Here is a 72,089-nt window from a genome sequence, read left to right on the forward strand (position 1 = left end):
TATGGACTTACCAATTGATTTGCTCCAAAAGGCATGTAAAACATTCCTGGATAAAGCTAAATAAAATACAATCATTATCACAAAATGCATTTTCCAATGGAAAAACTTTTAAGTAAATTGCAAACAGAGATGTGGTATTAAAAAAAAAACTTACTGGAGATTGTTTATTTTGTGGCATTGGTCCCCGAGAAATCAAACGGGCTATTTGGAAAATCTTTAAATGGTGGAAAGCAGAATAAGTAATTCACATAGGCAAATCCCCATTACAGTAATTTTTGAGTTATATGAAACACATTTTCAGATGGATTAGTATAGAAATAAGTATTTAATATTTAAGAAAACAAAGGAACCCATTATACTTCATATTCATGGATTAATGGGACAATGAAAAAATTCGCTCTTCTTTTTTGAAATGTAGAGACAGTTTTTACGACAAAGTGTCTCATTGAGATCTGTACTTACTGATGGACCTTGTGGATCAGGAAAATCCAATCCTGGGAGCTATATTACAGATAAGTATTAAAATTATCGGTCAAAAAATGAACAAAATAGATAAAAGCAAATAAAAGATAGACAAAGTGAACAAATAAAATAAAAATAAAAAATAGAAGTGTCTCATTGAGATCTGTACTTACTGATGGACCTTGTGGATCAGCAAAATCCATTCTTGGGTGCTATATTATAGGTAAATATTAAAATTATCATAAAAATGAATAAAGTAGATAAATACAAATACAAATAAAAAATAAAGTGAACAAATAAAAAAAGTAAAATACAGAAAGTGTCTCATTGAGATCTGTACTTACTGATGGACCTTGTGGATCAGCAAAATCCATTCTTGGGTGCTATATTATAGGTAAATATTAAAATTATCATAAAAATGAATAAAATAGATAAATACAAATAAAAAATAGACAAAGTGAACAAATAAAAAAAGTAAAATACAGAAAGTGTCTCATTGAGATCTGTACTTACTGATGGACCTTGTGGATCAGCAAAATCCACTCTTGGGAGCTATATTATAGGTAAATATTAAAATTATCATAAAAAATGAATAAAATAGATAAATACAAATACAAATAAAAATAGACAAAGTGAACAAATGAAAAAATACAGAAAGTGTCTCATTGAGATCTGTACTTACTGATGGACCTTGTGGATCAGCAACATCTACTCCTGGGAGCTATATCACAGATAAATATTAAAATTATCAGTCAAAAAATTAACAAAATAGACAACAATAAAATAAAAAATAGACAAAGTGACATTAAAAATAAAAAATTGACAAAGTGAACTGATCACATAATTATCTTGTTTGCAATGACAGTAAAACAAAATGAGTTTCATTATTTTACTTTCTTTCAGTGTTTTGGGAGGTATGACCCGAGAGTTTGCAATGGTCTTTTACTAACATTATTCAAATATACCTGCAGGGGGATGAGGTACATCTATCATGGCTTTGCTATCTCTTGCAGATTAGAAAGTAATGAATTTTGGAATGGGAGCATACCTGGCTGGTTTGAACCCTGGCTCTGCCACTTAGTTTTTGTGTACTCCTGGGCCAATTTTGTAACTTCTCAAAATCTGTCTTCCTTTCTTTAAAAAGGCTGATAACATGTATTTTTATAGGATTATAGGCAGGATGATATGGGGGAATGATACATGCCCACATAATACTGGTTACATGGTACCTTCCTTTTCTTTTATCCATTACACTTTTCTCTACATTATTACAAGACACTTTTTGCATAGTTGTCACCTTTCTGTCAGACAGATAATAATGGAAAATCCTACTTGTTATGCTGAGGGATCAATCACTTTTCTCAGTCTTTCCAACACCAAAAAAAGACCAGTGATAGGAAACCTGGACTTCTCTGGGGTTTTATTCTATTTCCTATGGAAGTTTTCATCTTTTGCAACTAAGAAACCCAGTTTTAATAGGCACAGGATCTTTTAGAATCCATGCCCTGTCTCTGATGGCAAAAGAGAGGAATGGATATTTATGTTTTACTCAAAAAATAAATCTCAGATATGGAAGACTGATTAAGAATATATTTATATCATGTATTATGCCTGAAGGCTACGATTATTTAAAAGGACCCTGCAAATTAGTTTTCTTCTATTAGGTTAGCTGGTGATTCTGATCTGACTTCAAGAGAAAGGAAGTACCTCAGGCTTTGGTGGCTTATCTGATGGTGCCACCTGCTGCTGAACCAGAGGCAGTTCTTCCTGCAAGAGCAGCTGTCCCAGGTGAATTGGAGGCTGAAGTGCTTCTTTCTGTGCTGTGGCCTCGTCGGCGGTTGCAGCAGCGGCCTGGAGGAGAGGTTTCAGTCCTGGCTGTTGAGGCTTCAAGGATGGCTGTGATGGGAGAGGTGGGGGATGCACAGGCAAAGAATATTCATACTGCAGAGAAATTTGAAAAGAGTGTCAGAAAGGGATGGCTCATTAAACAACGGTGCCTAGAATTTCTAAACAAAGGGGCTTGGGGCGCTTTCTATCTGGAAGGGAGGCTAGGGAACTTGTCTTGAAGTTGAGTTTACATAGGAAGCACCAGTTAGCGTTAATGTTGTTTGGGGAGGTCTTGCGTGTGCCTCCCCTACCTGCTTTGGGACCACCATTGCTCATGAAGGTGAAGCTACATGAACCTCCTGGTAGGATGAGACATGTCCTTCTCTAACTTCTCATAGCTGTCTGTATGTATCTGTATCTTTATTTTACCACTTTCTCATTGGATGGCAATTATTTGTTATAAATCTTTGTCCGCCAGTCAATGGAGAGAGAATGATATGTCTTGTTTTTCTTTATAGCCCCTGTACATAACATAGCTCCTAACAAGTGCCTGGCCCATGGTGAGTACCTAGTAAATTTTTCAAATTAGTGAAAACATAAAGCATGATTAATTAAAATGCCAATCAAATTCTTGCATCATGGAGTCCACTTTGGAAACAAATGAAGAAACAGTCACCATTAACATAATTTATTGTTCTACTAAATGGGACCTCGTGGTAATGCTCCTGCTGTGGAAGACCACCTGGAACTAAAATTCCCTGTTAATCTTGGTTCTGAGTCCATACATTAAATGAAAAAATTTCCTGTTAAAATCATCATGTTTTGTTGCTTTTTCTAGAAATTACTTGTGGCGAATGGCTCCCTATTGTTTGTAGAATGATTGCAAACTCCTCAGACCAGCAAGGAAGTCTCACAACAATTCGGGGCTCTGCTTTGCCTCTCCAGTCATCACCCCTCTCTGAACTCACATCTCACAATTCAGCACTTTGAAATATGTTGTCTTGTCCTGTCTGAATCAGATAAAATATGAAATTTCACAATCCTTAGAGCCATTCGTAAATGTCTTCACTTTTACTACCAAACCACAATTTGGTTTATGTATTTATTAGGCACCTAAGCAATAACGGTTAACAGATCGATATATTTATTGACTTCTGTAGGGTTCTTGATGTTTTACTTTTTAAAATTTCTTAATTTTTTTTTTGAGACAGAGTCTCACTCTATTGCCCAGGTTGGAGTGCAGTGGCACAATCTCGGCTCACTGCAGCCTCTGCCTCCTGGGTTCAAGCGATTCTCCTGCCTCAGCCTCCCGAGAGTAGCTGAGATTACAGGTGCCTGCCACCATGCCCGGCTAATTTTTGTATTTTTAGTAGAGACGGGGTTTCACCATGTTGGTCAGGCTGGTCTTGAACTCCTCACCTCAAGTGATCCATCCACCTTGGCCTCCCAAAGTCCTGGGATTACAGGCATGAGCCATCGCACCTGGCTATGGTATTTTGACCAGGATTATTGTCATCATTTGAAATTAGCCTTTGAGTAATTATTTAGGAAATCTTGATTCAAATGAAAATTGTCCAGGATGTAGCCTGCTTCGATTTTTGAGGACTGTTTGCTGCTATCTTTAACATAGGTCTCATATTTTGTTGGCTGTATCTTCCTATTTTAAATAAATATGCAAATAGTTTCAAATTTAAAAATATTTCTTAAGCACTCAAAGCAGTTACAGGCTTTGATTTATTTGGCATGAGAATAATTTTTTGTTAATGCTAGGACTTGGCTATTGCTAATTTATCACAACTCAAGGAAGGCAAGTAAGAAGAGGTTTTAAAGCCTGAGGTTTCAAACATATTGACGCTATTCACTCACCTGTTGAGTTTCATGTTCCCTTGGCCTCATCCATGGAAGAGAGGAATGTGGTGGGAGGAGACCATGCATCCACAAAGAATTAAATGATTTCCCAAAGCCAAATCTAGAATACTAAAGACATGGATAAAAAAAGGCATGCTTATATTTAAATGTTAAATATAACATTGGTTATATTTGGTTTTCTTTTCTTTTCTTTTCTTTTTTTTTTTTGAGATGGAATCTCTCTCTGTCACCAGGCTGGAGTGCAGTGGGAGATCTTGGCTCACAGCATCTGCCTCCTGGGTTCAAGCAATTCTCCTGCCTCAGCCTCCTGTGTAGGTGGGACTATAGGCACGCACCATCATGCCCAGCTAATTTTTGTATTTTTAGTAGAGACGGGGTTTCACCATGTTGGCCGGGATGGTTTTGGTCTCTTGACCTCATGATCCGCCCGCCTCGGCCTCCCAAAGTGCTGGAATTACAGGCGTGAGCCACTGCGCCCAGCCTGGTTTTCATTTTCTAAAAAATCAACAGATAGCGTAAATATAGCAAAAGCAAAAGTGGTGTTGCTTAATTTAAAATGGATAGGTATGGCTGGACATGGTGGCTCACGCCTCTAATCCCAGCACTTTGGGAGGCCGAGGTGGGTGGATCACCTGAGGTCATGAGTTCGAGATCAGCCTAGCAACATGGCGAAATCCCATCTCTACTAAAAACCACAAAAATTAGCCTGGCATGGTGGCAGATGCCTGTAATCCCAGCTACTCGGGAGGCTGAGACAGGAGAATAGCTTGAACCCAGGAGGCGGAGGTTGCAGTGAGCCGAGATCGCACCATTGCACTTCAGCCTGGGCCACAGAGCGACACTCTGTCTAAATAAATAAATAATAAATAAAAAAAAAATCAAATGGATAGGTAAACTCTTCCTTTCAGTGAACTTAAATTTCATTTTGAGCTAGTCTGCAATATTTCCATAAACTTGTTTGAGATTTAGATTTTTTAAGCACTTACGTTTTGTGCCATATAATAAAATGAATAATGCACAAAAATATTCTTTTTCTAACTAAATAAAATTCAATACTATTTTTATTTTTCCCTGTCACTCTATCTTATTTTGTTTTAGGCTCTCATTCACTTCTTGGTTCTTCCAATATTTAGTATATTGTCTATTCATAAATAAATTTGATGAATTATAATGCTGCTGCTAATATTACCACTAGCATCACCATGAATACTTGCAATAAGAAATATGATTACCTGAGAAAGTGTGTTTAATCCCTGCAGACTTCCCAACTGTCTCATTGTCTATCAAGAAAAAAAGTGGGTTACTGTTTATCACATATGCTGTGTTTGACACAACTGATTTCTCATGATATTTGACATTATCAACACAAAGTTTGATGTGGATAATTTAACAAAATGAAAGTGGACACAAATCATCATCGAAAGGTGGAAATATTAAATTTGGTTCTGCCATTGTTATTACTGCTATTAAAATAATGCAGTTGCTTTTATCATTAATTAAAGGAGAAAAAGTATTATTTAAGTGGAGGTTACATTGAAACATGGGAAAATAGCTCATTCCACTGAAATATAAATGTAATTGTGAGGAATTTACTTCATTGACTCTTTTCTCCCCATTTAATTTACTTTGCCCCTTACAAGTTCAGCCAGAAGAGGAATTTGAAACAAACAAATAAATAAAACTTTTACCTCTTTCTCAAACAATAAATCTTTCAAAATATTAAATATAGAAACTATTGAAAGAAATGTTAAGTATCTGGATAGATTATCGAGAATTCCACCATTTCAACAGAAAGTCAATTTCACTTTTTTCATGGGAAGAGATTCAGAACGCTTTGGATTGAGTTTAAGCTAAAAAAGAAAAAAAAACCCTTAGTGAAATTAGCTTCCATGTGAAGTAAGCGTCTAGCTCAAATAGGTATTGATTGCCCCCAGCTTACCATGACACATGGGAATTTCACAAGACCTTGTGAAAAATTTTTAATCTTATAAATATCTTTCTATATATAGCTGTCAGTATTTTTCATTGACATCACCAAAATTTCTGTTTTGCTGGGGTTTTCTAAACAGAATATATATTACATGAGAACTGCAATGAGACAAATACACTGTACAACTTATACAGGAAGTATCATAGTACAATGTTAATGCTATTTGCCAGACTTATTAAAAATTAAATTTTGTACAGGTACATTTATTTCATGAGAACTTTATCATGTAAGATAGTATAAGGAGCAGGACTAAAAGTAAACTGTGAGCACAGAGCAATGTATTTTTAATTAATGTAGTAATTTTATTAATATGTATATTCTATATAAGGCATTAAGTATTAATATTGCTTTTGTTTGCATGGAAATAATGTTCTAAAAAGTAAAACACCTGAGAGTTTAAAATTGCAGTAGAATTATAACACAAAGCTCTAGTAAATGCCATAATTTTTCTAGCACTCCTCAGGATAACAGCCACAAACTTCTGGCTAGGAAAACTGAGAAACACACCACCATATTTCTCCTGTATCACAAATATACCAGTGTAAAGTTAATATGTAAAAAACTCTGACAATACATACCTCAAGGCTCAAACTAGCCATACCCGGTGTTCCAGTTTGCTGAGGAAAGAACTGAATGAAAATAAGAATAATTTTGAGTCTCATTGGTACAAAACTTCCTTCAATGCCTATTGGGCATAGGATATTGCTCCAGTACATAAGGGCTACCGGAGGGGCCACCATTTTGGTTTATTATGCAAATAACTTGAGTGCTTGGGCAGAATGAAGAAGAGCATAAGTTATTTGGGAGAATCAACACAGTATTTGAAAATTTTGCTCCCACCTGCATCATCTATCCTTTGTCTGCATCTTAATGCTTCGTTGCTTTAAAAGCAAAATATGATTTAAAGTTACACGCAAGGAGAAGTAGAATAAAGCAACAAAATAGAAAACTACTAGTACTTTATATTCTTAAAAAAATTACCACAGAAAAAAGTAAAGGGGACAAACTCAAGCTGAATTTTCATGTGCTTTTGACAAATCTACATGATTTTGGTTTACTAGATGTGGCATGGGATCATGACATTCAGAAAAATCATATGCAAAATCTAACTTGATTCCCATTCAAAGGACTTCAGCAAATTCTCTATGATTTTTAGTGAAAGATTATTTTATGTATAAACCTACTATATTTTGGGATCATATCAAAGATTTTTTTTCCTTAAATAAAAAGCATTCTAGCATAAAATACTATTATACTTAACGTGTTCACTTAAAAGTTGTTCAAAAATATACCTATCTATACAATTAGTTTTTTAAAATGTAAGATATTTTCCTTTCCCTTTTTTTTTTTCCCCCAAGACTAAGTTTCACTCTGTCACCCAGGCTGGAGTGCAGTAGCGCGATCTCGGCTCACTGCAACCTCTGCCTGCCGGGTTCAAGTGATTCTCCTCCCATGTAGCTGGGATTACAGGTGTGCGCCACCAAGTCTGGCTAATTTTTGTGTTTTTAGTAGAGACGGAGTTTCACCATGTTGGCCAGGCTGGTCTTAAACTCCTGAGCTCAAGTGAATCGCCCACCTCGGCCTCCCAAAGTGCTGGGATTACAGACATGAGCCACTGCACCTGGCTTCCTTTTTTAAAAAAATAGAGATAGGGGTCTCACTATGTTGCCCAGGCTTGTCTTGAACTCCTGAGCTCAAGTAATCCTCCTGCCTTAGCCTCCAAAAGTGCTGGGATGATAGGCATGAGTCACCATGCCCAGCCTTTCCCCCCCCCCTTTTTTTTTTGTTGTTGTTAAAGATATTTTTCTTTTGAAACCAATCCTTATTACTTTACACAAATACCAGTAGAAAACATGGAGAATGGAAGAATAGGAATTAGAGTAAATTGGATTTTGGAGTCTCTGGTTCTTCGGATACTCTCACTTTCTAAGACCAAGGGGTTGTAATGCCATCTTTCCTTCAGTTATACCACAAGGATTTATGGAATGTTTACTAAATATATTGGTATTATTTTTCCTTTATGAGTAAGAAGTTAAAGAATTACACCCTCTACTTTTTCACCCCTCACCTTTTTCATATAAGTAAAATCCCACCTTCTGGGTCATGGTGAGAATTTCCTTAAATAATTCAGTTTTGGACAAGAATGGAGAGAAAGGGCCAGGCATGGTGGCTCACATCTGCAATCCCAGCACTTTGGGAGACCGAGGTGGGCAGATCATGAGGTCAGGAATTTGAGAACAGCCTGGCCAACATGGTGAAACCCTGTCTCTACTAAACATACAAAAATTAGCTGGGTGTGGTGGTGGGCGCCTGTAATCCCAGCTGCTTGGGAGGCTGAGGCAGGAGAATCGCTTGAACCCAGGAGGAGGAGGTGGCAGTGAGCTGAGATCTCAGCATTGAACTCCAGCCTGGACAACAAAGCCAGATTGTTTCAAAAAAAAAAAAAAAAAAAAAAAAAAAAAGAAAAAGAATAGAGGGAAAGGCATTATAAATGTGTAGCAAATACTCTGGGTAGGAAAGAGGTTAGCTGTATAGACAGGAAGGGTGATTGTGCATGTATGTGTGTATGTGGTGGGTAGCTTGTTGAGAATTTGGGGGAATCGTGAGAGCGGGACTTTCCTCCCCACTATTTGCCAGTGCATAAATAACACATCTTGGATTGAACCACAGAACAAAGTGTACTTTGCTTTCCATCTGCTCTAAGTCATGAATTAAAGAATATTTACACGAATGTATACAGACAGGGGATACATTTTCCATGCAGAATTAATAGGAGAAGAACATCTGATTTGACAAGCAATTGGTTGGCAATAATAAACAATTGTTCTATTCCTCAGAGCGGACCCAGTTGATTCAGGTGTGGATCATTACAGGTTCAAAGAACGCCAGTGTGTTAGACTGATGGTGAATGACTGAGGCTGATCTCAACGTCAGTATCATACAAAGGTAAGCTAGGGTGGCACCCTCAATTTTTCTTTCATTTAAACTTCATCTTGTGTGATGAAACAGAGACTCTATTTTTATTTGTGGAATTAAGGTTTTCATCATTATAATCAGGTTTCATCCTCTTTCTCCATTTCCATTCTCTTTCACTAAAACACTTTAAGAAAACCAAATAGCTAACCTTTTCTTTCAGGGCATTAAACTATTCTAAAGTTCATTTGAGGCCAACTATGAGCTCCTGGAGATAAGAGATCATGTCTTATTTACTTTCATTTTTCCAATGCCCAGCACATTGCTGGATGCATGGCGGCTGCTCAGTATATATTTGCTAAATGCATATAGCAGCTAAATGAAGTTTTTGCGATAACAGAATTGCATGCTGTTGGCTGGAGTAGTTCAGTGTTTAAAAGATTGTGTTTGTATGAGATCAATATATACTAGAATGGATCAGGTGTGGTACTGTAATACACAATTAGCCCCATCACTATGATATGTTTTGATTTATGAAACTTCAGCTCTCAGAGTCACACAATTTTTGCTTACAAGGTAAATTTGCTAGTTAATTACTAGCTTCAAATGTAATTCTCTAGCTGAGTTTCGTAACCATAGAAATTTGGAGATGGTTCTTTTTGAAATGAAGAAAATGTACTTTTCTTTTTCAGAGAAATTTCCTCTTTCCATTTCAACTTTATACTGATAGCAAGAAGTTGATAATAAAATTTCGCCGTGCATTGTAGAGACTAAGTCTTTTAACTTTGAATGAGTGGAATAAGATCTAGAAATTGTTTTGGGACTATTTTAAATAACTTTTCAGTAGAAATATCATAAGCTTCACTTACTGCTTTTTTTTTTTTTTTTTGAGATGGAGTCTCACTGTGTCGCCCAGGCTGGAGTGCAGTGATGCAATCTTGGCTTACTGCAACCTCCACCTCCCAGGTTCAAGCAATTCTCCTGCCTCAGCCTCCCAAGTAGTTGGGATTACAGGAGCACACAACTATGCCCGGCTAATTTTTGTATTTTTAGTAGAGACGGGGTTTCGCATGTTGGCTAGGCTGATCTCGAGCTCCTCACCTCAGGTGATCCGCCTGCCTTAGCCTCCCAAAATGCTGGGATTACAGGGGTGAGTCACCAAGTCCAGCTATCACTTACCACTTTTGGATTGCAAGACTGACATCTGAGCGACTATGGCTTTTGACTCAATGAGACTACACCGCTGGATTAAATCAAGTGAGTCTGTGCGTGGACTCTCAGTCCATATCCCTTCAGTGTTGTCTGGAGTCCAACAATCAAGAACCTCTTCTGGGACACACTCTAAAGACTGACTTACCGGCACTGCAAAACTCATTTCCAGGAGGCATAGGATCAGTATCAGGTCCTTCATTTTGAAAAGTGGTAATCTAAAACATAATTAAGTTGGAGAATTAAATCAGATTAATTTTTATTCAGAATGGTTAAAAGACAATTTTTGAAAATCAGCCTGAGTCTCTGCTCTTCCAAAAACAACCAGGATAAAGGTTAGAACAAAATCAAAAACTAACTTGTATGTAGTCGTTTCTGAAATAAATTAACAAGCAATTAAAAAAATCTAAGCACTTTTTAAATGGATCTACAGCCTGAATAAATATGTAGGAACAACCTCCATCGATATTCTATAAGTGCTATGTTTCATTTCATAAAGTGAATTATGAATTTAAAAATCCTTCCCACTAAGTAAAATATTGGTCTATCAGGTATTATTCACAGAAGTTTATACTTTGCTTACCCTTTGGGATACATTTTGAAATGCATGTGAAATGTAATGCACCTAACAGTCATTTTATAACAAACCTTTATTTGCAGGAATAGAGGGTATATCATTGCATGTTTAGTTTAGGTAATCTATGTAACCATTCCAAAACTTATCTTTTCAAATGAGAGTAAATTGGCTATCTTAATTTCCTTTGATGTTAGTGGAAAATATGCTTCAAATTTAGCTTTCCTCTTCCTAAAATGAATTATCTTTTAAAATTTATTCTATAAATTCAAAAAGCTCTTTATTCTTACATGAATAGAGATCTGAATAGCCAAGAAATTCACTCATCTTCTAATATTACAAAAAATTAGGCAGTATAATAAAAAATACTTAAAAAAATACGTCTATAGATAAAAGTTTTTTTTTTTTTTTTTCTTAGTTGAATGAGTGTTAGGCATGTCATCTCTGGAACATGCTAATGGATTACAACAAGCAATAATTCAGCTACTGGTGACAAACGAAGATAAATCCTCTTTATAAAAGCTGTCTGGAGATAGGAAAAAAAGAATTTACAGGAAACACATGGAAATCATAAAATCCCATTTTACCTTAGATGCTGACATGCACTGTGCTCTCAGGGCCTGATGATGCCAACCAAGATAGTTCTAAGAAAAGAAGATTAAAATTTTTTTCAGGACTGTGCGTGGGACTTGCTCTGTACTTCTCATTCAGGGAAGATTAGAAACCTTTATTTAAAGTGCCAATCCACCAATCAAAGTGAAGCAAAATGACTGGGGGGCGGGGGCGGGGAAGTTGGGGGGGGGAATCTCTGCTCCTGCAATTAGTCTACACCCTTTTATTGCATGCAGGGACATTGGCCCAGTAGGGTCTCATTATTTTTAATTGTACTGCAGCCCCTGTACTTATTCAGAGAACTTGATAGCAGGGAAGGCAGTAAAGGAATAATGGACATAGGCTCTGAAGACAATGATTTTGGTGAGCTGGGGGAAATATATGTAAAATAGATGCAAAACAAGCCATTATCTGTTTTGTGCTGGTTTTATCTGTAGATAAAGCTAGTGACCCAATGCTAGCATTATTCAGATTTTCACCCTCCTGTTTGTTGTAGTAAAAGTAACTACCCTCCTTCCCCCCCAGCACACACAGAGTCTGAAAGAAAACACTAAAATGTTAGATGGATAATGAATGTGTGTGATTTCTTTCTTGAATTTCCTAGATATTTTCATTTCTGGAGATACCTGATTAGAGATAGCCAAGCTTTTGTAAGAAACTACAACTGGACCCTCTGCAAGAATCAGGTTTACTTCAGGTAAACCTTTGGTGCATTTACAAAAAATTTGTGGGGACAGGGACATAAATCAGAACATTCTCTATGAACCAAATCAATGGGCACAAGCGTCAGTTCACTCTTTAGATAGACACATTTCCAGGCAGGCATTAGTATCAAGCCAGGTTAATAAGACATATTTCGATCACTTAGAAAGTTAACATCAACACAGACTGGTTTTTCTCCATGAACAGATAATATCTTGAATGTGGATTGTGTATTAGCTGCTTTCGTTACTTCTCTGCCCATCCTTGTCTTTCCAAAGTTGTGATTTCAGATATGGTAGGGATAAGCATTTAAGATTAGTTTCTGAAGAAGGGATGAGTCAGTACACTCTTTAGAGAAGTAGGGATCTTGTCAATTACAGGGAACATGGAGGAAGCCGGTATTTTGAGAGAAAGGTGTATCCATACCCAAATGTAGGCCTAACAGCTTCAAATAATGTTATCTTAGAAGCTGCTCCTGAAAACCTCTGTGTTCCACTGATGCCAGAATTATCTTTAGAATAAAAAGAAATGAAGAATGTGAATGTGTTTTGCAAACAGCAAAATGTTATTGAAATGAAAAGTATTATTTTTGCATGCTCTCTACGGTGCTTGATGCAGTCCCTTAATCTCTTTCTTTCGAGCCCCCGTTTCTTCTTCTGTTTTGTAAGGATAATAATTAATCACCAGAAGCTTGTCTTTTTTTTTGAGATGGAGTCTTGCTCTGTTGCCCAGGCTGGAGTGCAGTGGCATGATCTCAGCTCACTACAACCTCTGCCTCCTGGGTTCAAGCAACTCTACTGCCTCAGCCTCCTGAGCAGCTAGATTACAGGCCCGCGCCACCATGCCCGGGTAATTTTTGTTGTGTTTTTAGTAGAGGCAGGATTTCCCCATGTTGGCCAGGCTGGTCTGAAACTACTGACCTCAGGTAATCCGCCTGCCTCGGCCTCCTAAAGTGCTGGGACTACAGGCGTGAGCCACTGCGCCCAGCCTGAGCTTGTCTTAAAGATTGGTGAGATGGTGAAGATGCAGCAGCTGCCGTTTATTGGGTGCTGAATGAATGCGTTGATAGTCCTTTTGGTAGGAGAAACTACATGAAATATGAGACCGCAAGAACACTGTGTGTGTGTGTGTGTGTGTGTGTGTGCGTGTGTGTTGGTGGAGGAGGAGGAGTGCTGGCAGCTAGGTTCATAAGCTCCAATGAGGTAGAGAAGGGACCTGATGGAGGACATTTTCTCTGCGTGGAAGTCGATGCTGAATCCATAGGAACGAGCTTCTTCGTTGGCTACAAAACTGGGAAACAGTGTGTGTATGTCTTCTAAAGTTTATAAACATGATCGTGACACACTAATAACGATGTTTTGTTAGGATTCCTATGTTCTGCTTTGCTTTTAAGTCAAATATCCAGTATATCATATACACTGTTGCTTCTTCCTTTGTTAAATGTCACTCTCCATTCTGGCTTATTGACTTCCAGGTGTTTATCTGGTAGTTTATTTCTCCTCCAATATCCTGCACACCAACACTAGACTTATCTTCCTAAAATACCGGTTTTGGCATTTCACTGCCCCACTCAAAAACTATGTAAGGATCTCTAAAGCTATCAGATAAAGTTCACCCTCTGTAACTAGACAGTCAATTTAACATTTCAGTTCATCTTTCCAATCTTGTTTCCCACTTTGCATGAGACAGTGTGCATTCATATTGTAATAATGATTGTAATCAGTTGGAGTTGGTTTCATTTCTTCAGCTAATAAACAGTTTTTTTTGGTCTGATTTCATGGGATGTATGTTATTGGGAAAGTTGGTAAATATAGTACTAATTTATCCGATGAAAAATTTTTCTATTCCAAGGAAATCTGGAAATTAGTATGAATGTATGAATGAGTTTTTGACAGTGATTATAGGTATTAAGGAAATTACCATAGCTGATGGAAACCATGTTATGTTGGCCAAGACCATACCTGTATGAAGAACAATCAAAGAGTCAGTCTTAAGAAAATGCTTGTGTCTGGAGTACAGCAAAATAAAAAAAAAAAAAACTCGAGGTGACAAAAGATGTGAGACACATGAAGAGACATAGGCCGTAGAAAAAGTTACAATGAAAAATTTACAGCAACAAGATTTGGCAGAATATGTCAGTAAAGTGGTTGAGAGCACAGCTGTTTAAATCCCCTCTGTAATACTCACTGGTCATATGACATTGAATGAGCCACTATATAATCTTCATGTAGTTCTTTTTTTTAAAATTTTTTTGAGACGAGTCTCACTCTGTCATCCAGGCTGGAATGCAGTGGCACGATCTTGGCTCACTGCAACCTCCGCTTCCCAGGTTCCTGCGATTCTCATGCCTCAGCCTCTTGAGTAGCTGGGACTATGGGCACGTGCCGCCACACCCAGCTAATTTTTGTATTTTTAGTAGAGGTGGGGTTTCACCATGTTGGGCAGGCTGGTATGGAACTCCTAGCCTCAAGTGATCTGCCCACCTTGGCCTCCCAAAGTGTTGGGATTACAGGCATTAGCCACTGTGCCTGGCCTCCCTTTTTCCATGTGTATATATATTTATATGGAGAGAGAGAGAGAGAGGAGAGAGATGGAGTTTCTCTCTTGTTGCCCAAGCTGGAGTGCAATGGCGCGATCTTGGATCACTGCAAACTTCGCCTCCCGGGTTCAAGTGAGTTTCCTGTCTCAGGCTCTCGAGTAGCTGAGATTATAGGCATCCACCACCACGCTCAGCTAATTTTTTGTATTTTTAGTAGAGACGAGCTTTCACCTTGTTGACCTGACTGGTCACGAACTCCTGATCTCAGGTGATCCACCCACCTTGGCCTCTCAAAGTGCTGGGATTACAGGCATGAGCCACTGCACCCAGCCTCATATAATATTTTTATTTGTGAAATGTGGTCTACTGTAGGTCAGCATTAATTTAATTTAAATACAAAATATAAAGTGCTTAGCACACTAGCTGGTAGCCAAGAAATGTTCAGTGATCATGAGTTATTATCATTCTTGTGGAAATGAAATGTGAAGGCTGAAAAATCTGCTTCATGTTAAAATATTTTCTCAGCTTTATTGAGGTATAATTGATATACAATAATTGCACATATTTAATGTTTACATCTTGATGAGTTTAAACATATACATATACCCTTGATACCAACATTACAACTAAGGTAATAAACATATCCATTACCTCCAAAAATTTCCTTGTGCTCTTTTGTGTGTGTGTGTTTTTTATTAAGTAGTAAGAACATTGAACAAGAAATATCTCCTCTTAACAGATTTTTAAGTGCACAATATAGTATTGTTAACTATGGGCATATTGTCGTCCAGCAGATCTCTAGAACTTATTCATCTTGCATAACAGAAATTTTATACTTATTGAAGAACAATTCTCCATTTCTACCTTCCCCCAGCCTCTGGCAACCACTATTCTTTGCTTCTGTGAGTCTGACTATTTTAGATACCTCATATAAGTGGAATCATGCAGTATCTGTCTTTTTGTGACTGGCTTATTTCATCTGGCATAATGTCTTCTAGGTTCATCCACGTTGTCACAAATGGCAGGACTTTCTTCTTTTTAAGGCTGAATAGTATTTCATTGTATATATATTTTCCATTTTCTTTATCCATTCATCTGTCGGTGGTCATTTGAGTCATTTCCATATCTTGGCTTTTGTAAATAATGCTGCAATGAACAGGAGGGTTTTGTCTAGATTTTTTTCTTGCCTCTTTACAACTTGTTTTACAAAGTCGTTGTCAAATTTGACCTCTTCTGTGACTCCTTCCCCCACTTTCCACTCCACTGTGATTTTTTTCCTTCTCTGAATTCCAACTGTATGTCATTCATACACTACACTGTGACACCTTGCTCATTAAAGATCTTTAACATTTACTTTGTATGTGGTCTTCTAACTTTTTGGATATGGCTTTCATGTCTAACATTCCTGTGAGGTAGAAACCACCCAGTCTTCTAACTTGCTTCATTTAATGTTCTATGTGCACCATAATATTAATAGCTGATACTTGGGTAGCACTTACTGTGGACAGGTGATAATTTGACTGTTTTACATATATTAATTTACTTCATCCTCACCAGAACTTCAGGAAACGGTGATTCTTCCCCTTTCTATCCACAATACAGCGAAGCTATAGAGAGGTAAAGTAAATTGCCTGAAGTGACACAGTCAGTAAGTGCTAGAAGTAGCATTTAGACTCAGGTATCTGGCTCTGAGTCCTGGCTTTTATGCACTATGTCAACATGAATTAGTTACCCACTGGCAGATGACATGGACCAATCAATCACTGACAGATGCAAAGGAGAGTACCACATACACCTGTCTATAGAGAATTTATCAGAACTGCAGACAATGTTAGAAGACATTGTTTTTAATTAGTTTCCATTTATTTTGTAATAAAGATCAAGAACCAAAAAACAACATAGTGATGATGATACAAATATAAAAGAAGACAAATTAGACAGAATTTTACTACTTCATCAACCTAAAAAATTATTTTTTCTTACAGTACTTACTCATGTTAAATTCATGTTTAACATAGTTAGGATTATAGTGTAAATATCATTTTGTATTGGTCTTTATGTGCTTACCATTATGTCATAAATATTGACATGTTGCTACAGAGATAAATATTATATTTTTAATTGGATAATATATCTTCAAGTCGATGCTTAGGACTGCTGTTTTTTTTTTTATTATTACTATTATACTTTAAGTTCTAGGGTACATGTGCACAACGTGCAGGTTTGTTACATATGTATACATGTGCCATGTTGGTGTGCTGCACCCATTATCTCGTCATTTACATTCGGTATATCTCCTAATGCTATCGCTTCCCGCTCCCCCCACCCCATGACAGGCCCCGGTGTGTGATGTTCCCAATCCTGTGGCTTAGGACCTCTGTTTTTCAACCTTTGGTTGTTTCTAATTTTTTACGATGAATATTTTAATTAGTAAAGAATCAAAATAATTTTTACATTTTGAATTAGTTTCTTGGTGTAATTTACCATGAATATGATTTCTAGTTAATATGTGTATTTTTATGACTTTTGATAAGTATTGCTGAATTATCTAAGTTTATAGCCTACTAAGAATTCATCTATACCAGTTTTACCACAACTTTGCCAGAATTTGTTCATTTAATTAATTTTTCCCCTCATAAATTAATTGGTATTATGTACTATTTCATTGGTGTTTTAATTTATATTTCTTTGATCATCACCAAGGTTAAATATTTTCTTTACATATTTACTTACTAAGTATATTTCAATTTTTTTGTAAGCTGTTAATGTTTTTGTTTATTAGTCACAAGAGAATTTGTATGTGTTTTCTATATCATTGAGCATATATTATACAACATTTTATGTAACATATGAATGGATCTTTTATCATGTTTGATGTAAATTTTTTGATAGACATTAAAATAAAAATTTAAGTTAAAATACCTTCCTTGGAAGGCTTCCTAGTTCGCAGTAACTTCTCAGGTAGTATACTTCATAAATACTTCTTGGAGTCAGGCTGATGTCATTTTTTGCCCCTGCTGCCTTTCTTTCATGGTGGATTCCAAAGTCACATACCTGGAAACTCTGACACTGAACAAATCTGGCATTGGTCCTTTACAAACAAAGGAGTTTTTAGCAGAAATATATGCCATTGATACAGTAGCTCTTGGCAGCTTGTCAAGTAAAACACCCACTTGCTTTGTGTGTTAAAATGATGATTCATTTGTTTCTGTCCTGGATTATTATCTGCTGTTTGTACCTGTAGTAAGCCCATGCAGCAGGACTTTCGGAAGAAAAGAGTTGACCACAAGCCAACACAAAATGACTTCAGCTTTTCACACATGGACCCTTCGTGATTACATCAGAATCAGTTTTATAGTAGAAGTGGTATTTGGGTTTGCTCAGCCCAAAAGTTTTTGGTGTAAATAACTGAAAAGCAAGTCAGGCACATGTCCTGTGCTAGTCACTTAACTGCTGAGTTTGTTAAAGGAGCATTTACTAAAGGCTATGAAGAGACCATTGTATTAAGTTTAATGGAGGTAAAAAGAGAAATTCAGACTCATTAACAAAAAAATGTTATAGTCTAGTTGGAGCAACAATACATGACATTGACACATGAGCTGTCATGAGACTTATTATGAAAAAAACGTGTAAAAGAAGATAGGGTATGAATTGCTTAATTGCTAAGAGCATGAGTTTTGGGGATCAGACTGCTTAGTTGAGATAGAGTGTCATGATTCTCTAGCTGTGTGTCCTGGACAAGTTATTTTATCATGTGGTACCTCAGTTTCCTCATCTGTAAAAGGGTGTTAATAAAGGAGCCTACAAAGGAATAAATGAAATAATACACTAAAGTGTTTAGAACAGTTCCTGATACATTAGAAGCATACAGTTAATGCAAATGATTATTGATTTAGTATAAATATTGGAAGGGTGTCAAATAAGGAGGTTACTAGAATGAAGTAGGCTTAATTATAGAAGTATTCTTGTAGAAGGTGTTTTAATACAGAATTGCCAGGGATGAAAAGTATATACTGATATGTATAAGGTAAAAGACTCTTCCATATTGAAGGAATGATCCATGAAAAGAAATGAACTGGATCCATAATGGTGACAGAAAAGCAAATTGGCTGAGTTTAAGTGCTAATAGGAATTTAGTGAAAAATGTATCTAATTGGTAGGACATGATACGATTACAATGTCAAACATGCTGAAACCTCAGTTTTTCCTTTTGGAAGATGGATATGGTAATAACTGCCTAGGAGAACATGAAGCAAAGTATCTTTACCTATTTTTTTTTTTTTTTGCATGTAAGCTACACGTAGACAAATAATAGTACCATGAATATTAGAAGTTTTATTCTAACTTGTGGATTTTTTTGTTTCCATAATGTAAAAATCCGACATTTGGATATATATATATGTGTGTGTATATATATATATATGTAATTTATATGAAAAACAATAGATTGTATTTATCAAGTCTTTTCTATGTTCTAGGACCCTGGGCATTTATTTCACCTAATCCTTACAACAATCCCATAAGGCAAGTAATATCGTTAAATCATACAGCCAGTAAGCAGTCTGGATTCAACCCAGATCTGTCTGATGATGGAACCAGACTGTACCAAATGGTTTAAAATTTCTCTATGGGAAAAAGCTAAATGTATAAAAGGAATTAATTGGATGTTTGAATTTCGGTTCAACTTAAATGAGAAGTAGAAGATCAGTAATGGAGGCCAGTGTGGTTGGAGAGGACTGAATGAGAAAAAGCCATAGGAGATGGAATCATGTAGAATCTCAGAGGTCACAGTAATGGCTTTGGCTTTTACTCTGAGTGAGAGAGGAAGCCATTGGAGGGTCGTGAGCAGAGGAGGAACATGATTTATCTGACCTAACGTTTCATTTACTTACATTTATTTATTTATTTTGAGATGGAGTCTCGCTCTGTTGCCCAGGCTGGAGTGGAGTGGTGTGATCTCGGCTCACTGCAACCTCCACCTCCTGGTTCAAGTGATTCTCCTGCGTCAGCCTCCTGAGTAGCTAGGTTTACAGGCACTGCACCACCACACCTAGCTAATTTTTTTTTTTGTATTTCTAGTAGAGACAGGGTTTCACCACATTAGACAGGCTGGTCTCCAACTCCTGACCTCAGGCAGTCCTCCTATCTTGGCCTCCCAAAGTGCTGGGATCACAGGTGTGAGCCATTGCGCCCCACTGGACCTAGCATTTTAGAAGGACCATTCTGGCTGCATTTGATAGACTGAAGAAGGTCAAAGGAGGAAGCACAGAGACGGGTTAGGAGGGATTGCAGTGATTCAGCTGAGAGATGATGATGGTTTGGGTTAGAGTGGTAGCAGTGGGAGCAGTGAAATATGATTGATTGCATTCTGGATATTTTTTCTAGAATTTATTGATGGACTATATGTAGGGTGTGAGGGAAAGACAGAACCCAAGGGTGGCATAGTATTTATCAAGTGCGCTTATACATCACTAGTATGGATGTCATTTATTTTTAAATGCAGCTATCTGGAACATATTCAACTTAGAAATAAGTCTCTTAGAAATAAGCAAAACAAGTCTCTTCAAAGCCAGCAAAACAGAGTGCACATTGCACTAACAGTTATGTACTCATAAAAGACTTGGTTCCTCTTTATTCATATCTGAGTTACAGTTCAAATTAATGTCATCATTTTATCTTTTCTTATGAGATATTAGAAACAGTAAATCAGAAGGGAAAGAGAAGTGTTTCCAGATTTAGAAAAACTTCTAGTCACCAGAAATAATAGCTGATGCCAAGAATAAAGACAACAACAACTAAAACAAAATAAAAACATAAAAAGCGAGAGCCCGAGGATACTCTGTACAGGACCTAACGTTTCTCGCCACCCTAGAAGCCTCTGTTAAAATAGGAATGGGTGTTTGTAATGGTCATTGTGCCATTAAAATCAGGGTAGATTATGTTATGAATTTTTTGGTGGAAGAGGCAGAGAGGTAACATTGTATATGTTTTGCCTTTAAAATAATGAAATGTGTTGGAGTTCCTTCCCCTCATCAATTTCTAGGGCAAGCACAGTCAATATTCTGCTAGATGTACAGAGGTCTGATTCTGAATTATGATCTCCTTCTCTACCCTAGAGAGCTGGCTTACAAACCAGAAGAAAGTATAGAGGGCCTTTCCACTTCATTTTCTTTTAAAATTGGAACCTAGCTCAAGCTCCATCAATGAATTCTGTTTTCTTTTTTTCTGGAGTCTTTCTTAACACATTCCAAAGGCCTACAGATGCCCCCAAAGCTCTCAATAAGCTTCAAAGACTCCTAAGACCAAATTCCTTCAAATTTTTGTTTTAAGTCAATACTGCAGACTAAAAAGCCATATATTTTCTTTTTTTAGTCAGATATTTCAATACCATTTATTAAATAATTTGTCATTTTTCCAATGACTTTTTAAAATCCAAATATTTATTATTATTTTTAACTTTTAAGTTCATGGGTACAAGTGCAGGATTGTTACATAGGTAAATTTGTGCCATAGGGGTTTGTTGTACAGATTATTTTATCACTCAGCTATTAAGCCTAGTACCCATTAGTTATTTTTCCTGATCCTCTCCCTCCTCTCACCCTCCACCCTCTGAAAGGCCCCAGTGAGTGTTGTTCCTCCCTATGTATCCAAGTGTTCTCATCATTTAACTCCCACTTATAAGTGAGAACATGCAGTATTTGGCTTTCTGTTCCTGTGTAAGTTTGCTAAGAATAATGGTCTCCAACTCCATCCATGCCCCTGCAAAGGACATGATCTCATTCTCTTTTATGGCTGCATGTTATTCCATGGTGTATATGTACCACGTTTTCTTTATCCTGTCTATCTTTTATTTTTGAGTCTCACTCTGTCTCCCAGGCTGGAGTGCAGTGGTACAGTCTTGGCTCACTAAAACTTCCACCTCCCGGGTTCAAGCAATTCTCATGCCTCAGCCTCCCAAACAGCTAGGACTACAGGTGTGTGCCACCACACATGGCTAAGTTTTGTATTTTTAGTAGAGACAGGATTTCACCATGTTGTCCAGGCTGCTCTCGAACTTCTAACCTCAAGTGATCCACCTGCCTCAGCCTCCCAAAATGCTGGGATTATAGATGTGAGCCACCAGGCCAGGCCTTTATCTAGTCTACCATTGATGGGCATTTAGGTTGATTCCATGTCTTTGCTATTGTGAATAGTGCTGCAATGAACATATGTGTGCATATGTCCTTTAATAGAATGATTTGTTTTCCTTTGAGTTTATACCCAGTAGTGGGATTGCTGGGTTGAATGGTATTTCTGTCTCTAGGTCTTTGAGGAATCGCCACAATGTCTTACACAATGGTTGAACTAATTTATACTCCCACCAACAGTGAATAAGTGTTCCAGTTCCTGTAAAACCTTGCCAGCATCTCTTATTTTTTTGACTTTTTAGTAATAGCCATTCTGACTGGTGTGAGATGGTATCTCATTGTGGCTTTGATTTACATTTCTCTAATGATCAGTGATGTTGGGCTTTTTTTCATGTTTTTTGGCCGCATAAATGTCTTCTTTTGAAAAGCGTCTGTTCATGTCCTTTGCCCTCTTTTTTACGTTTTTTTTTCTTATAAATTTGTTTAAGTTCTTTATAGATGCTGAATATTAGGCCTTTGTTGGATGCATAGTTTGCAAAAATTTTCTCCCATTCTGAAGGTTGTGTGTTTACCCTGTTGGTAGTTTCTTTTGCTAGGTAGACACTCTTTAGTTTAATTAGATCTTATTTGTCAAGTTTTGCTTTTGTTGCAATTGCTTCTGGTGTCTTTGTCATGAAATCTTTGCCTGTGCTATGTCCTGGATAGTATTGCCTAGGTTGTCTTCCAGAGTTTTTATAGTTTTGGGTTTTACATTTAAGTCTTTGATCCACTTTGAGTTAATTTTTATATATGATGTAAGGAAGGGGTCCAGCTTCAGTCTTCTGCATATAGCTAGCCAGTTATCCCAACACCATTTATTGAATAGGGAATCCTTTCCTCATTGCTTGCTTTTGTCAGATTTGTCAAAGATAAGGTAGTTGCAGGGGTATGATCTTATTTCTGGGTTCTCTATTCTGTTCCATTGGTCTATGTGTCTGTTTTTGCACCCGTACCATGCTGTTTTGGTTACTGTAGCCCTATTGTATAGTTCGAAGTCAGGTGATGCCTCCAGGTTTGTTCTTTTTGTTTAGAATTGCCTTAGCTACTTGGGCTCTTTTTTGGTTCTATATGAATTTTAAAAGAGTTTTCTCCAGTTCTGAGAAGAATGTCAATGGTAGTTTGATAGGAATAGCATTGATTCTATAAATTGCTTTGGGCAGTAAGGCCATTTTAATGATATTGATTCTTCCTATCCACAAGCATGAAATGTTTTTCCATTTGTTTGTGTTAACTGTGAATTCTTTGAGCAGTGTTTAGGAGTTCTCCTTGTAGGGATCTTTTACCTCCCTAGTTAGCTGTATTCCTAGGTAATTTATTCTTATTTTCTCATTCAAGAAACCTCTAATTTCAAATCTTCTGCCCCTAAACCTCTCTAGCTGCCCATTTCTGGTTCCATCTCTCCTACTAGTGACCATACCCCATACACCCCTGTCTTTTTTTTTTTTTTTCCTTTTCTCAGAGCCTTGCTCTCTTGCCCAGGCTGCAGTGTAGTGGTGCAATCTTGGCTCACTGCAACCTGTGCCTCCCAAGTTCAAGCGATTCTCCCACTTTGGCCTCCCGAGTAGCTGGGATTACAGGTGCACATCACCATGCCCAGCTAATTTTTTTGTATTTTTAGTAAAATCAGGGTTTTGGCATGTAGGCCAGGCTGGTCTTGAATGTCTGGCCTCAAGAAGTGATCCACCTGCTTTGGACCTCCCAAATTGCTAGGATCACAGGCATGAGCCACCACACTCAACCCCCCAACCCCCCACTACCTCCCGCTCTTAATCGCTAATCAGGCTGTCTACATTGCTCTGGATTCTGCATGTGGACTTTGTCCTTTCTCCAAATCCTCTTCATTTTTTTCTCTGCTTTCTAATGCTTCTTTCTAAGCAAGATGAGATAAATGGAGTAGGAAGTAGGGCAACTATAACCTTCATTATCTAGAAAATTCACTTAGGTGGAATAGCTCATTTTCTGACAAGATAAATGAGTGGAGTATTATTCATTATAGATAATATATGAAGACATGTTTCACCTGATTATTTCTTTCAGATTTAGTTTTATCAGCACAAATAAATTTCACCTATTTTTAGACAAACATGGACTACAGTCATGACCAGGGAATCTGTATTGTGATTCTCAGATGCTTCATTTCACCGGGTGTTTGAAATGTTGAGTTAAATATCATCTTTTGTTTTTCTTAAAGAATTTCCCGACCGTGAGAGTCCTGGGGATGAAGAGATTAGAGGATTTTACTGAATTTTAGATAAAGTAAGGTAATGTTTGGTTGATGTTGTAAAAATGTAAGACTCTAAAATCAGCTGAAAGTTGCACGTGGTGGCTCACACCTGTAATCCCAGCATTTTGGGAGGCCAAAGCGGGTGGATCACTTGAGGTCAGGAGTTCAAGATTGGCCTGGTCAATACAGTTAAACCCCATCTCTACTAAAAACACAAAAATTAGCTGGGTGTGGTGGTGGGTGCCTGTAATCCCAGCTACTCAAGAGGTTGAGGCAGGAGGTTCACTTGAACTCGGGACGCAGAGGTTGCAGTGAGCCAAGATTGCGCCACGGCACTCCAGCCTGGTGACACACACACACACACACTCACTCACACACACACACACACACACACAAATAAATAAGTAAGTAAATTGATCTGCCAGTGTAAGAACTTTTCTCAAAAGACAACCAGGAGATTTCTCATTAAGGTAAGGTGAAGACCTTGTCGTTTTCCTTCTGTTGTCTCAGCATTTCTGGCTGGAAGACAGAAGTGCAAAGAGGTACAAAACTCTTCAGTTACAAGCAAAATAATATAGGAAGCACGGATGATGAAGCACATGCATCTGCTCTTTAAACCAGCAGGATGTATTTATCTCTGACTCACTGCGCTGTGCTTCCCAGGATATAATAAAATGTAGCATAGAATAAGGGGGCAAAGGGAATAGAAGGGGCTATCTATTAGGTTCTACTTTTACTCTATGCCTGACACTTTCCCTATGTTACTATATTTATTCCTCACAAGAACCCCAGAAAGAAGATGTTATTATGATCCCCATTGTTTAGGCAGTGAAACAAGCTCTTAGGATCAAAGAGCTTTTACAACTTGCTCCAGGCCACGCAGATGAGCTGCAGAATCAAATTTCCAGTCCAGTCTGGGTTCAAAGCTTATGGCTCTCCCACTACTCCAGTATATAGTGCTGAAATAGCACTGCACAGCCTTATCTGTTATCCGGGAGACTGCTGGCTTCCCCCCAACCTCCCCTGAAGGCTTGCAGGAACAGCTGTGTGGGAGAACGCTCACAGCTATACTACAGGTCTGCTCTTCCCAAAGCATGACCTGAGCAACACTGCTAGCCTCTTGAGACGTTCCTTGATAAAAAGGTTCTGTGATCAAATATAAACACTGCATTCTATGTCTCCAAGCCCATTACTGGTTCCGAAAAACCTCATAGTAAAGAAACTTTAAACACTTTCCCCCAAACTTAGTTTTCTTCTAGCACTTTTAACCTGTGGAATTGGTGTTCTGTGGAACATACCTTAGGAAGTGCTATTTAGGATGAGTCTATTACAACTTGGGATGTCAGCTCTCTGAGGGCAGTGGTGTCATCTACTTTCAGTATCTACAGTGCCTGTCACAGAATAAGGGTCAATGTTTGTTAAATAAATAACTTTGTGATGTAAACTAATTACATCGCTCACTCCATCTACTCCAGACAGATCTACCTGAGGTGAAGGAACAGCCCATACCTGTGCTTACTTAAGGCCTAAGGTGGAAGATCATTCATCCTTCAATATATATTGTGTTTAAGATTATGCAAACCATCTCTACTTATCTTGTGAGGCACATGGGAAACTCGATCGATCCTCACATTGCGCTCGGAAGGGGGAATGGAAACAAGAAAGCCATTTGTTAAATGTCTACTAAATGTCTTCTACTAAAAGGGAAGGCACCTTTTCTGTGGTATTTTATTTAACCTTCCTCACAGCCTTAACATGTAAGTCTAGTTGTCCCATCTTTAGAGATGATAACACACACTCTGAGAAACCAAGGAACTAGCCAAGATACATATCCAACCAGCATGTCAGAATTTGAATCCAGGTCAGTCTGACTTCAAAATCCATGTGTGCTCTGCCCTATCATATCCTGCCCCTAGGTAGGAAACTGGATTTGAATGGATTACACATTTTTTATTTTGAGACTTTGATGTGCCTTAAATATATTGTGGATATTAATTTGTAATAATTGTTAGAAGGAAGCCCACAGGCATGACTCAATTACTTTCATTTTGGTTGTGGGTGCTCTACTTTCTTTTTTTTTTTTTAAACAAAACAAGATAAATTTGTTTCTACCATTCTAAAGCCTGGAGTTGTAAGTTATATGGAAGTGCTCTGCAGGTGTGTATGTTGTGTTACCATGCTGCTTTTTCAGACACAATCTCCTTGTTCTTTTCTTAGTTGAACTTCATTACCTGTACCAATCCTGTAAAACAACAAAGCTTACTGATTTGGTTTAGAAGGGCTGGTCAGAAATGGCAGTCTCTGATTAAAGACCTAAACCAACTTGGAGAAAATTATACTGTATTCAATGTACATTTTTGCTTGACAGGCAATGTCTGAAGGTGTGTATGGGGTAATTACCCACAGAAAAGATAGGCTGGAAAAACACGAAAATGAGTTTCTCCAAACCAGAGAAATGAATCATTAGCAGAAAGCAAACCAGATGAGTCAGCGTACTTTAAATTTTAAGGTCTTCATGAATCAATTAAGAGATCAATTAGAACTAGAGAAGCATTTTAAAGAGCATGATCAAAAAATATTTTTGAGATAAAAATATGTAAAAGAATTAGGAAATGTAAATTTGTCAAGTGGTATCATTTGTCCAGATAATTCCTGTAGATGTATACAACTGCTAATGATGACTGTAAATGAATATAAAACTAATAATAATTAATATTAATGAGCTGTTAGAATGTGCTGAGCATACAATAATCACTTGACATGCATTATCTCATTTAAAACTTGGAAGTTCTGTAAAACAATGCAAATATTCTTCTGAATGGTAATTATAACCAAAGCTGGGGAGGAATTTCTCCAGTTATCAGGGCAAGTATCTTCCTTGTTGATCTCACACCTGGCTGGCTTCACTTATATATGTTACCTGCCTTGCCTGGGTAGGCATTTTGGTTTCTTTTACACCTGACCTAAATCTTAAGTGCTTTTATTTCACTATAACATGCAGGATAAATATGCCTAAATTGTCTTCAACTCACAGAGCAGTATGTGGTTTAGACCATTATAAGCTATAAGAACAAAATATGCTTCTTAATTAATTAAAGCAAAATAGATTCATTTTCAGGGCTCATGGAGATGGAATGTGATCCAAGACCTTGTGATAGCTCTGGTATCTGCCAGCAGCTTCAGTGACTTAACGGGCACTGTAGCTTTCTTTAGTGACAGCCACCCTTATGGAGACACAGTTATTCTCTGTCCCTGTTTTAAGTGATCCAGCTGTTAGTAACTACCTCTTCCTGAGTCTGATTGTTCTGTTTAGGAAGCCCATATTTGGCAGAGTTTTTGAGTCAGTGCATCTCATGGACTGTTGGCCAGGAAAAGTATCCATCTCTAGTCCAATCAGTTGTGGCAAGAGGGCAGGATGGGATGGCATAAAGCATGATTTAAAAACCTCCTAAAAGCGACGTGGGCCTGGAAGGCATTTTGCAACTCCCAGAAATAGGTTTCCACTGTTAGACACCTGTCCGGAATAAGCTTCCTGACACAATGGTTGTATTAAAAAACAAAGTTAAAACTAGATGACTATTTTATTAATTTATAATAAGCAGAGTTCTCTCTCTAGTCAGACTATTCATAATCACTTTAGTATCTCCCTATAGAAAGATCAACATCAATATCAAAATCATAATCATATAGTTTTGTGTAAACACAGGTGTTAGATGGCAAAAAAACAAAACAAAACAAAACAAAAAAAACCCAAACCTAACACATGGCTCATGACAGGGACATATCATATAGCTCATGATAGGGCTGGATATGCCACTGGTCCTGGAATATGTGGAGTTCCTTGGCTACAATCTCCTGCATCTTTCTCACATTTGAGATGGTTTGGTTCACTGAAAACAGCTCCTTTAGTGGGTGATGTTTGGCTAGACACTACTAGTGATGGTCTCCATGATTTTTTTTCCCCCAAGAATAGTGTTTTTTTATTTTTTATTTTATTTTATATATATTTTTTGAGATGGAGTCTCTCTTTTTCACCCATGCTGGAGTGCAGTGGTGCAATCTCAGCTCACTGCAACCTCCGCTTCCCAGGTTCAAGTGATTCTCCTGCCTCAGCCTCCTGAGTAGCTAGGATTACAGGTGCCCGGCACCATACCCAGCTAACTTTTATATTTTTTAGTAGAGATAGGGCTTCCCCATGTTGGCCAGGCTGATATTGAACTCCTGACCTCAGGTGATCTGCCTGCCTCAGCCTCCCAAAGTGCTGGGATTACAGGCGTGAGCCACTGTGCACGGCCTAAGAATGGTGTAGTAATCAGGGTTTTCCAGAGAAACCAATAAAGGTATAGTTATATATAGAAAGACATTGAATACATATAGAAAGGAATTGGCTCACTTGATGATGGAGGCTGACGAATTCCAAGTTCTGCAGTTTGCAATCTGGAGACCCAGAAATGCCCATGGTATAGTCCTAGTCTCCAAACTGGCAGGCTTGAGACCCAGGGGAGCTGATGTCTCAGTTGAAGTCTGAAGTCAGGAAAAATCTAATGTCCAGCTAGAAAATAGGCAGGAGGAGTTCTCCTTTCTTCTCAGATGTCAGCCTTTTTGTCCTAGTTAGGCCTTCAATTGATTGAATGAGGCCCACATACATTGGAGAGGGCAATTTGCTTTACTCAATCAACTGATCTGAATGTTAATGTTATCCAGAAATACCCTCACAGACACACCCAGAATCATGTCTGACCCTGGTGCCCAGTCAAGTTGACATGCAAAATTAACCATCACAGATGGTGTTTAATGTTTTAGTTTATAGCTAAATAAATGTTAATTTTTTTCAAAATAAAAATCTTTTTTTATTATAAAAGTAATATATGGCCTTCCTTAGTACTTCCAGTCACAAGCCTTTGCCCAGCCCAGCCCAGCTGAGTCTCTGGTTGTTTATAGTGCCATTGTGGTTGTGAGACCCGAGGTACAGTGCATGTGCAAATTTTTGTCCCCCAGGACTGTGACACAACCACAGCCAAGGCCAGCATTCCAGGGTCTACCCAGGATGGCAGGACCAATATGGAGCTGTTATAGTGTATGAAGCAGAATCCAGAATCTGCATTTGAAGAAAAGGTCTATTAAGATTTTCTCATCCACATGCCATCCTGTGGGGTGGTGGTTCTCAAAGTGCGGTCTTTGAACTCACGGAGGTCCCTGAGACTCTTTTGTGGGTCCTGAGGTAAAAATTGCTTTTATAATGATAGAGTTGATCTTTGAGCAATGGGTTTGAACAGTGTGGGTCCACTTATTAGTGAATTCTTTTCAATAAAGATATTGAAAAAATTTTTTTAGGGGAGGTGACCAAGATGGCCGACTAGAAGCAGCTAGTGTGTGTGGTTCCATGGAGAGGAGTGGAAGCGGCGAGTAAATACAGCACCTTCAACTGAACCATCCAGGTACTCACATTGGGACTAATGGAAGAAACAACTTGACCCACAGAGAATGGAAAAAAGCAAGGCAGGACGACGGCCCACCCAGCAGCAACATGGAACCAAGGGAACCTCCCCTCACTCAGGGAAGTGGTGGGTGAATATGCCACCCTGAGAACCCACAATTTTCCCATGGATCTTTGCAACCTTCAGGTCAGAAGATCCCCTCATGAACCCACTTCACCAGGCCCTTCAGAGCTACGTGGAGTTTTGGCATAGCAGCTGCTCAGGCACTTGTGGAGACCTGTGAGCCTTAGATACTTGGTCTCTCCAGGCCTCCTAGCAAAAAAAGCTGCAACATTGGCAAAGTGGGAGGTTAGACCCCTGTAAAACCCCTAGGAAAGAGGCTGAATCCAGGGAGCTAAGCAGCAACAGTCTCTAGGCCCCACTTCCACAGCACCTCACAGGCTAAGACCCACTAGCTTGGAATTCCAGTTAGCTACTGGTAGCAGTGTTGCACCTCCCTGGGACGGAGCTCCCAGGGGGAAGGGTGGGCCATCGTCATCTTTGTTGTTTGGGCAACTTAGCCATTCCAGCCTTCTGGCTTTGGAGAATCCAAGCTGACCAGGGGTGGAAGGGATGCCCCCAGCACAGCACAGATGCTCTGTGAAAACATGGCCAGACTGCTTTTTAAAGTGGGTCTCTGATTTCATTCATCCTTACTGGGCGAGACCTCTCTACCATGGTTGCCAGCAACCCCTGCCACTGCTTTCTGGCCAACAGAAATTTGAAACCTCCCTGGGATGGAGCTCCCAGAGAAAAGGGTGGGCTGCTATCTTTGCTGCTTGGGTGACTTAACTATTCTGGCCTTCAGGCTTTGGAGTGTCTGAGGTGACCAGGGGCTGAAGTGTACCCCTAGCACAGCACAGCTGCTCTACAAAAATGTGGCCAGAACTGCTTTTTAAAGCAGGTCCTTGATCCCATTCCTACTCTGTGGGTGGGACCACACAACTGGAGTCTCCATCCACCTTCTACAGGTGTGCTCAGGCTGGCAACAGTTCTGTACCTGGGATAGAGCTGCCAGAAGGAGGGGCACGCTGCCATTTTGCTGTTTGACAGCTTTCACTGGTGATAACTCCAGGTACTGGAAAATCCGAGGTGACTAGAGACTGGAGAGAGCCCCCAGTATGCAGCAGCAGTTCTATGGAAAAGTGGCCAGGCTGTTAGATGGGTCCCCGTTCCCATATCTCTTCACCAGGCAAGTCTTCCAAGCCTGAGCCTCCAGACACCCCTCACCAGAGCTACTGAGCTGGAAACAACTCAGCAACTCCCCGAACCGAGCCTCTGGGGCAACTGAAAGCCTCTCTGCCACTGCCTCTGCAATGAAACTGCCCTTGATGCCCTGGGACTGGCTAGGAAACAAAGACCCTAAGTGCCATATCCATACCTCCAACAAGATGCAATTGACTCAAGGAGAGGAGGTCAGTCCATCTCCCATGGGTTCCACACCCCCCACTGCTTGTCACCGGAAAGGGAACGCCTGGCTTAGGCCTACAGTACAGACACTTCATCCTGGGTTGATTGCACTGAGTGATTATTGACCTGCATCTCTGTAGTGTGGAGCCACCAGGAGACAAGAAAAAGATGCTTGGACACAACCACTACTAAGGTCTCTTCCTTTGCTGCCTCCAAGTTGGGGAAGGAATATAAACACTGAGATTGCTCCAGAGCTGTAGTGGGTAGCCAGGAGTGCCAAACCATGATCTACAGCTAGCGCTCAAGGGAGAGAGGAACTCACAGTTTCAGAGCATTGAGAGGGAACGCAGCTGCAGCTGTAAGAAAACATAGGGGAACCACACAACAGAGCTAGAGTCTACCAACTGACCAATAAGCCTATATGCCACCTACTGGATCACACCTCAAAGTTTCAACACTAAAAATACCTTGCTAACATACCCACCTCTGAAACCAGAGACAAGAAGTCAGTTTCATATAAAGACCCTGTACAAAGCCTTAGCCTGGTGAAAACATCTAGGAAAGAAGTCTATTGACTGTACTCAATCTACACTGCAGTTAAAGGAACTCCCATATGCAGGGATGAGAAAGAACCAATGCAAGAACTCTGGTAACTCAAATGGCTAGAGTGTCTTGTGTCCTCCAAATGACTGCACCAGTTCTCCAACAAGAGTTCTTAACCAGGCTGAACTGGTTGGAATGACAGAAGTAGAATTTGAAATATAGATAGGAACAGATTCAGTAGGATGGCAAAACCCAATCCAAGGAAAACAAGAATCACAATAAATCAATACAGGAACTGAAGGACAAAATAGCTGGTATAAAAAATAACCGAACAGGTCTGACAGAGCTCAATAACACAATACAATAATTTCACAGTGCAATCACAAGTATTAACAGCAGAATAAACCAAGCTGAGAGAAGAATCCCAGAAGTTGAGGACTGGTTCTCTGAAATAAGATAGTCATAAAATGGAATGAACGAAAACTTTGAGAAGTATGGGATTATGTAAAGAGGACAAATCTATGAACCATTGGCATCCATGAAAGGGAGGGGGGAAAGAAAACAAATTGGAATACATATTTTGGGATATCATCCATCATGAAAACTTCCCCAACTTTGCTAGAGAGACCAACAGTCAAATTCAGAAAGTACAGAAAACTCCTGCAGGATTCCATACAAGAAGAGCATTCCCAAGACACATAATCATCAGATTTTTCAAGGTTGACATGAAAGAATGTTAAAGACAGGTAGAGAGAAAGGGCAGGTCACCTACAAAGGGAACACTATCAGGCTAACAGTGGACATCTCAGCTGAAATCCTACAATCCAGAAGAGATTGGGGGAGTATAATCAACATTCTTAAAGAAAAAAAATCTTCAACCTAGAATTTCATATCCAGCCAAACTAAGCTTCCTAAGCAAAGCAGAAATAAGATCCTTTACAGATAAGCAACTGTTGGGGGAGTTTGTTACCATCAGAACTGCCTTACAAGAGATCATGAAAGGAGCACTAAATATAGAAGGGAAAGACTGCTACCAGCAAATACAAAAACACACTTAGTCACACAGACCATTGTCACTAGAGAGCAACCACACAAATAAGCCAACATAATAACCACCTTACAACACAATGACAGGATCAAATCCACACATATCAATACTAACCTTGAATGTAAATGGGCTAAATGCCCCACTTAAAAGGCACAAAGTGGCAAGCTGAATAAAAAAGCAAGACCCAAAGGTATGTTGTCTTCAGGAGATCTATTTCACATGAAATGACACCCATAGTCTCATAATAAAGGGATGCAGGAAAGTCTACAAAGCAAATGGAAAACAGAAAAAAGCAGAGAATTCAATCTTAATTTCAGACAAAACAGATGTCAAACCAACAAAGATCAAAAAAGACAAAGAAGGGCATTACATAATGGTAAAGGGATCAATTCAACAAGAAGATCTAACTATCCTAAATATATATGCACCCAACACAGGAGCACCCAGATTCATAAAGCAAGTTCTTAGAGACCTACAGACACTTAGACTTCCACATAATAACAGTGGGAGACTTCAACATTCCACTGACAGTATTAGACAGTTCATTGAGGCAGAAAATTAAACAAAGATACACAGGACCTGAACTCAACCTTGGACCAAATTGATTTGATAGACATTTACAGAAGTTTCTACCCAAAAACAACATAATATACATTTTTCTCATTGTTAAATGGCACATACTCTAAAATTGACCACATAATTGGGTACAAAACAATCCTCAGCAAATGTAAAAGAACTGAAAGCATACCAAATCCACTCTCAGACCACAGTGCAATAAAAATAGATGTCAAGACTAAGAAAATTGCTCAAAACCATGGAATTACATGGAAATTACACAACATGCTCCTGAATGGCTTCTGGGTAATTAATGAAATTATGGCAGAAATAAAGAAGTTCTTTGAAACTAATGAGAACAAAGATACAACACACCAGAATCTCTGGGGGCACAACTTAAGGCAGTGTTAAGAGAGAATTTCATAGCACTAAATGGCCACATCCCAAAGTTAGAAATATCTCAAATTAACAACCTAACATCACAATGGAAAGAATTGGAGAAGCAAGAGCAAACCCACCACAAAGCTGGCAGAAGACAAGAACTAACCAAAATCAGAGCTGAAATGAAGTAAATCAAGACACAAAAAACCGTTCAAAATATAAACAAATCTGGCCAGGTGCAGTGGCTCACGCCTGTAATCCTAGCACTTTGGGAGGCTGAGGCAGGTGGATCATGAGGTCAGGAGATTGAGACCATCCTAGCTAACATGGTGAAATCTCGTCTCTACTAAAAATACAAAAAAAATTAGCCAGGCATGGTGGTGGGTGCCTATAGTCCCAGCTACTTGGGAGGCTGAGGCAGGAGAATGGTGTGAACCTGGGAGGCGGAGCTTGTAGTGAGCCAATATAGCGCCACTGCACTCCAGCCTGGGCGACTGAGCAAGACTCTGTCTCAAAAAAAAAAAAAAAAAAGTATATATATATATATAAATACACAAATCTAGGAGTTGGTTTTGTTAAAAAATTAACAAGATACATAGGCTGCTAACTAGACTAGTGAAAAAGAAAAGAGGGAAGATCCAAATGAAGGCAATTATAAATTACAAAGGGAATGTTACCACTGACCCCACAGAAATAAAAATAGCCATCAGAAACTACTACAAACACGCCTATGCACACAAACTAGAAAACATGGAAGAGATGGATAAATTCTGGGACACATACACACTCCCAAGACTGAACCGGGAAGAAATTGATTACCTAACCAATAACGAGCTCCAAAATTGAATCAGTAATAAATAATCTACCAACCAAAAAAAAAGAAAAGCCCAGAAGCCCAGGACCTGGTGGATTCACAGCTAAATTCTACCAGATGTACAAAGAAGAGCTGGTACCATTCCCATAGAAACTCTTCCAAAAAGTTGAGGAGGGGGACTCCTCCCCAACTCATTCTATGAGGCCAGCATCATCCTGATACCAACACTTGGCAGAGACACAGCAAGAAAAGAAAACTGCGGGCCAATATCCTTGATGAATATTGATGCAAAAATCTTCAACAAAATACTTGCAAACTGAATCCGGCACCATATCAAAAAGTGAATCCACCACAATCAAGTAGGTTTCATCCTGGGGATGCAAGGTTGGTTTGACATATGCAAATCAATAAATGTAATTCATCACATGAACAGAGCTAAAGACAAAAAACAAATGATTATCTCAATAGGTGCAGAAAAGGCTTTCAATAAAATTCAACACCACTTCATGTTAAACACTATTAATAAACTAGGTATTGAAGGACATACCTCAAAACAATAAGAGCCATCTATGACAAATCACAGCCAACACCATTCTGAATGGGCAAAAGCTGGAAGCATTCCCCTTGACAACCAGCACAAGATGCCTGCTGTCACCACTTCTATTCAACATAGTATCGGAATTCCTGGCCAAAGCAGTGAGGCAAGAGAAAGAAACAAAGGGCATTGAAATAAGAAGAGAGGAAGTCAAACTATCTCTGTTTGCAGATGACATGATCCTATATCTAGAAAACCCCATAGTCTTGGCTCATAAGCTCCTTCAGCTGATAACTTCAGCAAACTTTCAGAATACAGAATCAATGTACAAAAATCAATAGCATTCTTATATACCAACAATAGCCAAGCTGAGAGCCAAATCAGAAAGGGAATTCCATTCACAATTGCCACAAAAAGAATAAAATACTTATGAATACAGTTAACAAGGAAGGTGAAAGATCTCTGCAATGAGAATTGCAAAATGTTGCTCAAAGAAATCAGAGAAGACACAAACAAATGGGAAAGCATCGCATGCTCGTGGATAGAAAGACTCAATATCATTGAAATGGTCATTCTGCCCAAAGCAATTTACAGATTTAATGCTATTTCTATCAAACTATCATTGACATTCTTCACAGAACTAGAAAACACTATTTCAAAATTCATACGGAACCAAAAAGGAGCCCAAATAGCCAAGGCAATCCTAAGTAAAAAGAACAAAGCTGGAGGCATCATGCTACCTGACTTCAAGTTACAGGCTACAGTAACCAAAACAGCATGGTACTTGTACAGAAACAGACATATAGACCAATGGAACAGAATAGAGAGCCCAGAAATAAGGCTGCACACTTATGACTACCCGATCCTTGAAAAGGCTAACAAGAAGCAATGGGAAAAAGACTCCCTATTCAATAAATGGTGCTGTGATAACTGGCTAGCAATACGCAGAAGACTGAAGCTGGACCCTTTCTTTTCCCCAATACAAAAATCAACTCAAGATAGATTAAAGACTTAAATGTAAACTCCAAAACTGTAAAAATCCTGGAAGACAACCTAGGCAATACCATCCTGGACACATGAACAAGCAAAAATTTCATGATGAAGATACTAAAAGCAATTGCAACAATAGCAAAAATTGACAAGTGGGATCTAGTTAAACTTAAGAGCTTCTGCACAGCACAAGAAGCTATCAACAGAGTAAACAGACAACCAATAAAATGAGAGAACATATTTGCAAATTATGCATCTGATGAAGGTCTAATATCCAGTATATATAAGGAACTTAAACAAATTTACAAGAGAAAAACAAACCTCATAAAAAAGTGGGCAAAGCACATGAACAGACACTTATCAAAAGAAGACATATATATGGCCAACAAGCATATGAAAAAAATCTCAATATCACTGATCATTAGAAAAATACACAATGAGATACTATGTCACACCAGTCAGAATGGCTATTACTAAAAAGTCAAAAAATAACAGATGCTAGTGAGGTTGTGGAGAAAAGGGAACACTTATAAAAGGTTGGTGGGAGGGTACATTAATTCAACCATTGTGGAAAGCAGTATGGCGATTCCTCAAAGAACTAAAAGGAGAACTATCATTTGACCCAAGAATCTCATTACTGGGTATATATCCAGAGGAATATAAATCATTCTACCATAAAGACACATGCATGCAAATGTCCCTTGCAGCACTGTTCATGATAGAAAAGACAGGGAATCAACCTAAATGCCCATCAATGACAGATGTATAAAGAAAATGTGGTATATACACCATAGAATACTATGCAGCCATAAAAAAGAATGAGATCATGTTTTTTGCGGGAACATGGAAGGAGCCGGAGGCTATCCTCAGCAAACTAATGCAGGAACAGAAAATACTGCAAACACTGCACATTCTTACTTATAAGTAGGAGCTAAATGATGAGAACTTATGAACACAAAGAAGGAAACAACAGACACTGGGGTCTACTTGACGGTGGGGGATGTGAGGAGGGAGAGGAGCAAAAAAGATAACTGTTGGGTACTGGGTTTAATTCCTGGATGATGAAATAATCTGTATAACAAATCCCCATGACATGAGTTTACCTATGGAACAAAACTTCAAAACTTCACATGTACCACTCAACCTAAAATAAAAGTAAACATTTTTCTTGAGATTTGTGATATTTTGAAAAAGTTTGCAGATGAATCATGTAGCCTAGACATATTAAAAAATTAAGAAAAAGTTAGGTGTGTCATGAATGCACAAAATATATGTAGATACTACTCTATTTATGTTACTTGATTAATTATATTATTGATAAGGCTTCCAGTCAACAGTAGGCTATTAGTAGTTAAGTTTTTGGGCATTTAAAAATTACACATGAAGTTTTGACTATTCAGGGTTGGCACCCTGCATTGTATAAGGATCAATTGTACTAAGAAGTTATTTACTCTTTTTGTTCTTGTTCTATCACGATTGCATAGTGGTTTTCCAGAGGCTACATGATGTGTGACACAGCAAGAGAATGAGTGCAGAAGCAGATGTGAGAATCTACCTATCTTCTAGGTAGTCAGACAGTAAAGAGAGTTACAAATACGTAAAAACAGTGCTATAATTCTTACTAAAATTTTCGTGTTTTTTTGTAAAGTAATTTTGTTTTGTTTTGAAAACATGTAATTTTTCATGTAAATAGTTTATTTATGTTAACATGTATTTGATTTATTGTTATTTTTAAGAAGTTAATTAAAATGTTAAAAAATTTGGCCAGGTGCCGTGGTTCATGACTGTAATCCCAGCACTTTGGGAGGCCAAGGCAGGCGGATTACCTGAGATCAGGAGTTTAAGACCAGCCTGGCCAACGTGGTGAAACCCCATCTCTACTAAAAATACAAAAATTAGCCGGGCAGTCCCAGCTACTCGGGTGGCTGAGGCAGGAGAATTGCTTGAACTCAGCAGGCGGCAGAGGTTGCAGTGAGCAGAGATATTCCAGCCTGGGCAACAGGGTGACTGTCTCAAAAAAAAAAAAATAAAAATAAAAAATAAATAAATAAATAAAATAAAAAAGTTAAAAAAAATTGCTTTAATCCAAGCCTGAGGTATTGCTCTTCACACGAGGACATTAGCTGCGGGGATCTACCCACAGACTTTGACCTAAACGACGAATGAATAAAACGTACACTGACACACAGATATTTTGCTTTGCCAGTGCTGCTAAGCGTCCAACTGCCTGCACACCAAAAGAGGTTTGTCACTGCAGCTGACCTTGAGTCGCACTTCAGGCATTTATTTAGTATACAATTAACAACAGAAACTTTGAGTAAAAACACTTGTGGATAATTAACATCGTTAAGAGAGTAGTTCTAGGACTGATTAAAGCTCAGGTACTGTGGTCTAAAGTAAATACTATTAGGGGGCAATATCTTTGGTCAATCTCGGACCCACCTGCTACCCAGGGCCATCTGGCTCAAAGGCTAGTTAATGGAGGTAGGGTAAACAGACTTAACTGGGGAAGCCTCTATTGTCTTTAATATTTACCTCATGATAATGCTCTAAGGTAAGAACTGGCTGCCTGCAGCCTGTTCAATTATTACGAGCTACATAACCTTTTGGCCTTCTAAAAAGTTTGTGAGTATTCTTTATAACTTCCCTTAATATTTCCTTTTAATATTTTTGCCACCATCCTGAGTGAATCACAACAAAAGCCCTTTGGCCTCCTTGGTCATTTTTAAGAGTGTAAAAGGGTCCTGAGACAAGAACATTTGAGAACCTATGTAATAGAAGTTTGTTTTAATCAGTGATATAATGTAACATTGGAGAAAACACCTGGTTATGTTATGTGATTCTAATTCTGTAAAATCATAGATATACAGATGCATAGAGAAGAGACTGAAAAGAAATATATAAAAACAGTAATCATCTTTGTTAGCATTATGGATGATAAATTTTGACTACATTTCTTTTTAGCATTTCTACAATGGATGTGAATTCTTTTATTATTAAGATGAAATAGGCTGCTCTGCCTATGGAGCAGCTATTCTTTTATTCCCTTACTTAATACATTTGCTTTCACTTAAAAAAAAGATGAAATAATATATTAGATGTCATTTAAAATATAGCACATGCTGATTCTGTGGTAATGCGCATGTGGTAAAATAGATTAGAATGAATTATTTTAGACATTTGAGATTATTTTCAACTCTATGCAATTTAGTCCTTGAAAATAATTTCTCCCATTTCAAAGAACGATAAAAATCTGTCTAACCTCAGGATGAGCTTACCTCTATTTTCTCAGAACTCTTTCAAATGATTCCCTTGTGGAGAAAATTTCTGCAGAGAAGAGGACTGAAAATTAGACATGAGGTCAGAACAAAATGATAATACAAATCTGAAGATACAATTCTGGGAACCTCCGTTCTGGGATTTCTCATGTTGCAACTCATGTAATCGCATTCACTCCTATTAGGTTGTTGCCATGTCATTGATAGTTACATTGGAATGCACAAATTTAATTAATAAATCCTTTTAGTCATTTATAAACACATACTGGATGATTTTTGTTAGTATGCTCAGATGCTGCGATTACAAAGGTGAATAATCATGGCCTCTTTCCTCAAGGAACTTACAGTTTGTGAGAGAATCAGACATATAAAGAACCAGTTAAGGTTTGGTCTGACAAGTGTTATAGTAGAGAGATGTGTCAAGAACTATACCATTATATAAAGTTTGTAAGTTAGTTTATTTACACAACCAGAATTTATTAAGTTCTAACTTTGTGCAGAGTATAGTGGTAGGGGTATAAGATCATGGCAAATAATTTTGCCTCCTAGAAGTTTACACTCTAGTTGAGGAGACAGTTATGCACACACACACACACACACACACACACCCCAAATCCACAGTGGTAGTTCAAGGCTAAGGGCTAATTACTTATAGTAAATAGAGCCATAGGATTTTACGGAAGAGACCTTTAGGGGCAGGAACAGTTGCAAAGCCTAATTGCAAATGACCTTGAATGAACCTTGAAGAGGAGATAGAACTGCAGGTCAGAGAGGAGGGAGACAATGTCCGAGGGTGGGCGGGGCGGGCGGGGCAGTAAAATAATATACGCTTTTTGTTCTCTTCAGACCTGAAGCCCCTTTCTAAATAACAAAGATTTCCTTTTCTGTAGTTAAATTCATGGCAAAAACATCTGCACATATAATTTAAACAATACATTACATTAAATAAAAATATGTTCTTATTATAACTTAAAGGAGAAAGAAAAATGTAATAGAATGCACATTTTAATATATAATGCTTGAGCATGACTACAGAAGTAGCCAAAATGAAATAGATGTTTGCACCTACTTGTAACAACCAAGGCAGAACTTAGAAGCAGCTAAATTAAAAGCCATGCTGAATACAAAGTAGAAGAAAATGAAAGAGCAGAGATACAGAGGATACCAGAATAAAAACTATTGCTAGGATAAGTAACGACAGTCTAGACCTGTCTATATATATGAGAAAGAGATAAATAACCTTAACTGCAGGAGGGATAACATGTCAAGACAAAGTACGGATTGTTGAAGTGAGAAAATGAGGAAGTATAATATTCTTGCAAATGACCTGGACCTTATTTATGAGTGTGTGTTAAAATAATTCCCTGTGTTGCTTGGGATGGAGACAAGACAGAATATTTCAGAAAACAAATCCTATCTTGAAACCACATGAGGAGGTATACATTCTGTCTTGAGTATCTCAAAAGACCACAGAGCTCATGTGCTTTGATAGTCAACAGGAACTTAGCTATTGAAAAAAGGAATAGCAGTACAGGGGACAATAGAGAAGTTTCATGGCAGATCTCTGAGACTGGACGATTGAAAAGATAGGAAAAGACTGAAGAACAACAGGCAATTTCAAGTAATAATTTTTATGACGTAGATTTCTTATTATTATACTATAAAATTAAAATAACAGATGTTAATAAAATGCGATGAGATCATTACATTTCATGTCTATCAATTACTATTTTTTTTTTTGAGCTGGAGTTTCAGTCTTGTCGCCCAGGCTTGAGTGCAATGGTGCGATCTCGGCTCACTGCAACCTCCACTTCCCAGGTTCAAGCAGACCTCCTGCTTCAGCCTCAAGACTAGCTGGGTTTACGGGCATGTGTCACCATGCCCAGCTAATTTTGTATTTTTAGTAGAGACAGGGTTTCACCATGTTCGCCAGGCTGTTCTCGAACTGCTGACTGCCTATCAATTATTATTAATGGTGTCTCAATTTTTTTACTGAGAAGTATTTGCATCAGCTACAAACGCCAGTGATGTAAGCGTGTGCTATTGTCTCAAATGCCATGAGTGGTGCTGCCTATAGGGACATTTCCACAATGTGAAGAATTCTTGGAAAAGTTTGAACAAAAACAAAGTACAACATATGCAAATCGATAAATGTTATTCATCTTCCCATGATTAAGATGAGGAGATGAACTTAAAATATTTTGCTTGTGTTAACAGTGAGCAAGAAATATATATTGTGTTATAGATAAAAAAGAATTAGATTCTAGGCTCGGATAAACAAATTGTTTTATTTACCTGCATGAAAATCTGGTGGGGCATTTGAAAGTCATGCCGAGTATGAACCAAATATTCCTAGTCTGGCTCTTCCCTATGCATTATGAGACATCTAGCAGCACACATCAATAGCACGTCAAATCATTGGCACAGACAAACATGCTCATAGAAGTTGCCAAAATTCCTCCCAGGAGTGTCCAATCTTTATTATGAGGTCCTACACAGCAGTGAAAAAAAGACTTGGGTTAAGTGAAGTTACACTGTTAAACTAATTCATTATAGTGGATTTGAAAGAAGTGATGTGGTCTTTTTTTGGGTAGAGTCAACCGGTGGAGACAAATGTCAATGTAGATTTTGTTCAAAAAGTATTGAGAAGCAGTTAGAAGGTTCTAATGTCTTATTGTAAAATTCACACCTTTGTAGTTTCTCATGTTTCTGTAATTTTTATACTATCACAGCTCAAAAGGATCAAACTTCTTGGATACAAAAACAGTGAGTCCTGCTGCATTCACTGCAAAGCAAAAGAAAAAAATTACAAAACAAAAAACAATGAGCTTGCAAGTTGTACTGACCCACTAGTGGATGTTTAAGCAGCTCTCAAATCCCAGCTGTCTGCCATACATTTCTGGTTAAAGTATCAATTGTAGGCAATGTTTATTTTAGCGATGTCATTCCTAGAATATCATGTTTGCTCACCACATCAAGTGGATAACTACTAGCTGTGTAATAATGGGGGTAGAAATGAAGTGTCTGCTAGAATTTAGTTTTCTGAAATTTTGTAGTTTGCGATGATGTGAATATTTAAATCATGTCTAAGTTAGGAAAGAATCAAGAATGTACCTGACTTTTCTGAAGACAACTGACCACATTTGTACTCAAGTTTTTGGGTCTTTTTTCTCCTTTAGTGTCAGCTCTCTTACTGTATATTGTATACTGACTGTAGCGTATTACGGAAATTTGAAGTTTAAATGTTCAGTATCTTCCAAAGGATATTGTATCCTTTCATTAAGGATAGATGTTATTTTCCTGTTTTTTTTTAGTAGAGACGGGGTTTCACTGGGTTAGCCAGGATGGTCTCGATCTCCTGACCTTGTGATCCACCCGTCTCGGCCTCCCAAAGTGCTGGGATTACAGGCTTGAGCCACCGCGCCCGGCATTTTCCTGTTTTTTAATGGAGAAAGACGTTATTTTCATAGTCCAACATGAATACATACCAATCATCCTTTTTTGCAAGAGTTGGTGCTCTTTCTTGAGTTCAGGCCCAAGAAATGTTCTGAGACTTGGTAATTTCCTGGAAAAAAGTATAGAGTGATTTCAAGGACACAGATTACATCTTATATCTTTTGTATTTCCAACTATAGTGTCTAGCACATAATAGGCACACAGTGAGTGTCTTTTGAGTGAGAGAATCAGGGAAAAATACATGTGTAGAGAGAGTGGTCACTGTGCTGTGATTTTTCTTGGTTTATTTTCACTGTCTTTTTCTGCTGATGTAGTCTGGCCAGCAGAGGGCATTCAAGGTCCACCTTACAATTAGGGAACGCCCTGGGGAAAGAAGAACATGTCTAGCTACAGAAATTCAACTGTCAGAAAAGGAAACTGATGAATTTGAAATTGTCAAGAGGGCTTAATTTAAGTCTTCCAGTATAAGATTACTTTTATAGTGCTAACTAATCTTGACACCATGTGAATAATACATTAGAGGAAAGTTTATTTTTATTTGATTTTGAAATGTGGAAATACCAGAAAGTTTAAAGGAGAAAATAAAAATTGCCCAGAACTAACTTTGGCTCACATTTGGCTGTATATCTATTTTTATTTTTAGATACATAATATATAGAATGTAAGTTCCTCAAGGAATGGGATTTTTGTATTTACTGCATTATTCCAAGTGCGGTTTGAAGTGTATGGAAACTCACCGTGCTATCTTTCCAATGCTTTTATAAGTCTAAAATTATTCCCACATAAAAGGTTAAAACATAAAAAACTGTTTATGTTGCAAAACAAAAAGTTTATGCCTTTCATCTTGATTCAGTTCTTAGCATATGACTGCAACCCTAACCATCTTCATGAAAAAGAAGAAATAAAAAATATAAATGTAAATCAGATTTTCTTTTGTAAAGAATGATAATTTTATTACAGAATGCAGAAGCAGCCTTGGCGATCTACTGTGAAACCTTAACTGTCACAAGGTCTATAAAGCATTGTTCCTGTGAGGTGAAAATTACATTTTCTGCTTTTTTTTTTTTTTTTTTTTTTTTTTTTGCGATGGAGTCTTGCTCTGTCACCCAGGCTGGAGTGCAATGGAGCGATCTCGGCTCACTGCAACCTCCGCCTCCCGAGTTCAAGCGAGTCTCCTGCCTCAGCCTCCCGAGTAGCTGGGATTACAGGCGCCCACCATCAGGCTTGGCTAATTTTTTGTATTTTTAGTAGAGACAGGGTTTCACCATGTTGGTCAGGCTGGTCTCAAACTCCTGACCTCAGGTGATCCACCCACCTTGGCCTCCCAAAATGCTGGGATTACAGGTGTGAGTCACTGCACCCGGCCTGAAACTTTTTTGATATAGGCATTTCTGAAACTTTCCCTTGGATTCAATGGAGGTTTTTCTTTGTTTATTTTTTATTTATGTATTTTTTTGAGATGGGGTCTGGCTCTGACGCCCAGGCTGGAGTGCAATGGTGCCATCTCGGCTCACTGCAAGCTCCGCCTGCCTCCCGGGTTCACGCCATTCTCCTGCCTCAGCTTCCCGAGTAGCTGGGGCTACAGGCGCCCACCACCATGCCCGGCTAATTTTTTTGTATTTTTAGTAGAGACAGAGTTTCTCCATGTTAGCCAGGATGGTCTCGATCTCCTGACCTCGTGATCCACCCGCCTCGGCCTCTGGAAGTGCTGGGATTACAGGTGTGAGCCACCGTGTCCGGCCGGCATTTTCAAGTATGTCATGTGTGTAGTGTCAACTCTGCAGTATGCCCACTATTTGACTTCTTTAAAGCATCTAGAATAATTTCAAAATTTTAATGTGCTTACTATTGTAATGGTTTAAAGACAGATTTGATCAGATCTGAGAATGTAAGCTCATAACTTTCAGCAGTCATGTGGTAGTCACTTGTTTGGCATGGTGTAAAAGCTTCCCTAAGCATGTTTCTGAAGATTACATTGGTGTAACCAGCTTCAGTTAGTCTGGTGAGACATTTCTTTGAAAAGCAAATCAGATTACAATTACACTGTGTAGGGCAGACAGAACGTGGAGGTGAGTGAATGATTGGTAATTAACTAGAAGAAACTTGCTGACACAACGTCTGATTTTTAGCAGTGATATAGATGCATGTTGGTGCTTATAGACATGAATTTTCCTTTTCTGTTACCCCACAACTACATCCTTCCGAGTGGTAGAGTTTGGGAAGAAATAGGACATAATTAAGCAATCTTACATTAGCTGATCAATCACACAAATAGTGCCTACAAGAACGTACAACACAGTCCTGGTCAGAGTCATATCTTGCAACTCATATAGATCCCTCAGGGGCATGGGTGCAATTGGTCATCCTCACTGGCTACTCACAGATAAGAGTTCTTCCATCTCTCATAGAAATAACAGTTTCAGTTTATATATTACTCTATACAGCAGAGGGGAACAAAGAAACCTTCCCTTTGGATTCAAGCATTTTCCATGGCTGCTAGATTATTTTAGTTTAGGCCCCACACTTTATTTGTCCCAGGCTTCCAAAGCAAGTAGTCATTTCTATCCGATTACCCATTGGATAGGGCTGATGAAGGGGTCTCATTCCATGGATGGAGTGCGTATGAGGTGGTCAGATCTTTCATACTGCTAAGACGGACCACTTCTTAGCTTGTCTTCCATTTGATATTATTCCTAACAACTCTCTCTTCCCTTCTTTTTCTTCTCTTACCAAATGCCCCCTCTGTTATCCTTGGGAAATATCATGTTTCAGCAACAGAGAGGGACAAAGAGAAAAAAACAAATTATCTGACTGATTCCAGTTTACAGGAAGGGATAAAGAGCAAACAATTCATAATGATAGGAAATTCCAACTTATTCTTTATATGGTTAGATCAACAGAGACAAAATTTGTTTTTGCTACAAAAATATCTTTTTTCTTCAGACACATTACGGTTTATTACTGTCATGTAATATTTGGCAACTATCTTTCTTTTAAAAATTTTTTTTATTATGCTTTAAGTTCTGGGTTACAAGTGCAGAAGGTTCAGGTTTGTTACATAGGTATTCATGTGCCATGGTGGTTTGCTGCACCCATCAACCTGTTATCTACATTAGGTATTTCTCCTAATTCTATCCCTGCCCTATTCCCCACCCCCTGATAAGCCCCGATGTGTGATGTTCCCTTCCCTGTGTCCATATGTTCTTATTATTCAACTCCCACTTATGAGTGAGAACATGCGGTGTTTGGTTTTCTGTTCCTGTGTTAGTTTGCTGAGAATGATGGTTTCCAGCTGCATCCATATCCCTGCAAAGAATATGAACTCATCTTTTTTTTATGGCTGCATAGTATTCCATGGTATATATGTGCCACATTTTCTTTATCCTGTCTATCATTGATGGGCATTTGGGTTGGTTCCAAATCTTTGCTATTGTGAACAGTGCTGCAATAAACAGACGTGTGCATGTGTCTTTATAATAGAATGATATATAATCTTTTGGGTATGTACGCAGTAATGTGATTGCTGGGTCAAATGATATTTCTGGTTCCAGATCCTTGAGGAATCACCACACTGTCTTCCACAATGATTCAACTAATTTATACTCCCACCAATAGTGTAAAAGTGTTCCTATTTCTCCACATCCTGTCCAGTGTCTGTTGTTTCCTGACTTTTTGATGATCGCCATTCTAACTGGCATGAGATGGTATCTCATGTGGTTTGATTTGCTTTTCTCTAATGACCAGTGATGATGAGCTTTTTTTCATATGTATGTTGGCCACATAAAAGTGTTCTTTTGAGAAGTGTCTGTTCATATCCTTTGCCCACTTTTTGATGGGGTTGTTTCTTTCTTGTAAATTTGTTCAAATTCTTTGTAGATTCTGGATATTAACCCTTTGTCAGATGGATAGGTTGCAAAAATTTTCTCCCATTCTGTAGGTTACCTGTTCACTCTGATGATAGTTTATTTTGCTGTGCAGAAGCTCTTTAGTTTAATTAGATCCCACTTGCCAATTTTGGCTTTTGTTGCCATTGTTTTTGGTGTTTTAGTCATGAAGTCCTTGCCTATGCCTATGTCCTGAATGGTATTGCCTAGGTTTTCTTCTAGGGATTTATGGTTTTAGGTCTAACATTTAAGTCTTTAATCCATCTTGAATTAATTTTTATATAAGGTGTTAAGGAAGGGATCCAGGTTCAGCTTTCTACATATGGCTAGCCAGTTTTCCCAGCACCATTTATTAAATAGGGAATCCTTTCCACATTGCTTGTTTTTGTCAGGTTTGTCAAAGATCAGATGGTTGTAGATGTGCGGTGTTATTTCTGAGGGCTCTATTCTTTTCCATTGGTCTATATCTCTGTTTTGGTACCGGTACCATGCTGTTTTGGTTACTGTAGCCTTGTAGTATAGTTTGAAGTCAGGTAGCATGATGCTCTAGTTTCGTTCTTTTTGCTTAGGATTGTCTTGGCTATGTGGGCTCTTTTTTAGTTCCATATGACATGTCAGTAGCTTTTTTTCTAATTCTGTGAAGAAAGTAAATGGTAGTTTGGTGGGGATAGCATTGAATCTATAAATTACTTTGGGCAGTGTGGCCATTTTAATGATATTGATTTTTCCTATCCATGAGCATGGAATGTTTTTCCATTTGTTTGTGTCCTGTCTTATTTCCTTGAACAGTGGTTTGTAGTTCTCCTTGAAGAGAACTACACATCCCTTTTAGGTTGTATTATTAGGTATTTTATTCTCTTTGCAGCAATTGTGAATGGGAGTTCACTCATGATTTGTATATCTGTTTGTCTATTGTTAGTGTATAGGAATGCTTGTGATGTTTGCACATTGATTTTGTAACCTGAGACTTTGCTGAAGTTGCTTATCAGCTTAAGGAGACTTGAGACTGAGACAATGGGGGCTTTCTAAATATACAATCATGTCATCTGCAAACAGAGACAGTTTGACTTCCTCTCTTCCTATTTGAATACGCTTTATATCTTTCTCTTGCCTGATTGCCTTGGCCAGAACTTCCAATACTATGTTGAATACGAGTGGTGAGAGAGGGCATCCTTGTCTTGTGCCAGTTTTCAAAGGGAATGCTTCCAGCTTTTGCCCATTCAGTATGATATGGACTGTGGGTTTGTCATTAACAGCTCTTATTATTTTGAGATATGTTCCATCAATACCTAGTTTATTGAGAGTTTTTTTTTTTAGTATGAAGGGGTGTTGAATTTTATGGAAGACCTTTTCTGCATCTATTGAGATAATCATGTGGTTTGTGTCATTGGTTCTGTTTATGTGATGGATTATGTTTATTGATTTGCGTATGTTGAACCAGCCTTGCATCCCAGGGTGAAGCTGGCTTGATCTTGATGGATAAGCTTTTTGATGTGCTGTTGGATTTGGTTTGCCAATATTTTATTGAGGATTTTTGCATCAATGTTCATCAGGGATATTGGCCTGAAATGTTCTTTTCTTGTTGTGTCTCTACCAGGTTTTGGTATCAGGATGATGCTGGCCTCATAAAATGAGTTAGGGAGGATTCCCTCTTTTTCTATTGTTTGGAATAGTTTAAGAAGGAATGGTACCAGCTCCTCTTTGTACCTCTGGTAGAATTCAGCTGTGAATCTGTCTAGTCCTGGCCTTTTTTTGGTTGGTAGGCTACTAAGTACTGCTTCAATTTCAGAACTTGTTATTGGTCTATTCAGGGATTTGATTTCTTCCTTGTTTAGTCTTGGGAAGGGGCATGTGTCCAGTAATTTATCCATTTCTTCCAGATTTTCTAGTTTATTTGTGTAGAGGTGTTTATAGTATTCTCTGATGGTAGTTTGTATTTCTGTGGGATCAGTGGTGATATCCCCTTTATCATTTGTTATTGTGTCTATTTGATTATTCTCTCTTTTCTTCACTATTAATCTGGCTAGCGGTCTATTTTGTTAACCTTTTCACAAAACCAGCTCCTGGATTCTTTGATTTTTTGAAGGGCTTTTCATGTCTCTATCTCCTTCAGTTCTGCTCTAATCTTAGTTCTTTCTTGTTTTTGCTAGCTTTTGAATTTGTTTGCTCTTATTTCTCTAGTTTTGTTGATGTCTGTTAGGTCCACTTGGTCCAGAGCTTAATTCAAGTCCTGGATATTCTTGTTAATTTTCTGTGTCATTGATCTAATATTGACAGTGTGGTGTTAAAGTCTCCCACTATTATTGTGTGGGAGTCTAAGTCTCTTTGTAGGTCTCTAAGAACTTGCTTTATTAATCTGGATGGTCCTCCATCTCTTTATTTTGAGCCTAAGTGCGTCTTTGCACGTGAGATGGATTATAAACGTGCACTGGCACCTGTGAGATGTGCAGAGGCCTTGAGAGGTTTTCTCAGAGCTTGTCAAGATGTGGGAACTGAGCTTCATTGCTCTGCAGTATTGACTTAGGCAATGGCTACTTTGGTAGCTGACAGATCTAAAAGAAGCCAAGGGTCAAGCCCTAAAGTGGAAAAGTTTTATAAGTGTAGAAAAATTTGGCATTTCAAAAGAGAACAACACCGGATCTCTGGGACAAAGGGGTCTTGAAACACAGTTCCCATCTTAACAACAACAACAAAACACCAGGACTTTGCCTTTGTTACAATAAAGGAAATCACTGGGCTAATCAATGCCACTCAAAATTTCATCAAAACAGCAGCCCTTGTCAGGAAGTGAGAAGGCAGCCTGGACCCGGGCACCTCAAACTATGAGGGCATACCCCGTCCAGGCCACATCTCCGTTTCCGGGGTGGGTTTCCCAAGGCACACTGATTCTCTCTCCCCAGGAACTCCTGGAAGTGCAGTATTAGATTTCCCAGTTAGAGAACAGGTTACGTTAATTGGAAGAAAAACTCACTAAGATTCACACTTGTATTTGGAGATCTTTGCTAACAGGATATGTGGGATTAATGTTGGGTAAAAGTCATCTTAACTTACAGGACATTACTGTAGTCCCAGGAGTTGTTGATTCGGATTGTGAAGAAGAAATTCACGTGGTGGTAATATCACAAGATCTTTGGGTTTTTGAACTGGGAGAATATATTGCTCAACTGTTGCTTATTCCCTGTAAATTGCAGCCTTCTCTATGTAAGAAGTGAAGCGGTCAGGGATTTAGAAGGGCAACTAGGAGAGAGATTTATCTATCACAACCCATAGCATCTCATAGACTCACTTGTGCAGTGTAGATTGAAGAAAAGAAGTTTTGTGGGCTTATGGATATGGGACAAGAGACTGGTCTCTCATGGTAATAGATCTTGAGGATTGTTTACGAGAGGGATAAGCCTTGATTTGCTTTCTCTGTCTTCTGTTAATCAGAAAGAGCCTGTCTCTCATTATCAATGAAAAGTTTTACCCGGGGGCAATTAACCAAAGAGGGAGAGGCTGAGTTACAGCTTGTAGAACAAATGCTCAGCAATGGCATGCCTCCTGGCTATAGCCACAAGAGCCTTTGCTTTTGTTTCAGTAGATTTATTAATGTGGGGACTAGGATATGCTTGTGTCTTTACAGAAGATGAACAAACCTTGGGGGTGCCCTCAAGATGTGTGCGACCATGGAGACTGGAGGGACCCATGGATTCCAACTACAGTCCTGGTTCCCCCAGTATGAGCCATGAGCCAGTTGAATCTGAATGCGAAGACGGAATGAGGACTGAGTGGAGTCACGCTGACATCAACCTTCATAACATGGGGACAGATCATGAAAACCACACAGGAAGCTGAGAAACTGTGGAGCGCCAGTGTTTCACCTTTTGCTGGAACTCAGAGGTACAATAGATGTTTAATGGATCAATACTTTCTGACTGAGCTCCTCTCTGAATACAAGACACCCTAATAGTTAGGCAGGAATATTATCACCCCTATTCTGCATGAAGAAGTTGCAGAAGATGGACCTTCATCCTTCTGCAACCTTTAGGATTAAAGGTCCTCTTGTAAAAGGGAAGGGGGGAATATGTAAGAAGCAATTCAAAACAGAGCGGCTCCATTTTGAATAAGGGCTAAAAAAATGAAGCTGGATCACCAATCGGCAATTAAGGGCTGCACAGCCTGCAATTGTCTTGCTCAATTAATTTAAAAACAAAAAGGAGGAGATGCTGGAGGCCACGGAAGTGTTTCCTATGATCGGGCATGATTGAAATCTATTAGTAACAATATGAACCTGTGATCAATTGAGCAGCTGATCAGTCGTTACCTCCTCCTCCCTGCTTTTGTTACCCAATAAATATAGGGGGTGGCCTTTGCTCCCTAGAAGCAGGGAGTTCTCTTCTTTTTGCCCATGCTAGCTTTTCCTTAAAACAGTTTCTTTTTTCCTTGGTTTTCATTTCTACGTTCGTGCCTTCATTCGACTGTAATGATGGTCTCAAGCAGTAACAGTAGTAACTGCTATAGTGATGGTCTCAAGTAGTAACCATAGCAGTCAGCCACAAAGAGGTCCTTTACATCCCTTGTAAGTTGTATTCCTAGGTATTTTATTCTCCTTGCAGCAATTGTGAATGGGAGTTCACTCATGATTTGGCTCTCTGTTTGTCTGTTATTGGTGTATAGGAATGCTAGTGATTTTTGCACCTTGATTTTATATACTGAGACTTTCCTGAAGTTGCTTATCAGCTTAAGGAAACTTTGGGCTGAGATGATGGGATTTTCTAAGTATACAATCATGTCATCTGCAAACAGAGACAATTTGACTTTCTCTCTTCCTATTTGAATACACTTTATTTCTTTTTCTTGCCTGATTGCCCTGGCCAGAACTTCCAATACTATGTTGAATATGAGTGGTGAGAGAGGGCATCCTTGTCTTGTGCCAGTTTTCAAAGGGAATGCTTCCAGTTTTTTCCCATTCAGTATGATATTGGCTGTGGGTTTGTTATTAGTAGCTCTTATTATTTTGAGATATGTTCCATCAATACTTAGTTTATTGAGAGTTTTTTAGCATGAAGTGGTGTTGAATTTTATGGAAGGCCTTTTCTACATCTATTGAGATAATCATGTGGTTTTTGTCATTGGTTCTGTTAATGTGATGGATTATGTTCATCAGGTCATTTATGTTCTTCTCCAAACTGTATTCTAGTTAGCAATTCCTCTAACCTTTTTTCAGGGTTCTTAGCTTCCTTGCACTGGGTTAGAACAAGCTACTTTAGCTCGGAGGAGTTTGTTATTACCCATTTTCTGACGCCTACTTTTGTCAATTTGTCAAACTCGTTCTCTGTCCAGTTCTGTTCCCTAGCTGGCCAGGAGTTGTGATCCTTTGAAGGAGAAGAGGCATTCTGGTTTTTGGAATTTTCAACCTTTTTGCGCTGGTTTTTCCTCATCTTTGTGGATTTATCTACCTTTGGTCTTTGATGTTGGTGACTTTAAGGTAGGGTTTCTGTGTGGACGTTCTTCTTGTTGATGTTGATGCTATTCCTTTCTGTTTGTTAGTTTTCCTTCTGACAGGCCCCTCTGCCCCAGGTCTGCTGGAGTTTGCTGGAGGTCTACTCCAGACCCTGTTTGCCTCAGTATTACCAGTGGAGTCTGCAAAAAAGCAAGGATTGCTGCCTGTTCTTTCCTCTGGAAGCTTTATCCCAGAGGGGCACTTGCCAGATGACAACCAGAGCTCTCCTGTATGAGGTGTCTGAGGGGCACCTCACACAAGAGGGGCACCCTTGCTGTGAGGCGTTTCCCAGTCAGGGGGCATGGGGGTCAGGGACCCACTTGAGGAGGCAGTTTGTCCCTTAGCAGAGCTTCATTGCTTTGCTGGGAGATCCACTGCTCCTTCAGAGCCAGGAGGCAGGGGAACATTTTAGTCTGCTGAAGCTATTCCCACAGCCACCTCTTCCCCCAGGTGTTCTGTCCCAGGGAGATGGGAGTTTTATCTATAAGCCCCTGACTGGGGCTGCTGCCTTTCTTTCAGATGCTCTGCCCTGTTGGGGGGAAGTCAAGGACCCCAAATGGAGGGACTGGTTGGAGCCATGGCAGAGGAAAATTGTGAAGATTTCATGGACATTTATCAGTTCCCAAATCATACTTTTGTAATTTCTTATGCCTGTCTTTAATGTCTTTTTTTTTTTTTTTTTTTTTGAGGCAGAGTCTCACTCTGTCGCCGGGGCTGGAGTGCAGTGGCCGGATCTCAGCTCACTGCAAGCTCCGCCTCCCGGGTTTACGCCCTTCTCCTGCCTCAGCCTCCCGAGTAGCTGGGACTACAGGCGCCCGCCACTTCGCCCGGCTAGTTTTTTTGTATTTTTAGTAGAGACGGGGTTTCACCGTGTTAGCCAGGATGGTCTCGATCTCCTGACCTCGTGATCCGCCCGTCTCGGCCTCCCAAAGTGCTGGGATTACAGGCTTGAGCCACCGCGCCCGGCCTGTCTTTAATGTCTTAATCCTGTTATCTTTGTAAGCTGAGGATGTACGTCACCTCAGGACCACTGTGATAATTATGTTAACTGTACAGATTGCTTGTAAAATGTGTGTTTGAACAATATGAAATCAGTGCACCTTAAAAAAGAACAGAATAACAGCAATTTTTAGGGAACAAGGGAAGACTACCATAAGGTCTGACTGCCTGCAGGGTCAGGCAAAAAGAGCCATATTTTTCTTCTCGCAGAGAGCCTATAAATGGACGTGTAAGTAGAAGAGATATCACTAAATTCTTTTCCTAGCAAGGAATATTAATATTAATACCCTGGGAAAGGAATGCATTCCTGGGTGGTGGTCTATAAACAGCTGCTCTGGGAATGTCTGTCTTGTGCAGTTGAGATAAGGACTGAGATATGCCTTGGTCTCCTGGAGTACCCTCAGACTTACTAGGGTTGGGAAAACTCAGTCCTGGTAAATTTGTGGTCAGACTGGTTCTCTGTTCTCGAACCGTTTTCTGTTGTTTAAGATGTTTATCAAGACAATATGTGCACCACTGAACATAGACCCTTATCAGTAGTTCTGGTTTTTCCCTTTGACCTGTTCCCTTGGAAGCATGTGATCTTTGTTAGACCCTTATTAGTAGTTCTGCTTTTTTTTTTTTGAGACGGAGTCTCACTCTGTCACCCAGGCTGGAGTGCAGTGGTCAGATCTCAGCTCACTGCAAGCTCTGCGTCCTGGGTTCACGCCATTCTCCTGCCTCAGCCTCCCGAGTAGCTGGGACTATAGGCACCCGCCACCTCGCCCGCACCCGCCACCTCGCCTGGCTAGTTTTTTGTATTTTTTAGTAGAGACGGGGTTTAACCGTGTTAGCCAGGATGGTCTCGATCGCCTGACCTCGTGATCCGCCCGACCTCGTGATCCGCCCGTCTCGGCCTCCCTAATTGCTGGGATTACAGGCTTGAGCCACCGCGCTGGGCTAGTTCTGCTTTTTGCCCTTTGAAGCATGTGATCTTTGTAACTACTCCCTGTTCTTATACCTCCTCCCCTTTTGAAACCCTTAATAAAAACTTGCTGGTCTGAGACTCAGATGGGCATCATGGTCCTACCAATATGTGATGTCACCCCCGGTGGTCCAGCTGTAAAATTCCTCTCTTTGTACTGTCTCTATTTCTTAGCTGGCTGACACTTATGAAAAATAGAAAGAACCTAAGTTGAGATATTGGGGGTGGGTTCCCCCAATACTGCCCAGAGAGGAGGAATCTAGAGAGGTAGTCTGGCTACAGTAGCTTTGCTGAGTTGCAGTGGGCTCTGTGCCGTTTGAACTTCCCAGCAGCTTTGTTTATGCTGTGAGGGGAAAACTGCCTGCTTAAGCCTCAGCGATGACAGACGCCCCTCCCCCCACCAAGCACGAGTGTCCCAGGTCAACTTCAGACTGCTTTGCTGGCAGTGAGAATTTCAAGCCAGTGGATCTTAGCTTGCTGGGCTCCATGGGAGTGGGATCCACTTAGCTAGAACACTTAGCTCCCTAGCTTCAACCCCCTTTCCAGGGGAGTGAACGGTTCTGGTCTTGCTGGTGTTCCAGGTGTCACTGGGGTATGGAAAAAAAATCTCCTGCAGCTAGCTTGGTGTCTGCCCAAACGGCCTCCCAGTTTTGTGCTTGAAACCTAGGGCCCTGGTGATATAGGCACTCGAGGGAGTCTCCTGGTCTGCGGGTTGTGAAAATCATGGGAAAAGCGCAGTATCTGGGACAGGTTGCACCATCCCTCACAGCACAGTTCCTCATGACTTCCCTTGGCTAGGGGAGGGAGTTCCCCGACCCCTTGTGCTTCCCGGGTGAGGTGATGCCCCACCCTGTTTTGTCTTGCCCTCTGTGGGCTGTATCCACTGTCTAACAAGTCCCAATGAGATGAGCAGGGTATCTCGGTTGGAAATGCAGAAATCACTCGCCTTCTGCATTGATCTGGCTGGGAGCTGCAGACTGGAGCTGTTCCTATTCGGCCATCTTGCCAGCTACCTCCAAAATTTCTTTAAGAATGTTAGGGAATTGGTGCATAATTATGGTTCATCAATAAAGAAGATGCAATTTAGTCATTAAAATTATGTTTAAGCAGAATAATGACATAGCAAAATATGTGAATAGTAGCGTGATGGCCTCTGTGACATCCCCTCTGTTGTCTCCAGCATCAGCCGCCATCCTTTCCTTTACCCCCAGGGTGCCTCTCCAGTCTGTGGTCGTGACCAGTGCAGTTTCCCCTGCAGAGTTCACCCCCAAACAGGTCACAATCAAGCCTGTGGCTACTGCTTTCCTCCCAGTGTCTGTTGTGAAGATGGCAGGATCCCAAGTCATTGATTTGAAGCTCGCTAACAACACCAGGGTGAAAGCCATGGTCATATCTGTTACCTCTGTTCAGAGTGCCAGCAGCACCATCATTAAAGCTGCCAACGCCATCCAGCAGCAAACTGTCATGCCAGTATCCAGCCTGGATGATGCTAAACTCGTGCCAAAGACAGTGCACCTTGCCAACCTTAACATTCTGCCTTAGGGTGCCCAGGCCACTCTGAACTCTGCCAAGTGCTAACCAAACCTCAGCAACAAATAAAGCAGGTAATAATCAATGCAGCAGCCTCACAACCAAAAAGGTGTCTTGAGTCCAGGTGGTATTATCCTTGCAGAGTTCTGTGGTAGAAGCTTTCAACAAGGTGCTAAGCAGTGTCAATCCAGTCCCTGTTTATATCCCAAACCTCAATTCTTCTGCCAATGCAGGGATCACATTACCAATGCATAGGTACAAGTACTTGGAGTATGGGGACTCCTTCACTGAGACAGATGGAGTGTGTGTATTGGAGTAACATGCAACCTTTGTACAAAGAACCTCTTTTTTTTTTTTTTTTACAACAAATGTAGCCTCCTTTCCCATGCCCATGGGCATAAGGAGAAAGGGGTGGTAATGCAATGCTCCCACTTAATTTTGAAGCCAGTCCCAGCAGATCAAATGAATTTCTCTGTCAAGTAATACTTCCACTTCCACTTCCACTCTTCAGAGCCTTGTGGGAGCTGGCACACACACTGTCACAAAAATTCAGTCTGGCATAACTGGAACAGTCTTATCGGTTCCTTCAAGCACTCCCATCACCCCAGCCATGCCCCAAGATGAAGAACCCTCCAAACTGTGTAGATATAGCCTAAAAGGTTTGGAGTGTAATGAAGTCTTCCAGGACGAGATGTCAGTAGCTACACATTTCCAGCAGGCTGCAGATACGAGTGGACAAAAGACTCACTATCTGCCAGATGCTGCTTCCTAACCGGTGCAGTTATGCATCACACCAGAGAATCCATCAGCACAAATCTCCCTACACCTGCCCTGAGTGTGGGGCCATCTGCAGGTTGGTGCACTTCCAGACCCACGTCACTAAGAACTGTCTGAACTACAAGAGGAGAGTTGGTTTTCGATGTGTGCATTGCAGTGTTGTGTACTCTGATGTGGCTGTTCTGAAGTCTCACATTCAAGGTTCTCACTGTGAAATCTTCTACAAGTGTCCTATTTGTCTAATGGCATTGAATTCTGCCCCAAACATGCATTCCCACGCCTATACACAGCATCCCGACATCAAGATAGGAGAACCAAAAATAATACGTAAGTGTTCCACGTGCGACACTGCGTTCACCCTGCAAACCTTGCTGTATTGCCACTTTGACCAACACATCAAAAAACAGAAGATATCTGTTTTCAAGTGTCCAGACCGTTCTGTTTTATATGCACAGAAGCAACTTATGATGGACCATATCAAGTCTATGCATGGAACATTGAAAAGTGTTGAAGGGCCTCCAAACTTGGGTATAAACTTGCCTTTGAGCATTAAGCCTGTAACTCAAAATTCAGCAAAGCAGAACAAAGAAGACACCAAACCCACGAATGGGAAAGAGAAATTGGAGAGAAAATCTCCATCTCCTGTGAAAAAATGGAAACTAAGAAAGTGGCCAGTCCTGGGTGGATGTGTTGCGAGTGTGATCACCTGTTCGTGCAGAGAGATGTGTACATATCCCACGTGAGGAAGGAGCACGGGAAGCAAATGAAGAAACACCCCCGCCGCCAGTGTGACAAGTCTTTCAACTCGTCTCACAGCCTGTGCCTGCACAACCGGATCAAGCACAAAGGCATCAGGAAAGTGTATGCCTGCTCACACCGCCCATACTCCATACCAAATGGTTGATGCTGGAGAAGCATGTCCAGCTGATGCACGGCATCAAGGACCCTGACCTGAAAGAAATGACGGATGCCACCAATGAGGAGGAAACAGAAATAAAAGAAGACACCAAGGTCCCCAGTCCCAAGTGGAAGTTGGAAGAACCAGTTCTGGAGTTCAGGTCTTCCTGAGGAGCAATCACTCAACTCCTGAAAAAGCTGAAAATCAATGTTTTTAAGGTTCCCAAGTGTGTCCTGTGTGGCATCACCACCGAAAACCTGCTGCGGTTCCACGAACACATCTGTCAGCACAAATAGGATGGTTCTTCCTACCAGTGCTGGGAGTGTGGCCTCTGCTACACGTCTCACGTCTCTCTGTCCAGGCACCTCTTCATTCTACACAAGTTAAAGGAACTTCAGCCAGCGCCCAAGCAAAATGGGGCTGGGTAAGATAAGGAACAAGAGAACAAACACAGCCATGAGAATGAATCCCCTGATGGTGCCGTGTCAGACAGAAAGTGCAAAGTGTGAGTAAAAATTTTTGCAACTGAAGCTGCCTTAAATACTCACATGTGGACACACGGCATGGCCTTCATCAAATCCAAAAGGTTGAGCTCAGCTGAGAAACAGCCACAGATGGTCCAGGAGGAAAATCCCTGTCCACATTAGAATAAAAAAGACATTTTTGTTACAAAATGTGAATAGTAGGATATATAGATAGTAGTATATATGGCAGTATATACTACTGCAGTATAAACCCAACTTTGTGAAAACATACATATAATATGCACAGAAAAAAGTAATGGAAAATATTCATCAAAATGTTAATGGTAGGAACACATGAGTGGTAGGATTTGAGTGACCACTTATTTTTTTTTCTGACTGAATCTTGCTCTGTCACCCAGGCTGGTGTACACTAGCATGATCTCAGTTCACTGCAACCTCTGCCTCCTGGGTTCAAGTGGTTCTCACTTGATTCTCCAGCCTCAGCCTCCCAAGTAGCTGGGATTACAGGTATGAGCCACCACACCTGGCTAATTTTTTATATTTTTGGTAGAGGTGACGTTTCACCTTGTTGGCCAGGCTGGTCTTGAACTCCTGACTTCAAGTGATCTGCCCAGCTTGGCCTCCCAAAGTGCTGGGATTACAGGCATGAGCCACCATGCCTGGCCTGAGGGACTAATTTTTAAAATAATTTTCTGTATTTAGAAAAATTTGTATCTGCTTCTGTTTTAAAAAACGAAGTCAAGGTAATCAGTTGGTGACCATAAGTCTCATTATTTGATATGCTATACCAGCTTGACAAAATACCATGGACCAAGGGGGAAGGTTGGGTAAACGTTGGTCAAAGGGTACAAAATTTCAGAGAGAAGGAATACGTTCAAGAGAGCCATTGTACAACATGGTGATTATAGTCATTAACAATATATTATTTTCTCAAATTGCTAAAAAGAGTGGATTTTAGGTGTACTCATCACAAAAAAGTATGTGAGGTAATGTATATGTTAATGACCTCAATTTACCCATTTCACAATGTAAACATATTTCAAAACATTATGTTGTAAATGATAAATATATATAATTTTTTGTCAACTAAAATAAGTAAATTAATTTTAAAAAATAGTACATATTTTACAGTACTGGTATAATTGTTTTACTTTTTAAATGAAAATATTTATACATATTCAAAGTAAACACAAAGATGACTAGAGTAATATTCTGGAGTCCACTATGCATATACACAAACATACTCATATGCCTTCCTTATAGAGTTCTTGTTAATGTTTTCTTCATTCAGGAAGGAGAGGACTGTTAATGTTAATTTTTGAGAATCGCAGGTGTACTGTATTTTAAAATAATCACTTATTTGATATAGGGTGGTATGAGACACCATGTGGAGTTGTTCCTACTTCATCAGAATTAGCAACTAAACCTCAAATGGGAACAACAGGGACTGAGTCTCCACATTCTTTGTTTCAGGAAATCATCAGGTATTAGGACCAGTAACCTTCTTATGGACTCTGCACCTATTGATTGGTGATAGATCTTCTTGCCAAAGATACTGTGGAAAGGGGTTAGGAGCAATGATCAGGAATGGACTTCTAGTTTTAATAATGCTAGATTGAGTCATTTGGATGAATTAGCTGTGTTCAATACAATTAAAAAGCTGAATGATGTGTTAAAAAAACTGAAAACTATCGTAGAGTTAATAAGATAGTGAGGAATTACTAGGTCAAGATCGGGGAGAGTATGGAAGTCTAGAAAGGAGAGCCCAGCATAGGAAGAATCAATATCGTGAAAATGGCCATACTGCCCAAGGTAATTTATAGATTCAATGCCATCACCATCAAGCTACCAATGACTTTCTTCACAGAATTGGAAAAAACTACTTTAAAATTCATATGGAACCAAAAAGAGCCCGCATTGCCAAGACAATCCTAAGCCAAAAGAACAAAGCTGGAGGCATCATGCTGCCTGACTTCAAACTGTACTACAAGGCTACAGTAACCAAAACAGCATGGTACTGGTACCAAAACAGATATATAGACAAACGGAACAGAATAGGGCCCTTGGAAATAACACCACACATCTACAACCATCTGATCTTTGACAAACCTGAAAAAAAACAAGCAATGGGGAAAGGATTCCCTATTTAATAAATGGTGCTGGGAAAACTGGCTAGCCATATGTAGAAAGCTGAAACTGGATCTCTTCCTTAACACCTATATAAAAATTAATTCAAGATGGATTAGAGACTTAAATGTTAGACCATAAAACCCTAGAAGAAAACCTAGGCAATACCATTCAGGACAGGCATGGGCAAGGACTTCATGATTAAAACACGAAAAGCAATGGCAACAAAAGCCAAAATTGGCAAATGGGATCTAATTAAACTAAAGAGCTTCTGCACAGCAAAAGAAACTACCATCAGAGTGAACAGGCAACCTACAGAATGGGAGAAAATTTTTACAATCTACCCATCTGACAAAGGGCTAATAATCAGAATCTGCAAAGAACTCAAACAAATTTACAAGAAAAAACCCCATCAAAAAGTGGGAAAAGGATATGAACAGATACTTCTCAAAAGAAGACATTTATACAACCAACAGACACATGAAAAAAATGCTCATCATCACTGGCCATCAGAGAAATGAAAATCAAAACCACAATGAGATACCATCTCACACCAGTTAGAATGGCGATCATTAAAAAGTCAGGAAACAACAGGTGCTGGAGAGGATGTGGAGAAATAGGAATGCTTTTACACTGTTGGTGGGACTGTAAGCTAGTTCAACCATTGTGGAAGACAGCATGGCGATTCCTCAAGGATCTAGAACTAGAAATACCATTTGACCCAGTCATCCCATTACTGGGTATGTAACCAAAGGATTATAAATCATGCTGCTATAAAGACACATGCACACGTATGTTTATTGTGGCACTATTCACAATAGCAAAGACTTGGAATCAACCCAAATGTCCATCAATGATAGACTGGATTAAGAAAATGTGGCACATATACACTATGGGATACTATGCAGCCATAAAAAAGGATGAGTTCATGTCCTTTGTAGGGACATGGATGCAGCTGGAAACCATCATTCTGAGCAAACTATCACAAGGACAGAAAACCAAACACCGAATGTTCTCACTCATAGACGGGAACTGAACAATGAGAACACTTGGACACAGGGTGGGGAACATCACACACTGGGGTCTGTTGTGGGGTGGGGGGAGGGAGGAGGGATAGCATTAGGAGATATACCTAATGTAAATGACGAGTTAATGGGTGCAGCACACCAACATGGCACATGTATACACATGTAACAAACCTGCACATTGTGCACATGTACCCTAGAACTTAAAGTATAATAAAATAACATAAAAAATAAAGGAAAGCCCAGCATTTGGGACCATTTTTGTCCTAGAGCTGGTTGCTGATCTGGAAGTGGTTAAACTGTATACTTGATAGGTTAGTTGGGCTAGAGGGTCTAAAGTCAGAGTTCAGAGCTCACCAAGGTGAGAGCCCTGAAAAACTATGACTTGCAATAGACTAGGGAACTCTAGGGGTGAGCCAGAAGTCAGTTAGCCTTCACAAGGACTGCAGCCTAACTTTCTGTTGTTTGCGTGGCCCAGAAAAATCTCAAACTGCAAAACTGGATTAAGATGATCCAGATTGTTGTTCACCGTGGCTCCTAGCAGAAACAAAAATATTATCTGGCACTCATTGTTTCTACAAAAATTTTTTAGAAACTACTTTGAATATGCTATCAAAGACAACCTGAATCAGTAGGAAGCAAGATCCTGTGAGGAAGAATGAAAAGAAAGACAGACAATAGAAAAAGACCCATATGGAATCAAGATAATTAGAATTACGTTTTTTTCTTTTTCTTTTTTTTTAAACTGAGACTATATTCAAGGAGAGAAAAGCAAAGTTTGATTTTTTTTTTCTTTTTTTCTGAAATGCAATGTCTCTGTTGTCCAGGCTGGAGTACAGTGGCGCCATCTCAGCTCTCTGCAGCCTCTGCCTCCCAGGTTCAAGTGATTCTCCTGCCTCAACTTCCCCAGTAGCTGGGATTACGGGCACACGATACCACCCCTGGCTAATTTTTGTCTTTTTAGTAGAGACAGAGTTTCACAATGCTGGCCAGGCTGGTCTCAAACTCCTGACCTCAGGTGATCTGCTGACTTCAACCTCCCAAAGTGCTGGGATTACAGGAGTGAGCCACTGTGCCTGGCTGAAAAATTTGACAAGGAACTGGAAACTATAAAATATGGTATAGCAGTTTTCAAAAGGAGCCAAATAAAAATTCTAGAAGTGAAAATGCCAATAAACAAAATTAAGAGAAAAATAGATGGGTTAGATGGGTTTAACAACAGATCACACACTGCTGAGGAAAGAACTACTGAATGAAATATAGATCAGAAATTTAGAATGTAGGATGACAGTAAAAGTCCTTAGCTATATATATATGTGTGTGTGTGTGTGTGTATATATATATATATATATATGGATAGACAAATATGCTCTCTCTATATGTGTATATATTTATACATGTATACGCACACATACACACACACACATATATAATGTTGCACTCACAGTATTAAGGATGCAATTTGCAGCATGATTGAGTCTACCAAAACCAGTGGTGGGTATCTACCTGGAAAGGCAGTGAGGCAGTGTTGTAAATATTTGTAAAGAAAGTTATTTTATATGTGTTAACTTTCCTTGACTTCTCAAATGATTCTATTCTCAGTTATACAGGAACACTTAAATAGTAGATGCTTTAATATATAGATACTTTAATAAGATATGAATAGTTGACTCTTAAAAAATGTTTAGTAGATTCTAGAAGGGATATAAGTACATGACTTTTTGAGATGTTCTTATATGCAACGTCCTCTTGTGATTGTAAGTTTAAAGTAAGTTGAATTCAAATTGTTATTTTTAATTTGACTCTGAAGTGAATAATTGGTGCGATGATTTGTCCTATTTGTTGATCTAAAATCTATTATATACTGACTTCATACTGGGTATATAGTAATGAATTTTAGTTTTACAAATTTAAAGTTTTAATTATATTAACAATTAAAGTTCAACTTGTTCTTAGCACTGTTGAGTTTTCTGAACGTGGCTTCTTAAATCTTAGATTAGATTTCTACTGGTCAAATCTGCAAACATTTCATTTGGAGGATTAGACTGAATTTTATGACCCTTTTTGTGTGACTTCTTTCTCTGGTCTGTAGGAGATCTATCTAAGAGATGCTTAGTTACAGAATTTGGTTTCCTTTTTTCTGAGTCACTCCCATGGTGTTACAGGAATCACCCATTCATTTACTTTGCTCAGACACTGTCTGGTTTTCCCAAAGTGTCATCCTTAACCACCCTCCTGCCTGACTACTTGAGTCCTTACTTGGGTTTACAGACTGCAATCTGACTTGAGACAATTTGTTTCTAGTAGTACCTTGCTGTCTTTTTCCCTGGCTACATAGCCAGTTCACTACTCTTTTAGTTTTTCTGTCTCAGCACCACTAGGGGGAGATCATTTTAAGCAAACTACACCAGTTTGCAAACACTGTGGGCTAATATTTTAAAAAACTAACCAGTGGTTTTTTTTTTTTTTTTTTTTTTGTATATTTTAGGAAAATTAATAGACTTGTAAAAGTAGTTTTATGTTTACAGAAAAATTGAGGAAGAAGTACAGGGAGTTCCCACGTACACTCCCTCTTCCTTTCCCCTGCAGTTAATTCTATTAACATCTTGCGTTAATGTGACACATTTGTTACAACTGGTGTTACAATTGTACATTAAGATAAATTAAATATATGATCCAATAAAATACATTCTTAACTAAAGTCTATAGTTTACATTAGCGTTCACTCTTTGCATTGTGTATTTTATGGATTTTGATAAATGCATAATGGCATGTATCCACTACTATGGTGTCATACGGAATAGTTTCATCACCCTAAAAAAATCTTCTGTCTTCCACCTATTCATCCTCCCTTCCCCCTGAACCTCTGGCAACTACTGATCATTTTGCTATCCCCAAATTTTTGCCTTCTAAGTTTTGGCAATTATGAATTATAAATTTTGAATTATGTAGATTCTTGTGTGAATATAAATTTTGAACTACTGGGGTCCAAAGATTGTATGGTTAAGAGTTTGTTAGGTTTTGTAAGAAACTGCCAAATTGTCTTCCGAGATAGCTGTATTATTTTGCATTCCCGTTGGCAATGAATGAGAATTCGTGTTGTTTCACATCTTTGACAGCTTTGGTATAAAGTGTTATGGGGTTTAGCTGTTTTAATAGATGTGTAATGATATCGCAGTGTTTTTGAATTTGTAATTTCATGCTGACACGTGATATTGAGCATTTTTCATATGCTTATTTAAGATTTGTGTATTTTCTTTGGTGAGATGTATTCGGATCTTTGCTGATTTTTAAATTGGGCTTTTTAAAATTACTGACTTTTGAGTTCCTTGTATATTTTGTACATCACTTCTTTATAGGATAATATGTTTTGCAAAGATCTTTTCCCTAGTCCATGGCATATCTCCTCATTCTGTTAACGCTGTTTTTGGCAGAACAGAAGTTTTCAATTTTAATAAAGCCCAACTTTATTAATTTTTTCTTTCATGGATAGTGCTTTTGGTATTGTATCTAAAAAGTCATAACCAAATTCAGGGACACCTAGATTTTCTCCTATGTTATCTTCTAGGAATTTTATAGTTTTGCATTTTACATTTAGGCACCAGGGTATAATGTGTCTAAAGTCTGTTTTTTTTTTTTTTTTTTTTTTTTTTTTTTCACACAGGAATGTCTAGAGATCATCCTTTCTGTACTGAGTTGCCTTTCTTTTCTAAAGGTCAGTTGTCTATATTTGTGTGGATCCATTTCGGGACTCTCTGTTCTGTTTTACTGATCCAATTTTCTATTATTTCACCGATACCACACTTTCTTAATTACTATAGTTTTATAGTCGTTCTTGAAGTTGAGTAGTGTCAATTTTGTGTTGGCTATTCTGGGTCTTTTGGCTTTCCATATAAACTCTAAAATTAGTTTGTCAAAATCCACAAAATAACTTGCTGAGATTCTGAGTGGGATGGCATTTAACCTATAAATCAAGTTGGGAAGAACTTACATCTCGACAATATAAATCTTCCTATCCATTAATACATAAAATATTTCTCCATTTATTTAGATCTTTGATTTCTTTCACCAGAATTTTGCAGATTTTAACAGTGTATTTTTGTTCTATGTTATTACTTTTAACATTGTAGCTCTTCCTTCATTCAATCTAGACCTGCACTGTCTAATTTTCTAATATGGTAGCCACTAGCCACATGTGACTATCAAGCACTTGAATTGTGGCTAGTTCAAATTGAGATGTAAATGGAAATACACATTGGATTTCAAAGACTTAGTAACAATAACAAAAAAATGTAAAAAAGTTTATTAATAATTTTTATATTGAATGTATATAAAAATATTATATTGGGGATATATTCACTTAGATAAAATATATTCATAAAATTTTATCTGCTTCTCTTTATCTTTTTCATGGGGCTACTAGGAAATTTAGAATTACATTTGTGGCTTATATTATATTTCTATCAGATCGCTTTTCACTAGACTTTGGAATCCATTCCCTCAGAGAAAAAAGGAAGAGCAGAAATACTGAAAGATAAAAAGTAGTGCATTCTTGGCCTTTCAGATTCAAAATAAACTTCAGAAATTTATGGTAGAAACAGTAGTTTGAGAGAAAATAATTTTGGTCTTAAAAGCCAAGATCTGAAGCACTCAGTATAAAGTAAATGCCATAAAATAGATCTGGAAGTATGGATCAATGACTATATTTTTGCCCTCTTCTCCATAATCTAACGGAAAAGATTATACCGACTGGGAGGAGACAAGGGAAGCAGGGAAGAAAGATCTTAGGATCTGTTTCTCTGATAAGATGTCCTGTGAAGAAGGGATCAGCGTGGGGAACAGTAGAACCCCAGGTACCTTAGGATAAACTGAAAGGGAGGAGGGGGAAGCTCAGCTCTTCTTTTAGACATGCCCCAGGAGGCAGCACTAATGGCAGTGTTTTCCTGTGCCAGAGTCTCCCGAGTGATGGAGTGTAACATAGTCCTAGGACAGAGTTCAGGCAAAGAGATCTAAGGCAGCTTTGCAGAGTCTTCCCAGGAGAAGCAGGGGGAGGCAGAATGTGGGTGAGTAGGATGTAGTAGTGACCTTTGAAGACTGATGACCAGGCAGAGAGTCAATATCTCAGCAATGCCAGGATGGACTTATGACAACAGAGAAAAAAGAGTACAAAATTAAAAATACAATTTAGTAAGAGAGTGAAAGTTTATTTCAAATGAAGAAAGATGTCACAACAAATTATTTAAAAAAGCTGATAACCCACATAAACATCACAAAATCTAGATGATTAATATTATTGTTTACTTGACAATTTTTTTTTTGAGACAGGATCTCACTCTGATGCCCAGGCTGGAGTGCAGTGGTGTGATCAAAGCTCACTGTAGCTTTGACCTCTTAGGCTCCAGTGATCCTCCCACCTCAGCCTCCCCAGTGACTAGGACAACTGACAAACGCCACCATGTCCAGCTTTTTCACTTTTTGTAGAGATGGGGTTTCGCCATGTTGCCCAGGCTGGTCTCCAACTCCTTGGCTAAGCGATCCACCTGCCTTGCCTCCCAAAGTGCTGGATTACAGGCATGAACCACTGCTTCTGGCCCTGACACATCTTTACAATACTTATTCCTTACCCTTTTTGACTTTTGATTATCTCTTCATATGACAATGATTTCATAGTAGTTTTTTTAAATAAAAGGAATGGAAAGATGATCCAATCTTTACTCTAGCATGATTGATTAAATCAGCATTTTAGTTTTGATGATTTAGAAGACTTTCTTTAAACTTCATAACTTTTTTGCAAAACTAAGTTCAAAGCCCACCTTCACAAAATACTAGCTCCTGTGTGATCTTGGACAGGTTACTTACACATAACAAGGTTTAGATTTCCCATCAGTTAAGTAGGGGTGTTACTATTAGCCTCATGATTCTTCTTCCCTAGACCTGTGTTGTTTAACACTGTAGTGGCTAACTGAGCTCTTGAAATATGGCTAGGTCACATATGTAGAAAGCTGAAACTGGATCCCTTCCTTACACCTTATATAAAAATTAATTCAAGATGGATTAAAGACTTAAATGTTAGACCTAAAACCATAAAAACCCTAGAAGAAAACCTAGGCAATACCATTCAGGACATGGGCATGGGCAATGACTTAATGTCTAAAACACCAAAAGTAATGGCAACAAAAGCCAAATTTGACAAATGGGATCTAATTAAACTAAAGAGCTTCTGCACAGCAAAAGAAACTACCATCAGAGTGAACAGGCAACCTACAGAATGGGAGAAAATTTTTACAATCTACCCATCTGACAAAGGGCTAATATCCAGAATCTACAAAGAACCCAAATTTACAAGAAAAAAACAAACAACCCCATCAAAAAGTGGGTGAAGGCTCTGAACAGACACTTCTCAAAAGAAGACATTTATGCAGTGAACGGACATATGAAAAAATGCTCATCATCGCTGGCCATCAGAGAAATGCAAATCAAAACCACAATGAGATACCATCTCACACCAGTTAGAATGGCGATCATTAAAAAGTCAGGAAACAACAGGTGCTGGAGAGGATGTGGAGAAATAGGAACACTTTTACACTGTTGGTGGCACTGTAAACTAGTTCAACAATTGTGGAAGACAGTGTGGCGATTCCTCAAGGATCTAGAACTAGAAATACCATTTGACCCAGCCATCCCATTACTGGGTATATACTCACAGGATTATATATCATGCTGCTATAAAGACACAAGCACACGTATGTTTATTGCGGCACTATTCACAATAGCAAAGACTTGGAATCAACCCAAATGTCCATCAATGATAGACTGGATTAAGAAAATGTGGTACATATACACCATGGAATACTATGCAGTCATAAAAAATGATGAGTTCATGGGGACATGGATGAAGCTGGAAACCATCATTCTGAGCAGACTATCACAAGGACAAAAAACCAAACACCACATGTTCTCACTCATAGGTGGGAATTGAACAATGAGAACACTTGGACACAGGAAGGGGAACATTACACATCAGGGCCTGTGTCGGGTGGGGGAAGGGGGAAGGATAGCATTAGGAGATATACCTAATGTAAATGACGAGTTAATGGGTGCAGCCCACCAACGTGGTACATGTATACATATGTAACAAAACTGCACATTGTGCACATGTACCCTAGAACTTAAAGTGTATATTATATATATATATATATATACACTTTAAATATATATATATAATATATATATTAAAGTATCCATATATATATATATAAAGAAATATGGCTAGCTCAAAGTGAGATGTAAATGATAATATATATTGGATTTCAAAGATTTAGTAACAAAAATGAAGTAAAATAGATAATTAATTTAAAAATATTGAATACATATTAGAATGGATATTTTGGATTTATTACATTAATATATTATTAAAATTAATTTTGTCTACTTCTGGCTGGGATTGGTGGCTCACACCTGTAATCCCAGCACTTTGGGAGGCTGAGGTGTGTGAATCATCTGAAGTCAGGAGTTTGGGACCAGCCCGACCAACATGGTGAAACCTCATCTTTACTAAAAATACAAAATTAGCTGGGTGTGGTGGCAGGTGCCTGTAATCCCAGCTACTTGGGAGGCTGAGGCATGAGAGAGTCACTTGAGCCAGGATTGTGCCATAGTACTCCAGCTGGGTGACAGAGTGAGACTGTCTCAAAAAAAATTTTTTTTTTTCTACTTCTTTTTATCTTTTTCATGTGGCAACTAGAAAATTTGCAGACACATATGTGGCTCACATTATATTTCTTTTGGATAGCACTTCTCTAGACTTTGGTAACCATTACCTTGTCAAAGTTTTTCTGGCCAAAAGAGAGTAAATTAGAATTTAATTTTCCAAAAATATATTGTACATCCCTTGTAAAATGCCCTCAGTATATACTACATGAGGTAGATACTTTATGGTCTAAGCAGAATTTGTCACCCAGAACAAGGCAGGTATTATTACAAACTTGGTGTCTTCTAATAAAGACATAAATAGGATTATTAAAAAAAAAAAAAAAAACCCCAAAATGCAGAGGAAAGAAGGGCAAGTAGAATGTTTAAAATTGGGTAAAGGTGGGGAGGCAGAGATATATTTATTATGAAGCTAGTGAAGTTTAAGTTTAAACTTCAGGGACCTTCACTTATACTGGTCTCTTCCAAGATCCTAAGATGATACTAGCATGGGTTCACGGGATCCTATGTTTTGTAGCTTTTGAAAAAGTAAGATATTTTAACCACAACAAGTTATGACTTCTCCTTCTGCTCTGACTTTCCTTTTATCCTATTTCATCTTGTGTCAAATGGCATTGCTGTGGTTACGGGTATTTTTGTGATCCACTTATGAAAGGTTAAACTGAGAACACATTTAGTTTGGGTTTAGTGGGATATATTCATGTGGCTTGTAAATAGTTGTTTCTGGTCATTTTGTTTTAGAAATAGATTCCAGAAATACTCCTATTTCACCTATACCCCAAAGTTCCAATGCGCCAAGTACAGGTATGGGGACACCAAGTGGAAGGCCAGAGTTGGTATCATAATGTGTCTTGTGATGTTCGGTGGCAGAAGTATGTGGTTATGTGGTGAATGGAAGAGAAAAAGTCCATAATGTTTGAAGCCCAGAAACTAGTCTGTGGGAAATTCTACCAGTTATCAGACAGTAAAATTGGAAGCAGAATTTTCATCTTTCACTGATGCCTTATGTAACAGAAAGTTCTCTTCTGTCAGGAATATATTTGATATTAAAGCACATAGAATTATACATTTACTATAATTTTTTTGTTGAGAATGGAATGAAACTGGTTTTATGAGAATTACTGTGTTTGTAAGGGTATATATCTGTAGATGTACAACAAGCAATGAGAGTATGTGTGAGTTATATACACACATGAAACCATGTGGTTTTCAGTATATGTAACTACAAAGAGGATAAAAAAAATGGGTGTAATATTGTTCAAAGGTTTTTTCAAAGTTTGATCTCAAGATCCTTGAAAGTCTCTGAGATCCTTTTGATGGTCATCAAGGTAAACTACTTTTATAATATCAAGATTTTATTTTCCTGTTTCATTCTTATTCTCTCAAGTTACAGTATACATTTTCAGCACAACATATGTGATTTTGTGACAGATACAGTGAATGGTGAAGCAGGCACAAAAATCTTTATCTTTTATTAAATCAGACATGAAAGACATTTTAAGAATAAACCCACTATTCTCACTAAATCTTGTTCATTAAACTAAGTACCACACCTTCTCATCAAAGTAAAAAGTGGTTATTTTTCATCAAAAGTATGTTATTTGTATTAATACATAATTTATGTATTTAGATATTTTAAAATGATTCATAACTAAATATTTTAAATTTCTACCACCAAAATTATTTTTAATGATTAAATTCCATTAGGTCCTTATTTAATCCTATTAATATTTGAAACTACCTGAACTACCTGAGTTGTAAAAGGTCATTTTCATTTTTAACAACAGTATCAATATTTCAGATTCTTAATTTGTTTTGTGTCCCGAAGGTTTTTTTTTGTTTTTTTTTTTGAGGCCGAGTCTCGCTCTGTCGCCCGGTCTGGAGTGCAGTGGCCAGATCTCAGCTCACTGCAAGCTCCGCCTCCCGGGTTTACGCCATTCTCCTGCCTCAGCCTCCCGAGTAGCTGGGACTACAGGCGCCCGCCACCTCGCCCGGCTAGTTTTTGTATTTTTAGTAGAGACGGGGTTTCACCGTGTTAGCCAGGATGGTCTCGATCTCCTGACCTCGTGATCCGCCCGTCTCGGCCTCCCAAAGTGCTGGGATTACAGGCTTGAGCCACCGCGCCCGGCCCTGAAGGTTTTTAAGACAGAAAAATTTTCCACAGTGAGATCAGTGATAGATAAGAAATGTGAGGGGGCTTCAAAAATGTATGGAAAATGTGTATTATGAAAAATTATGCCTGGATTAAAAAAATATTTTAATATCAAAATAAACTTGTACTAACTCGTCTGACCAGGATCTAGTTTGATGCACTAAGAAGCATAAAACATCAGTTTGAAAAGAACCCCTATCAGAGCAACATGAATTTTGCTAAAATTGAAGTAAGAACAAACATCAAATTGATGGTGAAGTTTGGGTGGGAGACTTGGGAAGTCATCAGTGCTTTACCAAAGTTTATGGAGACGACACCTCAAAAATCAGCAATTTATAAATGGATAACTTATTTTAAGAAGGGACAAGATGATGCTGAAGATGTGGTAGACTATCCACATCAATTTATGAGGAAAAAATTCATCATGTTTGTGCCCTAATTGAGGAGCACTGATGATTATAGCAGAAACAATAGCCAACACCACAGACATTTCAGTTGGTTCAGCTTACACAAGTCTGACTGAAAAACTAAAGTTGAGCCAACTTTCCAATCGATGGGTGTCAAAACTGTGGGGCCCAGATCAGTGCAGTCAAGAGCAGAGCTTTCGATGGAAATTATAAACAAGTGGGAGTAGGATCCTGAAGCATTTCTTTGAAGCATTGGAACAGGAGATGGAACATGGCTTTACCAGCATAAAGACAAAGCACAATCAATGCAATGACTACCAAGAGGTGGAAGTGGTCCAGTCAAAGCAAAAGTGGGCCAGTCAAGAGCAAAGGTAATGGCAACAGTTTTTTTGGGATGCTCAAACCTTTTTGCTTGTTGGCTTTCTGGAAGGCAGAGAATGAGAACATCTGCTTATTATGAGAATGTGTTGATAAAGTTAAGTTGGCTACAGCTTTAGCAGAAAAATGCTTCTCACTGGAGAATCCTTCTCCACCACGGCAATGCTCCTGCTCATTCCTCTCATCAAACATGGGCCATTTTGTGAGTTTTGATAGGAAATCATTAGGCATCCACCTTATAGTCTTGATTTGGCTCCTTCTGCCTTATTTTTGTTTCCTAATCTTAAAACATCTTTAAGATCACCTATTTTTCTTCAGTTACTAATGGAAAAAATACTTCATTGACATGATTAAATTCCCAGGACCGTCAGTTCTTTAAGGATGGACTAAATGGCTGGTATCATTGCTTACCAAAGCGTCTTTTTTTTTTGAGACTGAGTCTCATTCTGTCACCCAGGCTGCCTGGAGGGCAGTGGCATGATCTTGGCTCACTGCAACCTTCACCTCCTGGATTCAAATGATTCTGTTGCCTCAGCCTCCTGAATAGCTGGGATTATAGGCCTGTGCTACCACGCCTGGCTAATTTTTGTATTTTTAGTAGAGACGGGGTTTCACCATGTTGGCCAGGCTGATCTCGAACTCCTGACTTCAAGTAATCCACCCAACTTGGCCTCCCAAAGTGCTGGGATTACAGGCG

At 38.9% G+C, this 72,089-nt stretch overlaps 1 protein-coding gene and 1 pseudogene across 3 annotated transcripts in view; one reads left to right on the forward strand and one right to left on the reverse strand.

Annotated features, from left to right (window-relative positions):
• AMBN (ameloblastin) overlaps positions 1–13,387 on the reverse strand; it is a 17,310-nt gene extending 3,923 nt beyond the window's left edge. Inside the window, exons 1-11 of one of the 3 annotated variants that reach the window (XM_010383965.2) lie at positions 11,432–11,547; positions 10,419–10,488; positions 6,727–6,777; positions 5,391–5,438; positions 4,156–4,266; positions 2,170–2,403; positions 976–1,014; positions 807–845; positions 463–501; positions 155–214; positions 12–56 (exon numbers count right to left, since the gene is read on the reverse strand). In XM_010383965.2, the coding sequence (XP_010382267.2) occupies positions 12–56; positions 155–214; positions 463–501; positions 807–845; positions 976–1,014; positions 2,170–2,403; positions 4,156–4,266; positions 5,391–5,438; positions 6,727–6,777; positions 10,419–10,472 (720 nt within the window). In that variant the 5' untranslated portion in view covers positions 10,473–10,488; positions 11,432–11,547. Of the gene's footprint in view, positions 1–11; positions 57–154; positions 215–462; positions 502–806; positions 846–975; positions 1,015–1,144; positions 1,184–2,169; positions 2,404–4,155; positions 4,267–5,390; positions 5,439–6,726; positions 6,778–10,418; positions 10,489–11,431; positions 11,550–13,373 lie in introns of those variants that run through there. The other 2 variants (XM_010383956.2, XM_030920378.1) reach the window with 2 other exon arrangements.
• A 4,738-nt stretch (positions 13,388–18,125) lies between these two features.
• On the forward strand, positions 18,126–57,755 carry LOC104678789 (annotated as a pseudogene).
• The last annotated feature ends 14,334 nt before the right edge of the window (positions 57,756–72,089 follow it).

The sequence above is a fragment of the Rhinopithecus roxellana genome, chromosome 2, assembly GCF_007565055.1.
Source record: "Rhinopithecus roxellana isolate Shanxi Qingling chromosome 2, ASM756505v1, whole genome shotgun sequence".
Taxonomy (NCBI): Eukaryota; Metazoa; Chordata; class Mammalia; order Primates; family Cercopithecidae; genus Rhinopithecus; species Rhinopithecus roxellana.